Source organism: Chiroxiphia lanceolata, chromosome 3 (genome assembly GCF_009829145.1).
Source record: "Chiroxiphia lanceolata isolate bChiLan1 chromosome 3, bChiLan1.pri, whole genome shotgun sequence".
Lineage (NCBI taxonomy): Eukaryota > Metazoa > Chordata > Aves > Passeriformes > Pipridae > Chiroxiphia > Chiroxiphia lanceolata.
This window is the reverse complement of record NC_045639.1, coordinates 75,950,949-76,023,037: the sequence shown is the minus strand read 5'-3', so window position 1 is coordinate 76,023,037 and position 72,089 is coordinate 75,950,949. Positions and strand designations below refer to the sequence as shown.

Here is a 72,089-nt window from a genome sequence, read left to right as displayed (position 1 = left end):
CAAATGCATCCCAAACACAGCAAGACCATAGGGGCTGCAGAGCTCTTCTAAGCTGAATTTGAGAGTACATTTTGTTTCACCTGTATATGCTTGGAGAATAGCATATACAAAGTCTTCTTGAACAGCATCGCCAAGAAAGGTTTGTCCACTGTTCCTCACCATGCCCTTTCCAAAGTATGAATCTGAACCAAAGGTGCTTTACTTTTGGCAAATAATTTCTCCCACTTTTCCCTTTCTCTTCCCCATCCTCTCCCAGTTGACACAGAGTGACTATAGGGGGCAATACAACCTCACCGTAAACATGCAGCCTCTGTACATTGGTCACATGCCACATTAATAGATGGAAACATTCAAGTCTCAGTTCTTGCTCTTGAATAATTTGTATCATGATAAAGGTTAACTATATTGGTGCTTGGCATCCATAAAATGGAAGATTTTAACTTCAGATGAGCTTTTACTAGTCAGATATTTTTTGTTGGTAAGTTAAAGTTAATAAATAGTGATTTTATTCCATGCTACTAATTCAAATTAAAATCTAAAAAAACCCAAGACATAAAACCAAAACTAAAATAATCTTGAAATTCATTTGACATTGATCTAAGCAGAACTGCTCCATGTCTGTATCTATCTCATATTCATGTAATTCAATCTATATGTCTGTCAATATTTCTGATGCAGTTTAATTTCTTCAGATCAGCTTCTTTCTCGCTTAATGCAGACTTCCAGAAGTTAGTCCAATTTACAGTGCTTAAATGATACTCTTATATTTTCCAATATTTTTGTGAAAAAAAAATTTATGAATTAAAAATCCTCTTTTAAAAGGTAACTGTCGTAGCAACAAAAATATACATATATTGAACCGGTTGCATTTTTCCTACATTGATGGAAGGGTACTTCACAGTAAGCAAGCAAAGAAATATAGCAAAGATATTTTTCAGCTCTTCTTGTTCAACAGTGTAAAATTATGTACCTTAACTTTCCTTCCTCAACCTTCCTGCTTTCTGTGAAGGAATAGTTAGAAGATGCAGACATGAACTTCTGTTGACGTGATTAGAAAAGCTGTTGTTACAGACTATTTTCTATTATTTTAATTTTGTGTCATTATAATTTTTGACAGTTACTGTTTACAAGAGTTTCCCTGAAGCAAAAATGATTTAATGTTCAACACACACATTAAAATGTGTTCTATTTTCATATGTTAAAGCTGATAGAATTATAATTTAAGCAGAAATCCGTGCTTAACAGTGCAGCACATAGAATCTCTGAACACAGATGAAACTGAAACTTCTATTTGAAGGGAAAACAAAGGCAGCAGTACTCTACCTTAATAATTATAGTTAGAGCTATATGATATTTTTGTAATGAAATTCAAACCCAGTTGAAGGTAATGCAATGTGGGTTTTGTTGTAGAAACAAGGCATAGTTTGGAACCTGGGCTTTCATAGTTGGTGGCTTTATATTGGCTTTATATTGGCTCATAAACCAACCTATAATTTTAAGTTCAAGTTCCTTTTCAATTTTCTCATCCATTCAAATTCAGACTGGACTGCTAAGGACAGTGAGTCTCGAATTCTGGAGGAAAGTCCACTGACTTCACTGAATGCCGAAAATTCTGAGTTTCTAATCCTCTAATGTGAGCACTTCAGGTTTACTCAATAGCTTACTGACCTTTACTTAGCCATGTACACATTTCAGTGGGAATTTTCAATGTTTTTTCACTAAAAATCGTGTTCAACAATATTTCCTGATCATTAAGACCTGTGTACCTAAAGCATAGACAGAGAACATCTTCTACAAGACCAGAATACAAATCCATACCTTTTCACAACCTCTTTCTTTCTGTCATTTGTCAGATACGTATGAAAGCCAGTTTTAATAAATCCTGGTATTGGATATTGCTGGTGAATTTGACCAGTTGCTTATGTATTGGTGGTGTTAGGATTTGATCCTTCCTTTCCACCCTTTGTCTAAGAAGAATGCTCAAAGCGAGGCTAGAAAATAATCCATTGAGGTTGATGTTCCACATCTATCCCCAAAACTAAAACTCCAAAATCCCCAAAAGCTGCAAAATTGATTTTATGACTTTAAAGGAAGAAGTGAATAGTTGCTCATCTGAGTACTTGGAGAGGCAAAATAATTAAAAAGAACAAAAAATGTCAAATTAAAACCATAGTTACCTACTCACCATGGGAAGAGTTCAATAGGTATACAGAATCTCACCTTGTTCTTTCTTATAGATAGCAGCTGATGTAGTTACTGTGCTAAATATGTTAGAGGCAGAGAAGAACTATCAAAAATTGTAGTCTTTTACAAGGGAAGTGCTGATTGATTTGATAAACTCATGTAAAAATAGAAAATAATTTAATGTAGATAGCAGAACATACACCAGAATAAAGTACGAAATAGAGGAGACACAAGATGTGTTATAGACCAGCGACGTTTGGAAAATTTCTCATATGGTGTGAGTTGTTAAAACAAGACCAAAAAAGGATCATGGGAATTAAAACCATTGAACTTCTGGGAAAACTAACTGAGGATAGAATAGTTCAGCATATGGATATATATAACCTAATATGGTCAAACCTGCACAATGTTGGTAAAGGGAAAGCATGCTTCTCTAACCTGCTGAAGTGCTTTGGGAAAGTTAATAAAATAGTAGATAAAGGTGACCTGGTGAACATAATTTATTTTGATTTTCAAAAAATTCCTGATACGGTCCTTCATAAAAGACTATTAAGGGAAAAATACAACTATGAGGTAAGGGGCAACATCTCACAGTGGATTAAAAATTGAATAAATGACGGAGAAAAACTTGCACTGAAAGTCTTCTCCTATGAGTGTAAAGAGGTTAATAGTAGGATGATCTAAAGGTTCACATTGGGGCCAGTGTCACTTAATATTATATTTAATGATTTGGAAATTGTATGTGCTAAAACTGGCATTACATATTGGCTAGTCAAGTCAATAGGACTGTGAGATTAGGAGAGATTGGTTAGATTGACAACACATACTTTTTTACTTCTGTAAGTGTAAATTTTGGTCCTCATTTTATGGGTTATTTTCAGTTTCAGCATCATTATGTTCTAGTGAGAATAATTTGTCTGCTTTCTCAGATATCACTGCAGCAGCCATGTGAAATTATTTGCTCTCTCTAAGTATAGGAGTAGACAGGGTTACATGACAATGAGGAATTCCCATCTGTCAGGTCACTGGACCTTTTCCTCAGGGTAGCTGGGCTCCATGGTCAGAACAAGAGCTGTGTTTATCATAAAAGATAAAAATCCTCCTTCATAAATACTTAAAAGGAAGTCCTATTCTTGCTAGATCTTGCTGGTGTGTCTGTGTTTTTGAAGTACTTTAATTATGGCACTGACACTGCTGCCTACTGTCATTTGCAGCCAGAGTTGTAACCCACCACTGGTGTTCTTTGGAAGTTGTTACCTGTTACTTCCCAGCACTCTTAATTCTGTTCCTCTTCATGAAATGTCTATAGGAACGACATTCAATTCTGCATCTCTTTCTGGTATGGACACCCCTGTTGGCTGTCACTTACTATTAAAGAGGATCAAGAACCTTTGCCTGATCAGGTTCATTCGTAAATGACTGAGCTAATAGATTCTGGGAGCTGGGGTTTGAGTTTGGTTGGGATTTTAGCATTTACTTTATTTTTTTTCTCCGTTGTCCTTTCTACACTGCATTGAATTTTGAATTTCTAAGATTATTTAAAGCACTACCCACTGAAGGACTAAAGTAGCATGTGATGAGACTATGACCTTATATGAGGCATATTATACATAAGATGGTCAGTTCATGGCATGCTGCAGATGTCACGTCCATTCTGTGGAAACTGAAGTCCATTCTTTTTTTTTTTAATAGTTAAAGAGTGACAGCTAAAAGATGATATCTCCTTCAAAGCTGAAATGGGTTCATCTAGGTTTAGTGTAAGCACAATGAAGAGCTCTGTTGTTGCTTTCTATGATTCCTCTTAAAAACATCTATTTTACCATTTTTATTGAGGAAAAAGGCAATCTTTGTAAGATGCAACATTTTGGACTATGAGTAAACACAGTAAGGGAAAAAGATTATTTCTTGGCAAAAGAAACATGTGGAAATTACAACAATAAAAATGGCATTTATTTTGATCAATAACTCATGCCTTTAATTTTTTTTTAGAAAAATATTAATAGAGTTCTTTAAATAAAAAGAACTAATGCATTTTTTCTCTTTTGTTGTTGAAGCCCTGTTTGTATTTACATCCAGTCATTTAATGCCCATTAAAGAAGTAATGCTATGTTAATGTAAGGGAAAAAATCAATGCTACTCAGATCAGTAGCTGTGGGGAAACAGTGCAGCAGCTGGTTTGCAAACAGCAAGCCCACATAGATCAATGAAATTACAAGCTAAATCTGCTGATGCTCACAAACTGCTTCAGCATTGTGATGTCTAACCTTTCTCAAGTTCAAGATCTCTGGCAAGCCAGCAATAGCTAAATAAAAAAAAAAAAAGGCAAAAAAAAAAAGGCAAGCACAAAAGAAACAAAGAAAGAACATAATGGGCTGGTGGAGAATTTTAGCATGATATATAATATTCCACTTTTGAAGTTATCAGTATAACTGCACGTTTGTAACAGATATAAAAGCCACTGTAATCTCCCAGTGAGCAAAGCTGCAATCTACACACTCTGGAGATTTTCTTCCTTAAGAATGTTCAAATCTGTCACATATTACCTTGAACTGTAACACTGGAGGGCTAGAGAACACTTCAGTAATGTGGTTGTTAATGTGAATTCTAGAAAATAATTTATCAATGAGCAACAGTACAGCTTCTGCTACGTGCAACATCTTTTATTTTATGGCATGTTTGTAGCCTTTAAAATGGTTTGAATTTTGTTAACTTGTAAATTAAACATGTAGAATATTTGACTTGTTGAATATAAAATTCATTTGCATATTTTATGCTATTTGTATGGTAAGGGAAGGAACCCATTTTACCCCGAGGAAAACAACACCGGGCTTTATCAGTATCATGTGAATAACATGACTTTCAAATGATTATTTTCAGGGCAGTCCTCACCCTATTTGTGCCACTTTTTAAAACAGCAGTATTTTTCAGGCATTAATCAGCAAGAAGATAGGGAGAACCAGTTCTCTGAAGATTGATATAAAATGGAAAATATTTTAAAAAGGGAAATGCGTTCATTTCAAAAGCAGAATAAAAGACATCTTGAGTTTCCTTCAAATATTGACATATATTTTGTGGGGGACAAAATGTGTACTTTGAAAATATGCAATACTTATTGTCTCCTGATGTCCTATTGCTTTATATATATTAATTAAATGTCACAGTTTGATTCTGTTCTATTGTATCTGTTTTGCAGGTTGTGAATAAGAAAATATTGAGAGGTCAGAAATATCTTATTGGTCTTCCAGCCAGGCAGTAGCAGAACAGAAAACTGAAGTCCAGTCCTTTTTATTTGTCTTCCGTTATTATAGGCTTGCATTATTTTACAAATCAAGTACATTCAAGAATCAAATCAACAGTGGAGTGAACTGATTGTTTCTTGTACTGTCAATTGTATCTCCTAAAATGACCGTTTTGGAATTTGACTTAAAAGTTGCTTTTCTTCCCAAACTTTCTCAGATGCGTAATGATGAAAAAAAATGAAGGAATGTTTTAATTTGGAAATGCTACACTTCTTTTTCTCTTTCGCTTCTAGACCTTCCCAGATACAGCCAGTTTCCTTCCACTACTGATCCTTATGTCAATTTGTTATTTATGGTGCTGCTCAGCAGTGCTGATGGCCAGATGTTTCATGCTTGATGTGTAGGGAAGACTGATTGTGCAATAGCCATGACAGTTGCTAACAAGGTGAAAGCTGACTGTATGCACTAACACTGCTGATGGTGTGTGGACACTGATGGAAATCTCTCCTACTCTACATATTGGCTAGAAATGAGAGATACCCAGCAGAGGCTAGGGGTTTCTGCTTCCAAGCCTGATCCAAGATTCATAATGGTTGTGAGGAAACACCAGCATTTTCTTGTAGGGCCATAGGTCAACAGCACCTAGGTATACTCATATTCTGGGTAGGACTTCTGAGAGCTTTGTCTTCAGGTTTTATTCAGGTCTCTTTCTTTATTTGGACCTTATTGAGAAAACTCTTATGAAAATACTGAAACTGCTGTGGCACATCTGAGCTAAAGAGAAGGGTCCTGTTGATAACTTTCCCCGGAAGTCTTTATTTTTTTAAAGCAAAATATGAATTTGTGATGAAGATTTTATGGTCATTAAATGTAAATGAACAACCTTCTGTAAGGAAAACTGTTCCCATGAAGAATTTGAGAAGAAACAGGTATGGGAAGAAAAGAAGTTTCACCCAGTCTGTGTGCCTAGCTCACAAGAAATGTGAACCACCTCACAAGAAATACTAGGCATTATTTTGTTTGTCTCTTTCTGTGCATTATAGTTTGACAATCAAAGTATAAACCTTATGCATCATAAAGAAGTGCATTATTGTAGTGGAGAAATAAAAAGGCTGATTGCGGGGAGTGCAATTGCATTGTTCAGACTTTTTTATTATTACAAAAATATCACCATGCCCGGAGAACCCCAGCAATAATTCCTCTTGACTGCAATAAGAACCTACTTTTGAGGAAGAGAAAGCTGATGAGCTGCAGGCTTCCCTGTTGCTAAATTCATCTAACAACACACTTCCAATATTTTCTGCTTTAAAGACCAATAGGAACTTTATAGATTGGTTGGATGCTCTTCTTTTCAATCTAGTCCAGATCCTGCAACTTTTCTGTTGGTTTGAAAAGCTGAATGCAGTTTGGTTACTACTCAGCATCAGTTCTGAACATTATTCAGTTACACTGTGACACCGACCATGGGGTTACCTGCGATTTTGCAGAAATTTGTGACTGTGGATCTGCCCAATTATCCTGAATGTAAAGGACCTCTGGGGTTTCTAGTTTGGCCTTATACCTTCATCTGCACAATGTGGTGAGAGTTCGTCTCTACAAGGATAGAAACCAAAATCCTGAAATAAGCATTCTGAAGTACCTCCAAACGTTAAATCTGGTTTCAGACCAAACCTGAATTTTGAGCCTTATGTTTCTATCTTGTTTGTCGTTTCTGATGGTGATCAAAATGAAAAGTGAGATCTGTGTCAAAATTTACTTTAAAAAAGAAAAGTAATCTCCTTTGACAAATAGGAATATGGTTGGGCAATCTTTTTCTCTGGTCTCTATAATCGTCAGCAATGTGTATGAGCTGAATTGAATCTAGATGAATAAATGCTATGACAAAAGCTATACTTTCACTATATCAGAACATTGCTGGAAAGTACAAGCAGAAACCATGAAAAATGGTGTTTTGATGAGGCAGCTAGGCCTCTAACCTCGAAAAGCATATACCCTAGGTGCTCATTTGTAAAGAACAAAATGTTTCACACATACAACTTCAATGGAATTATGTGTTGAGGTATTAATCATGCTTGTATAGGCACTACAAGATTTTATTTTAGTCAAATATCAGTTTTGCTAATTGACCTAAATGCACCCAAAATGGCATCATTCAACATACAAGCAAGGCTGCACTGTCTTTTATAGCCTAGGGATCATTTTGTACTGAACCCTAGAGAACATGTTTCTGCCCTTGTGTATGCTACATGTGTGAAGCTTCTGAAGGAAGGGGGCAGACACTGAGAGTGATGGCATTTGTCTTCCCAAGTCACTGTTGAGCATGATGGAGCCCTGCTTTCCTGGGAATGACTCAACACCTGCAGGCCCATGGGAAGTGGTGAATGAATTCCCTGTTTCATTTTGCTTGTGTGCATGGCTTTTTCTTTACCCATTAAACTGTTTTTAGCTCAACATAAGAGTTTTCTCACTTTTATTCTTCCAATTCTCTCCCCCTCCCTGCTTCAGGGGGAGCGAGTTAGTGACTGCGTGGGGCTTAGTTGGCAAATGTAGTTAAAACACACCTTCCTTTCCAGAGCAGGATTTTCCACTTACAAAGACCTGGGTTTCCATTTTGTCTCTTTGTCAGTATTCTATCCTGAAAGTCATTGGTTTCTGCTCTTCTACTGGCTCAGCAGTCCTGATTCCATAGTGAATGGGAAAAGCATTATAGAAGGACAAAGTTATACTTCCCATCAGGAACAAAGTTTTGTTGTGCAGCAAGGCTAACTTGAAGTGAGATAAATTCAGATATAAATAAACAGGGATATAAAACCATTGCCTATACAATTTTGACAACAACTGAAAAATAGCATAAGAGATGTGATGAGTTAAATATATGTTGTATATTTATAATACTAGGGCTCATTTCTCTGTGTCTGTCTCTGTCTGTCTTGCTGTACATGTACTGTATCCCTGAAACTGGAAACTGAAACTTGATATGTTTCACGGGCTGTCTTTGACATTTATTTTCAGCATTCCCATGCTTAGCAATCCAAACCAACATTCTGATAATGAAGTTCATGTTAGAAGGAGGTATTGGACTTTTATCCAATACCTTCTAATTTGTGTGCAAGACTAACACTGCTTACTTTATGGTTATTGTAGTAGCACTGCTAGATCTGCAGTGTTTGGTGGCCTTGTCAGCATTTCCATTAAAAATCTCAGTATTTTAGCCATTTGGTTCTTTCATTGCAGGTACCTCAAAAATTCAAAACAATATGGGAAAATGGGAAACAAGTAAATTTATAAGGATTTCTTTTGCAAAGCTTGGTCCTGAAAGCAGTTTAATTGTTCTTCAGCCTACCAGTTCATGTGTGGTTGATGCATTTTATTCTGTTAACAAAGGCAGTTACTTTCTGGCAAAAATAGCTACTCTAGACTGGAGGGCTTGGGTGGCTCAGCTATGACAATCTCACTGACAACATTGCTAAGATGTCCGTGTCCAACTGATGGTGAGCAGACCTGGATCTGTTTGGATGCCAAATCTGTCCAGCTTTCCTAATTTCATACGTGTGAAATCTGGCCTTAATACCCAACTTAGTGAAGGGCATCCCTGAGCATCTGCTTCCTCTATCAAATCTTCAGCATTGTTTTTCTTCCTAACTTTGCTTTAACCTTCAAAAATGTTCATAGACTCCCATCCCTAACCCAACAGATAGAACAGATTCACCTTTATTTTACCCTCAGCACTAACTCCTCTTTCTCATGGAGGATTTCATGGAATTTTTTCAACGTTGCCATTATTTCTGCTCAAGGTACATTACGAGCTGCTGCCATGCTGCTGGCATGTTATTTGGGCTGCAGGACAGTAAAGGCTTTCATGTGGGGCAGCTGGCCAAGTCAGAGCTCCAGGCAAGAAGCCAAGGCTATCTTCTTTCTACTGTTACCACTTTCTTTCCTCTGTGGTACAAGATGTCTCTTTTCCTCTCAAACTGATACAGAAAGACTATTAGAGAATTAATCATACTTCAGGTGTCTGGGGGAATATTTTTGATTTCCCAGTCACTAATGTGTGAAAATCTTACACTGGAATAATGCCATATGTCAACCTGTGGCAATATCAGGGAAATATTGACAGCATTTCATTAATGAAATGTTGAGCTTGAATGATCTGTATGCTGAAAATTGAGGCTACATAAATTTAAAATTGTCTCTTAGCTATCATTTGATCTAGGGCTCCCTCATGAACAAGTATGTTATCTCTGTGGTCACTAGAAAAAAATATTATTGCATTACTGTAAGAAAATCTTGCCCAAAGACTAAAATTGAAAACGCTCTCACATTGCTATGATAGAGAGACTTTTAAACTTTATAGCAGCATATTTTTTTATTTTGCAGCCCTGTGATAGTGTTCCCAACAGGATCTCCCTAACTAAACTGGGTGTCCGGATGGATGCCACTGAATTTAAGCTCTTCATTCTGAATTTCTCCATTGATTATATCACGCATGTCTTTACACAAAATTCATGGCAGAATAACAATTATAATCTAAAAATGTTTATTGCAGAAGTGTTGTTTTCTAAAGATTGTTACTGACAAATTTTACCTGTGTGTCTTCAAAATGGTGAGAAAAAGAAGCCATGAAAAGCCAGCATAAGAAGTGCAAATTAAGCATCACAGCAGAAATATTAATTAAAAGAGGTTAATTGGGTTGGGGCAGGATGGTGGGAAGTGCTCTAATCCTCTGCGTTACCATGTGATGTTTTAGTGCTTGATCGTTCTTGAGGCCAGGAAAAGAAGAGATTGGAAATAACAGCATGGAGGAAGAAAGAAATGTAATCAAAATTTCAATTTCTTATTATTTTCCACATTCCAGTGGGAGGGGGAGTGGTTGGGTACATATCACCAGGATCTTTCCAGAGCATGCCAGTCCTGTCTTGTGCAGTAAATTCCTGTGGCCAGCCCCACAGGGTAGCTGGAATGGTGAAATAATTAACATAGCCCTCGACAGATAAATAAGTTTGGAGAGGTTCCTTCTTATTTTGACCTTTCTTTTGAAATTAATTTCCCTTATTTGCAATTCTAAGTGTTTTTACCCTCTCTCTGATACAACGAAGTAAACTCATTCTTTTGTACTCAAATTCTTTTTATTAGTGACCTGATAAAAATGAAGTTTTCTCTTCCCTAAGGAACAACAAATAATACTGGAGTGTGCATCACCATTTTTAGACTCCTGTCCCCCACACAATTTGTGAGCTTGCAATAATTTATTGTGTCTTTACTACCCTGCAAAATCCTGGCTGTTGAAAGAGAACATTTAGTGTAAGAGTTTTCCAAAAAACTGCCTCTCTGCAAATAACATCTAACAACACATAGACAGTATGGAACACATTATCTTCATAATCTGTCACTGAGATTCAAATCTGGATTAAGACATGCTTAATTCACCACAGTTGTATGAAAAACTCTATCCAAAATTTGCAGAAACATGGTGATTTGCAGTCAATTATAAGAATTAATTAGCATTCTCAGAAGCCATCCCCTTTTCTGTCAAAACTGTGTTAGCATTTTCATTTAAACCAATGTTTATGGACACATAAAGATGACTTTTTTAATGTAAAAATGTTAATATTATTAATTTTCTTACTTGCAAATTTCTGTTAGAATTTTTAAAACAAAAAGGCGAGGTTGGACGGGGCTCTGAGCAACCTGGTCTAGTTGAAGATGTCCCTGGCCACAGCAAGGGGCTTGGAACTAAATGATCTTCAAGGTCCCCTTAGAACTCAAATCATTCTACAACTCTATGAAGGTTCCTCTGCCAGCTTTAGTATTGCTGACATATGGTTTTGTTTCAGTTTTTAAAAGTCCCTGGTTGACAGCTGGGATATTCACAGTCTGGACACTAGGGCATTTGCAATCATGGTTGGAAAGCCAGCAATAGAGAGATTTCATGCACTATTTTTCTGGGCTACCATTTCTTTTTTTTTTTTTTTTTTTTTTTTTTGGTGGAAGTGGTGGGCTGTAAAATGATACTTCACAGGAGAGATAATTGTTGTGGGTGACTAAAATCTTGGTACTCAATTACCCGGTGCTATAGAAAAGCAAAGTCCCAAACAAAACAGCCACATTAAGAGTAGCAATCTAACAGGAACCTGACTCACAACCACTCACAAGAGCTGCCCTGCTATGTCTCAAGATATATCTACATCTAAATATATAGATATATATATATATGTGTGTGTATATATATATATATATATATAGGGAAATAAGCAGAGAGTGACAACTTAACTCGGATTTTGTTTTCCCTTTTCTCTGTCAAATTTGTTGAGTTTCTCTTAACCCTTCAATGATGCCAACTGGTGTTCCATCAGCTACAATTTTAGGAGAATGTCAGTGCATTCTCAAGGATTTTGGTTGCCATGGATAAGTGTATTTCTTTGATTTTTCTGGGACATTGTGTATTAATAAACAGGATATTTTATTTACTTTGTTGTACATATTTGATTTCTCCAGCCTGTTCATTCCTTTAAATTTTGAGAGAACAAATATTGTCAAGTGTGGGGCCACTTTAAGGACTGTCAAACTTCTGCCAAACTTTAAAGGTCAAAATCAGCTGTGACACCTACAGTTCAAATGTAATTAGTTGGAGATTTACTGGGATTTTATGCCAATCTCCGAGTAGCTTAGGAGTGACATGGTATCTAACCTTATGGGATCCCAAGAGAAGTACAGGTGGATGTGAGAATAAACAGTAAAATATACTAGCTAGCATGCTGCTCCTTTTAGCAAGCCATCAGTCTCCTACACTGTGCAAGGAACAAGAGTGCATTCAGTATTTTATTTAAAACAAATAACCTGCCAGTCTCTGACATGGCCATCTAGTATAAAGTTGATGTATTTATTTAAAGCTTAGCTCATTCTGTATGTTCTTGGATCATTAAACTGAAGGACTTATATAGTCGTGATTTTTAATGAAGCATGTTTGAATAATTATGTTAATTTATAAAGCACTAGAATCAAATCAAGTGATCAAAGTTTTCGTGATTACTATTGTGTTTTTGTAACTTTGCCCATCACTGATTTCTGGATAGACTCTAGCTCTGGCTTGGCTGCTTTTTTTTTTTTTTTTGTCATTTAGAAAGTGACACTAATCAATGTAGAAAGTTTAAAAAAATTTACACTAGAAAAGAAACGCATTCTATGTTATGTCTCTATAGTGGACTTTGTATGAGTTTGAAAGTAATATAGCTCCAACAGACACCAGCCTAAATACAGTCTACAATCAATACTGTATTCTGCCTTGACAGAAAGCTGAATTTTTATCTGTTAAACGTGTGAGCTTGGGGCAGCTCTGTGTCTGAAGTGGTTTAAATCTGAAATGTGATGTGCTGCAAAGAAAGTTGATTGACATCTTTGTTTATTGAAAAGTATTACATGAACAACAAAACACGGCCAGATGCAGAACACTCCGTTGCAAAGTGCAGCTGTGTTATTTTTCAATCCTATGTGTTCTGCCCCTTTGATGCCTGTCTGATGTAATAAAACTGCAAAGATCTCTTTTGATTCAATAGTAAAAAATTTGGACAAGGGTGAGATATGGAGATATATATTGGTTGCAGGGATTTGGTGAATATCTTTCAAAATAAAGATTTTTTTAGGTTTAATGTTTCTGAATTTGAAAATAAATTAGGATACATTTAATAAACCAGTTGTCTGAGGCTGCTTGAAATATTTTTAAATCTGCATTGTAAGAGGGTAGAAAAGAACAATGATGACTAATCTTAAAGCATTAAACATGCAGAATACAAAATTAAGTTCCATTTAAATTTCATGTTAGAATAATTATGCTGTTCATTGACATTTTCCCATGTTTTATTAAATCTTTATTATGTCAAGGTAAATAGAGGTTAATTCTGCTGTTATCTCTTCCAATAAAGTATTATCTTTAATCTTGCATTAATAAAACAGTAGTAAGTTACACAATGTGGGTAATCACCACAGGCTAATTTAGACCACTCTAAAATCTTGCCTTTAGAATACAATGTAGTTTAAAATAGATGTCACCAGAAAACATGGAGCAAAATGTAACTTAAAAGAAAAAAAATATTTTTCTCTGTAGGAAATTTATAGCTACATTTCTGCAATATATGGACTTATTGGTAATATAAAATACAATATTAAAGCTGTGCTCTTCCTTTTCAGAGTAATGTTGTCCTTAGTTACTGCATAAGCTCCTTTGACTTGCCTCTGACACAGTACAAACCATTAAGTAAATGGAGTGTTTGTCTTTAACACTTTTCTGCAGAGTCCACACTTTGGGCATTTTTCCGTGGTTATCATAGAATGCAAAGTCCCACGTCCTTGATTCCTGTGCATCTCTCTTCAGTCATAGATACGTAGTGCTGCCCACCAAACTACACTACACTGCAGTGTAAGACACTCACTACAACATTCCTTATGTGGGTGTGCATGCTACTCTCGACCCATAAAATCTCAGCTGGCTCATCATTCATCCCTAGGCATAGCTCCATGCACCTCTGTTGCTCTGACATACAGGCAAACTCTTCTCCCTTCCCAACCTAGCCCATCCCTCCTGAAGGTCGGGTATCCACCCATTGCAGCACTGCAGTTGTGGAAGCTATCCCCCAACATCCATGGGATCCCAGTAAGTTCCTAGTCCTGCAACTACCTGCACACCCCCAATTTCTCCTCTTTGTTCCTTATGCTGTGTGCTAATGTACATTTAGATGCACTTTACTGTGTGGTCTGTCAAAACCTTTCAGAAAGTCTTCTTAGCCCTCAGCAAAGCCAGATTTCACAACTCAGAAAATACTTTTTTCTTTTTTCTTTTTCTTTTTTTTTTTTTGTGTGAGGTTTTATTCAACTTACAGGGATGATATGCCTCTATTACACTTTAAACTGCATGCTGCAATGTTTTAGTCGTTTATTTATACTACTATAATTTTATTTGTTATGATTAGCTTTAATATTTGTTTTCATCAAACTCCAAAATTCCCCATTGAGTTTTATCAGGTTTGCATAGCAAATCACTCCTCACATTCTCCCTGCACACCACTTTTCCATTTTTCTAGCTTCTGTATAAAGTGCTCCTCAGACCCACAAGTAAGTAGATGGTCAGTTACATTTTGCCATGAACTCTATTTCATTGTGTGGAGCGTCCATAAAGTTATTATTTTAAAGGCATGAATGTCAATAGATCTGTGAAAGACATTTACCAAGCAGCTTCAGTGTTGATAGGAAAGAGAGAACTCATTTTGAAAGTGCTCTTGAGAACCATGCAGAGGGTGGGATAATTCTGTACTTGCATGGTAGTACAGCAACATGATCAGAGCACTAGAAGAGATTTCCTGTTGCATCCAGGACAAATTTTCTAGACACTCTTCCAGTGTGTCTTTACAAGATAAAACCCAACTGAGAAGCACTTGAGTAGCTAACCAAAGTTACTCAACTAAGCTTTGAGAGCTGTCCTACGAGTCAAATGTCAAAATAATAAGTTATAAATAATAACATTATACTGAATATTTTTTCAGCCCTGCTTGACTACTGTAAGTCATTATAGGATGGTAAAATGCAGTCTTAATTAGGTATTTCATGTGCAAATTCTTTGCAATAAAAATGGAAGTACGAGAGGCTTGTTAAGATCCAGGCTTATTCTCAAACTTGAAATTCAGACATTGAGTATTGACCCTTTTGCTAAAAATCATATCTTATTTGTCTGAAATTTATCCTTCTAATGCGTGAACTCCCATTATTATGTTGAGCTGCACTATAACATTTAAAGACAAAAAAAGTAGAGTGAACACAGAGCTTTTAGAAAGAAACTGGTTGGAACTTACTGGTTTTGCCCCAGTTTCTCTTTGGCATGCAGGAACTGTTCACACCTGAAATTCAAAGACAAGCTCCTGAGATGGAAGTTGACTGAAAGGGAAACAAATATTTGCATAAATCTCCATGAGGTTGTTTAGATGGTCCCATCGTTTTTTTTTTCCTAACTGTGGAATGACCTGAAGCAAGATGTTTCTTTTCAGACATGTTTTGGTCAAGGAACCGTTTCTCTTAGTGTTTTACAAGCTCTGGTGCCAGAGATGTGGTACATAGAGTCTCAGTAAGTACTGAAAGTCATCTTTAAAGTGGAAATACTCAAAGCGTGCAGGAGTCTCTAAGCGTCTGTTCCAGGGACACATTAATGCATTTGAAAGGATATTAAAGCTTAGCACAGAGGAAAAAAAAGTCCTAGTGGCAAGATGTAAAACTGCTTAACTGAATTACATCCAGAACTTTATGTATTTGATCTGAAAAAAATAAATCATCTTACAGTTGCTCACATTAAAGCTGCATGTCGGTTTGGGAGCTTTTAGGATCTTGGACAGGTTTCATTTTTCTGGTTCACGTAAGCTCTGTGTGTATTTGTGCAACTGCTGAACCTCAGAGCAGGATTTCAGTGACCCTGTGCACTGTCTGAGGATTTCTCTAATGTGTAAATTTAAGACAATCACTATGTATAGTAAAAAATTATTATCCACCTTTCCCCCCAGTACTCGGTTGCTAATAGTGGTCATGGCTTGATTAAGAATCCTTCTAATGCTTCCAATTAACTTGCATGGGTTTGTGACTGACTCGATGGCCCAGATAAAGCATGGGATCTTCTGAGAGAGATACCAAGCTTCATTTCTGGACTAAGGGATAAGGAAAGCCTTGAACCTTGGTTCAGCTCTAAGTACTGGTGGATTAGGAATGTCATTCAAACTTGAGTAACTCCAGACTCTTTATAGGAGTCAGATTAAGATATAGAAAAGTGGAGCACTGAGACAGAGTGGAGACATCTTGCAATGTGCAGTAGCTTGAGACTTGCCATGGGCTTTCGCCCCAGGTTGTCTCCACTTGATAGGTCTGAAAGGAGATGAAGAGCTGGTGAACTCTAGGAGATGGAAGACAGAGGCCATGCACAGCATGTTCCTTTGTTTGAAACTGGACTGTTGGCAGGCAAGTCCTAGACACATTATCAAAATCTGCCCTCTGAGTTAAGGTTGATTTTGGTGTGAAAATAATAAAAAATACATTTATGAAAACCAGAATGTGATAGAAAGAATAAGCAAAGCAAAAATTTATCCTTGGCTTTGGATTGCCTTGAGCCTCATGATTTAAAGATCACAGTAAAGTCAGTGGCTACCAATATATTATTGGTAAAAAGCTAATAATTTTGATTTTTCTTAAACCAAGCAAACATGGATAGTTTGCAATGGCAATCTTGTGTGCTACATGAAATAAGTGTGACAGATGAAAAGGAAAGAGCAAACTGATTACCCTAATATTAAGAGCATCAAGTGAAATTTATAAATATCTTTGCGTGTTCAACACCCAGTCCTGCACAGGGCATGTTAATGCTTGTCATAGAATTTGAAATTCATCTAATCAGAATGGAGCCTTTGAGATATTTCACACCTGCAAATGCATCAAGTGGCTAAACTTTACAGAATCATTTCGTATGATATGACCTACATATTTCATTACAACACAGTGTTCACTAAAAGTGCTTTCTACAAGAACATTTGCATGAACAAGAACATGGTTACTCTCATATATATAATGAATGTTAAAAGGTGTGCTACATACAGATGTAATAACTAAAATGAATTGTCATTTACATTTATTTTTAATTCAGAGTAATATTTTATATCAATCGTTAAAGGAAACTTCAACATTTCCACTCGTAAATATCCTTTTATTTTAAGGATAAGTTGATAATATCTTATGTATAAGCACAATGCTTTCAGTAAACAGGAAAAAATATTTCTGCAGATAGATGAAAACCAGTTATAAAGCCTCTTTTATATTTTCAACAATGGAAAATCTGTATCTACCTAAATGCTTTGGAGTGTTAACCATTTCTGAATGCTTGATGTTGACTGCTTTAGTGATGATTGTTCAGTATCTATACAACGTTTTGGCACCAAGTAATACTTTGTTTGTTTGTGTGAATATAATCTGAAGGTTGCCACAACATCTAATAAAACTGTTTCCGCTTAGAGAAGCATATAGGCAGGAATAAAGGGCTGTTAAAGCACACAGCATCCAAAAAGAAATTCACCACAGTCAGTAATGAACATACATTTCCTTTATTTGACTTCAGGTGAATTTTTTGTGCTGTCTATAAAAGTGTGATTCAATGCCTCTCACATATATTCTAGTATACAGGTATGTTTCAAGAGGAAATGTACTATAGCTGGTCTTACTGCTCCTACATTTTCCTTAAAATTATTTCTAAAAATATCTCAGAAGATAATAGAGTGGGGCAAGTGGTTGAGATCTACATATATATGCACCTTAGGACTGTAAGAGTTTCATATCTTCAGTGCTTCTAGTGAAGAAAACCCCTAGTGCTGTCTCCAAGGTCACCAGTGTCACTTTTAGGGCTAATCAGCAAGGTTTTAATAAAAAAACTTTGTCCTCCCAGTGACTCAGGTTCAAGTCAACCCAATCTCTCTGTGTTAAGCAGATGCCACTGATGCAAAACTCCACCCAACTAAATCACCTGCTGAAGTCAGACAACATGGTATAGGTGGCAATGAGGAAGTTAATTCTTAGCAAACAATTGTACACACACATCTGCATGTAAGTGCATCTGCATTTAGATGTCTGCACATATATATGCTTCTTACAGGTGTTAGTATTTAACATGTTTTCAAAGCGAATGGAAGTAACAACTGCTATTAGTTATTCAGTAATTGAAATTAATGCACTGTTCTTCTACATTTGCAATAAAGAAGTATAATAATTAGATAGGTCTGAGATTCAGGAATCTCTAGAATGTAGTCTAACTGCTTAGTATCATATAGAGAAATTGGATTAAATTGTACACATATATACAAATCTATTTTCTTCTTTCAAATAAGGCAAAGACACTGCAGTCCCCAAAGGATATTTTTTTTTTCCTGATATATTCAACTATTTTTAGCGTTCCTCAGTGGTGCGGCAAAAGGGAGAATTATTTTATCTCTGTGAGGGCCTGTGAATTTCATGCAATGTGGGCTTCTGTGAACAGAGTTCAAAGTGTATTAGAAAAAACAGGTTAATTTTTACAGTAAGAGGTTGAAATGTTGAACTGCCCTACTGTGGCAGTGTGAAGCATCCCACAGATAACCGCGGGGGACCGAACTCCTAGGAGCTACACAGAATATAATACTATTTACTGTTTTAGTTGTGGGCAAGAACTCTTTTCCTTTCTTGGAATCTGTAGTGCCCCTTAAGGTAGAAGTAGGGTAATACTTCAAAATCTGCTTAATGTATTTAATATCCTTAATTTAATGTTTTTACTTTCAGATTTGTTTGTATTCAAAATAGCAGTAACTGGCAGCTGAAGTTGAATCATAGCATCTGGGTTCTAGTCTATTCATGACATTGGGATATTTTTACTGCTTGTAAACATGCCCTCAGATCATCACAAAATGTCACATAATTTGAATAACTAGAAATAGCAGAGAATTTATGCTACCATTGCTCCAAACACTATATGCAGCATGTACTGATAGTTAGGATTGAGTTAGCAACAACCTGGCCCAGAGGAAAGGGACTTCTTATCACATTCTTCCTTCTCTTCCACCCCCAATCTGAAGTTCATAGTTGAGAGGAAAAGAAGACAGACTTTGTGGTTACAACTCAAATGTAGACTGAGGAGAAGAAAGAGGGGTTTTGTCTGAGAACGATAAGAACCCTTTCAGAAAATTGGAAGGATCTCTGCTGCGTTCAGAGGATTTTATTGAATACTACAAGTTTACTACATGCTTCTGTCAACTGTTTAGTCTCTCTGACAATGAATGACATTTCATCCTGTGAGGGTCATACCCTGGGGACTGAAAGACACTATTCTGATATTGTAGACTAATAGACTTATTACTTGTTTTGGGGCTGCAGGCATTTTATTCCCCAATATCCTTTTTCAATTTATGAAGAACATTTCCATTGTAAACCTCAAGGCAAATATATACATATATTCAGAACTACACATGTACTAAGTAGAGGACCTGGTTGGGCAATTTAAAGGGGAGACAGGAAAGCCAGCAACTCCACAGGTCATGGAGTCCAAACTCCTTGATGGAAAGAGGCAAAGTCCTAGCACCACAGCAGTCTAATACTTCAGGCCAGTGCAAAGTCCTTGAGACATCACAACATGCAATTACAACTTGGCTTCTAGCAGGCAAGAAGACAGTGACAAATACTACACGTGTAATGACTACTTTGTATGCTGGCAAAATGAAGAACATATTTGTAGCTAAAGGAGACACTCGATTCTGAAGCGTCTTGAAAAACTGAGAAGTTCTCTTCCTTACTTGGTCAAATATTAGCTTGTGGGTTTGGTTTCTTTTTCTTTTTTTTTTTTTTTTTACTGAAAATGGCATAAACCTTGATGCAAATCTGATGAATTTCCTTGTAATTTTCAAAAATAGTTGATAACGAGATATTTCCTCATGCAAATTTGCTCTAACCTTGGGGCAACTTTGCAGACTGGAAAACAGTGAAAATTTGGTAGCAGCGTAGTCCTTAAACTTGAGGTATGTCTTTCATTTGTTGTGTTAAAAGCTGGTTTGATCTGGCTGAGTCATGAGGCTCTAAGGATGTGTTCTTCAAATGTGTGTGTTGATTCTGAACCAGTCATTTTGCTTATTAATCTCTTGAAACTTCATTTGGGTTCATGGGTTAGCTCAGCTAAGCAGAGATTCATAATCAGTGTATGCTTCCACAGTATTCTGTGGGTTATGGCTTCTACAGCTGGATATAATTTGGTGATAGCCAGGAAAAGTCCTGTGATATCAAAGTCATATAGTGAAGTGGTTTTACTGTGTACATTCTGACTGATTCAGTTGTCTTCTGATTATTTGTTTGTCTCATAAAGACTACATCTGAAAACCTACTAAATACTCCCAAATGTGAAAACTCAAAATACTAAAAAGTTAGTCTACAGGAAACACTAATAAAATGTTTCATAAAGGATATTACTTGATGAAAAAAAAAAGTAAAATTCCTGTCTACATAAGTGTAAGGTTTAACATAAAATATCTTGTAGCCAGATCTCAGCTAGAAAGGGAAATCTATATAGGTAATCAGTATAAATCTGCGTGTTTGTCAATTATGGTATAAATGGAGTACTAGACAGCATGGCCTAGAAGTCCATTTATCATACAAAAAAGCCTGAAATTTTGATGCCTCTTTCTATCCTTTGAACACTACAAGTTATTAGAAATAATAACAACAACAATACCATCTTATAATAAGAGCTATTTTTAGGTCACTTTAGAAACCTTTACAAAATATCATACTTCTAATTGCAACTCCGGGCATTTGAGATAAAGAGACAGTATTCATTGCTAGTAATTCCTTAAAAATTGTAATGTCCTTTAAATGGATTTAAAAGAGATTTTGAAATAAAGATACATAGAAATATCCATATAAAACCATTACCATTTTCCTTTTGTTACCTAGGATAAATATGTTATTCTCACTGAAGGGCGTCAGCCCCTATGACCTGGGCTTTTGACTGTACTCTCTCTGTAATTATTTGTGGAAAGTGAGCTCATTGCAAAGGTAGTCGATTAATTTTATGTGTAGTTTCCATCATTCAATGAAAATCTGGTTAAGTTCTCCCAAAAACAGTATTTTTAAAAATATTTGTGAAAAAATAGCATCTTTTTGACTTGGAACTCACCATCATTTTCACAAAACCATCAGGAGCTGTTAATATATTGATGAACATGTGGTGACAACATTAGCTATAAAACCCCTTTGAGAGTTGCTGGGAAAAAAAAGAGATCTTCAGATTCAAGTAAAACTTACTGCTTTGTTAGCCCAGCATGAGGAATTCCTGATTCCCCACTTGTCTGCTGTGTTTAAATATTATAACTCAAATATGCTTACATAAAAGCTTATTGATTGGAAGAATCACTTGCTTTTTGTGCATCAGTTAATCAGGCTGCTGTTTTGAAATCTGTCCAGGAACCCGCAGTGGAACCTTTCCTAATCCATCTGTTTAAGTCTCAAATGGTTTCACTGCTCCACTCACTTACCAGCACTGCTGGAATGTTAGTGCTTTATGATTAAAGGATATTGTTGTTCTTTTCATCCATCATCCTGGAGTTTGCTATTAATAATACAGTTCTTTCCTTTTTTTTTTTCTTTCTTTCTTTTTGGCTGTTTCCTTAAAAAGCTGCTTAGATTTTCTTTTCTTCTTTTATTTTCCTTATTTAGACCAGTCATTTTCAGCAACTAAGGTAGACGGACAAAAAAATAAGTGCATCAGTGCTTCCTGGAAAATGTGTACTGCCTTTCAGTATCTGAAAAAGAAACAGGAGAAGGACAAAAGAAAATTAAGCTAAATGATACAGAACTCTCTGTGGCTCCAGAAACAGGTATGAATTATTGCTTCCTACTCATAGTAATATCTAAAAGAATTTATTTCAGCAAGTCTTTGTGATTAAATTATATTATGGGGAAAGATCTGAGGTTTAATTTCTGTTGAAGTATACTACAGTTGTGAAAATGTACCCACTGTATGTCTGTAAAATAGCTAAGCTGTATTTGGATATAACTTCTGATTAGTGACATTTCACATAAAATGAGGAACCTTCTTGGTTTTTCTTTCTGTGTCCAAAGGAAAAGGGACTTAAATTAATAAAACAGTAAGTTGTTTTTTTTTTCCTTTATAGGAGTCATGGATGTTAAAGGAGACATTAATCAGGTGTTGTGAAAGATCTGATACCAGCTTTGGTCAAAGGGGTCGAGTGTCATCCTGAGAGTGCTCCTCTCTGGGACAGGAAACCGACGCAGCAAAGCCCTGAGAACATGCCACAACACTTCATACTCAATCCACAGCCCTATAAAGAGATGAAAAATGAGCCTTGTCCAAAGCTCTTACCTCAGCACCCAGTGGCAAAAATAAAATGTGGGCTTGGGACCAGGTCTCTTTGAAGCTGTTTTTTTTATTTTTTTTTTTAAACTCTGCAACAGGCCTCCGGTGGTTACAGGTATTGATCGCCAGAAAGTAATCTGTTCATGTTTGGGGGCATGCCAGACTGAATCCTGGAGTACATTCCTTCCTCTCCAAGGACATGTTGAGCTTTTTATACTGTCCACACTGGCTCACTTGTCAGCCATCTAACTTCTTTGTCTTTAGTGCTTTCCCTGTTTGTGGGAAGCATATAATTAAACCTCCCTTATAAAAATATTATGCATTACTACTCTAGAATTTTCTTCCAATGCTGAAGGTTTTTTAACCCCATTTTTTAAACCCTCATTTTTCTTGTATAATCATTATTTGATTCCCTCTGGCTGCCTACTACTTATTTGTAGTAGTACCATTCATCCATTGAGACTTTTCCATCTGTCACACAGTTTTGCTTTCTCTCCCCAGAAGCTTTCTTCTCCTACTGTGCCATGCTTGATTTTTTTGGGTTTAGTTGTATGTTTGCATGCTCTTTTTAGTATTTAAAAAAATGTTTCAGTATTAAGAACAAATACAAAAAGAAGAGAAAAAAAAAGCGTAGCACAAGAGCAGCTCAAACCCAACATTGTGCACAGAGGCAGGATGAGGAGACTGAGATCCCTGGTGAATTAAGGAATCAACTGTTCTACTAGGGCAGAACTAGCGACCAGACCCTGCTCTCTCTGTGTTGCCTTCAAAATCTTTCCAGTTTTGTGTTAGATAAATAGGTGATGTCAGGAAGTGTTGCATTCCCTTTGCTGTACTGACTCCCTTTGGTGTATTGATTATAAAGACTATCTGAGGAAAACCAAACATACTGAGGTACAATACTGTGATTACTTAAAGAAAAGAATCTTTTAAAGGGCCAAACAGTCCCTTACTGAAACAAGATCAGAATTACATCTTACATTTAAAATTAAATGAACCATTTTCATTTGCAGAGTTTAGATATTAAAGAGGTGCAGCACTTGTTAGTGTGATCTAAATGGGAAGTGTGTCCAGCATATCTTAGTTTTAGATGTGAGCAAGAATAGGAGATTTTACAAGTGCTCTACAGATCTAACTTGCAATTGAATCAAATCTCAAATCATTAGTCTTGGAGAACACCTCACAAAATTACATACTTCAAATAATATACTTTGAATTTCTCCTTATTAATTTTCTCTTATTTTCCTCTTACACTTTTCATTGTATCTTCTTGTGTTCTTGTTTCAAAAGTTCCTGCAGGTTTATCATGATTATTAGGATTATTAAAAAGTTTGTATTTTGTTCTGGAAAATCTTTTTTTTTTCAGTAGAAATGCTTTCATTGTTTATAAAATTACTTCTCTGGCTATATAGAGAGTGATGATAGTATCCAAGCAAATAGAAAAGCTCTGTGTGTGTCCTGATTTGAATGGCAACCCTCAGAAAGTTTCCTTTTCTACCAACTATTTCATTGCACTGTTCTGAGAATGAAGTGGATGGAAAAAAAAAATCAGACTCTTCAGTATACACTTGTATAGGCAGATGTCTGAAAATGTAGGTATTTTACAAAAATCCTATTTGTAAAGTGTTGTCCTATGAAAGTAAGGGTCATTCAGACCAAACTCTTACTTTACCTGAACTTTATCATGTTTTGAGAGGAAAATAAATAGTTTCTTTTCTGGGATAATTTATAGGAAACAAAATGAGTGAGAAGGGAAAAGGGGCAGGAATGGGAGAGTGTGGTGGGGAAAAAAAAAGGTATTTTTCCCCTGGAGTTAAAAAATGGTAACCCCCAAGGGGCTGGTGTCAGAAGATGTTGACCCAATCAGTGCCCCTGCAAAATTTAAACATATCACACCAGACTAGAAAAGAAGGATGATGAGGTAGTTGGAGGAAAAGTGGCCATGTTTTGAGACCACAAGGAGAGAGACCCCGGCTGGGATTATAGAAACTCGGAAACAGCGTTAAACTGGACTGGGTTCTGTTACTGAAGAGCTGGGGGAGTCTTTCTCCACTGTGAGTGGGCAGCAGGATTGGCGGCAGAGACAGCAGTGAATGGAGAACTGTGGCCGAAGGCCAAAAGAGATAAGAGGGAAGTAGCGAAGACGGCATGCAGCAACGCAGGGAGATATCCTGCAAGGAGAGAGAGAGAGCTGGCAACAGAGCAGAGAAAGCTCAACAAAGACAGTTTTGGGGTAAGAACTGAATCAGATCTCCCAAAACCCCTTTGAGACCTCTCCTAGGAGGAGGAGGTGGACTCCTACTTGATGGAAGTCCTAAAATGCAACATGCGCCGGAGAGAGGAGCTGAGAAGCTCGTAGACGTCCTGGAAGCTGGATTGGGACAGCCGGACGGAATGCAGGGAAAGTGGCCTTGTCATCCCCCCCCCACACTGCTACCATGCTGGCAGTTTTGAGACAGAGCAAAGGAGCTCTGATAGAACACTTAGGGCAAGGACTGAACAGAAAGCTGCCCTAAACGTTCTGACTCAAGGGAACTCAACCCCTCAAGGAAGGGACCTTCATGGGGGTCTTACACCCCATGATATGACGTGGTGAGGCGAGCTTTTGTCCCAGCTTCGCAGTCTACGGGAGAGAGAGAGACCTTCGCTTGGAGCCGAAGGACTGAGAGGGGTGAGAGGAGACCCCCTAGTGTGTAATGGAGAGAGAGATTCCAGCTACAACAACTCCAGCTACGACTGCTGCATTGAAGAAGAGAGGCACTGCTGCCCTGAACGTGGAAAGAATCTTTCCTTCTTCCCTTCTGGACTTTTATTGGAGGGAAAAGAGATTTGATCCAATATAAATACTGCTTTATCATAGGAGAGAGAGTTAGGATTATGTACGTAATGTATTGTAATATTTATTTGTGTATAATTGTAATATAATTCCCTTCCCCCCATATTGAGTCTTCTGTTTTGTCTGGAAAACCCCTCTCACACTGGGGTGAGTTGTGGGAGGGGGGTTGGACTCGGAAACTGGATTTTTGGGGGTCTCAAAGCACAACAGAGAGATACACTGAAAAGTTTTCTGTCTTTCTTCTCAAGAATAGATGATTGAAAAATAATAAGGGTGAAAGTGTGGGGGTTTTTGTTTGGTTGGTTTTTTTTTGTTTTGTTTTTTGTGGCCAAAAATTTGACGGTCCCAGTGCAGGATCAACATATACCTGTGTCATTCAAGTTTGTCCTGCCTCCTCTGAAAGACTCTCAGTGGGTGAAATTTCATTGTTGCACAGGGAATTCAGTACAGTGCTTCATTGCAATAATTTTTTCTTTCAGATGTTTAACTCTATTACTTCTTTTTTTTACCCAAAATGGACTAAGCAAACACACTGCAGCCATTGCTCAGACTCTTTCCATTTTTTATTGGTTTAAGGTTAAACAGGCCCAGTTCCTTCAGGCTTTCTTTGCAGGCCTGATGATTTAAACTGCACCTCAGCTGATCTGCTTCTTTCCAACATGAGGACTCAGAGGTACATGCAAACCTTCGGATGAGACTTCCTGAGCTGCACAGATAGATTATTTCACCTGCCTTGTAGATGTTGCTAGATTTTTCTCTTGTAGCCACATGACATTCTTTGACATTTGTTGAGATTATTCTTAAATTTCCTCTAATTTGTTTGTGTATGCTGCAAAACAAATAGTAAAATGATGTGGCAGTCTTAGAAGTCTGATGACAAAAGAAGTTGGGCAGGGACCTTACAGCTATGAAACCCAAATACAACCGAGCTGGTGGATGTGGTAAGCCAAACAAATGGCCTATCTGGTCTTCTGAGTTAGTTTTAGGTAGTCCTGTGAGGAGCCCGGGGCTGTTGGGCTCCTCACAGGGCTACCTAAAACTAAGGTGGTTGGGCTTTATGATCCTTATGGGTCCCTTCCAAGTCAAGATATTCCATTCTGTTCTGTCGACCCATGAGGGGATGCTAACATCAGTAGGAATCCCTACATGCTTAGGAACACATTCATATAATGTCATAGAATCAGGAGCTTGATGTGACTGGCTTGCTATTGGCCCTGTTCTGAAAGTGTTTTATTCCCATATGTGTGAACTTAATGAAATGGAGAGGACAAAGGAGTGGAGTGGGATAGTCGTCTAGCTTAGGGAATCAGTAGCACAGGAAGAAGTTATTTCACTCTGAACTGGGCTTCTATAGTCTTGACAAGAATAGAAAAAAAAAAGGTGAAGACTGCACCCCAAATAGCTGAACAAATTATTTTTTTTTTTTTTTTAAATACAGAATGTATCAATTCTAAAACTACAATAATGTCTAAAAGTGACTCAAGTGGTGACAGCAGTCTTCAGGGACAAGTCTGGACAAGAAGGACTGTGTCATCAGTATATGAACAAGTAGGTTTTTTTTCACATGAGGGAGTTATTTCTAAGTTATTATTTTCAGTAGGATTGTGTGCAATCCTTTGTGTATAGCACTAATTTGAAAATCTAATTCTGTCTTTGTGGCTAATACTTTTCACCTCTTTCTCCTACAATGAAATGGAGTGGTTCTATCTATTAATTAAAGATTTTGTTTTAAAGCTACTGCCTGTTTTTCTCTTCCTTCCTCCTTCATGCCATCACTTTAAGACTTCAGAGCAATAGACCAGAGTGCTTGTGTTAAATGAATATATTTGACAGGAGTTAAGTCTTTTGGGCATTGCAATAGGTTTTCCTCATCTTGGCATGTGAAGACTGAGAGTGTTCTTTGACACCATCAGCAGAGGATGTGAGCACAGCAACTTTCAGGGCATCAGAAATGTCAGCATAAGGAAAAATCAGCAAAAGTAGACAGTGTTGAGGTAATTTTCCTGCACCGTGCCATGAATTTAGCCAACTCCTGCTCTGTTGAATTCTGGGCTGACAGAGATTCCTTCTTTGTTGCTAAATATCACATAAAGTGTTCTGTCAGCATCAAGACTTGTTCAATCCCCTTATGTAGTAAAATAAAAATATAATCCTTATGCCCATGTTTGAAATTTGAGCATAAGTTACAGAAAAGAAAAAAAAGGAGTAAACCTTTCCAACAGGCCAAGACTGCATTTTAGAGGTTCATTTTCCAGAACATCATGTAATCAATGCTGTCGAGAAGAGCTGAAGGCGAAAGATATGTAGGGCACAAGTACTAAAAATTGAAAATCTTACTCCCATTAAAATGCATGGGATTTCTGCCAGTTGCCATAGACATCAGTGGCAGCAATATCCTGCTATTTTTTTCTATTTTTACTTTCTGCTTTCCTCATCTTTTTATTTATTTTTGAATCCTGACAAAACAAAGTATAACACACATTACTGTAGTGGTTTCCATGGTTTATGTCACAGATCTACTAATGTTATTAGGATTACAATTATTTAGTTACGCCCCAAATTTCATAGTGATGATTAGAACCTACAGTCAGGAAGTATCGCAGTTACAGTTAGGTGAGAGACCTCTGATCTCATGAGTACTGATAAATATGGTTATTGCTCTGAGCTTTTCTGCACCCAGCTGGATTTTAGCTAAGATACTTAAGGGAAAAAATGTTTGAGAGGCTGTGCTCTCTTTCTATGTGGCACAAACATCAGACAAGAAAGTGAAAGCTCTGCATCACCAAAGAGAGCTTGCAGTTTTAGTGTGGCTTTGAAAAGGAATATCTCTGCACCTGAAGAGTTTTGCATATATGCATTACTGATAAAGTATTACTGCACATTTTTTTGCACAGTATCATTTCTTCTGTTGGTTTTTGTTGTTGTATTTTAAATTTCTAGCCTCTTTAATAAGTGGTATTTTGTATGTAATCAGGATCCAGTGTTGTTGCTCAGAAGTGTGCCATGTCCTCCAAGTGAAGGGAAATAGTGCAACAAAGGGCTACAAAGTCAATCTCTGAAGGAATTTCCCCTCCCTTTAATGTCCCATAAATGTCTCTGAGTCAAAATTACTGCTACTTCTTTGCATGTTTCAGCATGTTTTGCTGAGATGCTTAGAGAGGTTATTCTCCATATTCCATCCCAGCCACTCCCTGTGGGACTGATTGACACCCAGAAGTTTCCTCTCTGTCAGTGTTTGTCACTTGCCAAGAGCAAAATGTGGGTGCTTGGCTTGGGAATCCAGTTATTGACAATTACCTGGACATCTTCCTTGAGAACTTCCGAGTGTCCATTTCTATATCTTCATTTCTATAGGACTTAGGGAAAGTGTTGACTGAAAAGTGCAAGAAACACAAAGACTTGACTGTACTCAAAGTAGTAAAGCTTCAGAGTTGGGAATGACTTTATCTAGTATGGAAAGAAGCCTCTTAGTGTATTTTTCTCAGATGTCTGACCATTCCTTAGATATCAATCTTGGATACTTGTATTTTTCAAAATAAAGAATGTCCTCCTATAAGGAGAGATCCTGAGTTTCCCCTTTCACTCCTCTTTCAGTTGATGCTGTTCTACAACTCTCATATAAATGGGTTCATTCAAACTCAAAATGTGAGATAGCTTCTTTCCCTTTAAGTGTTAATAATTTTATGTTAAAAAAAGGCTTTCAGAAATATTTTCTTGCCCCTTTGACCTCTAATAAAAATGTCATGATTTTTCTCTGCATTCTTGTTAAAAACATGGAGTCAAATGGATTTATTGTGAATTGATTAAGAAAAAACCAAGAAACCTAGATAACTTATTCCTGGAAAACTTAATTTCCTGAAAGTACAATATTTTTCTCTACCTCATAAATATTATACTGGATCAACGCTTGGAAGTAAATAAAATGTAATTACTATTGATGCTGTATACAATGTTCAGCATCTTTAAATGATAATACACGCTTAAATAAACTAAAGTAGTCTGAGTAATTTCACCTTAATTAGTGTGTCTTTTGTTTGTGTAACAATCTATGCTGATTTTTTTAAAAGCAAGTTAAATATATAACGTAAAACAAGCTGCAGGCACACAAGTTGCAGGATGATTAACACAGCTCTTTTGGCGCTTCTGATTTTTTTTTCTGTATGGAAAGGTCAGTAGAGAAGCCCAGAGAGATCAAATTGGAATGGTAGGTTACTGTAGAATGTGTGGAAAACCACAAACCATGTTGCAATCCTTTCTCATGGTAAATTTTTGGTACCATTTCTGACAAAATAAAGGGATACCTTAAGCTTCTCTGCTTGTAGGGTAATCAATTTTGAGGTAGCATTTTCAGTTTATGGCAAGAAATGACTCAACCCTTCCACCCTCCACTTCCCCCTCCCCCCCCTTTTCTTTTTTTGTCACTGATAAAACTGTAACTAGGTTTTCTGGGAAAGTGCATCATCCAGTGCTTCCCCACGTCTTTCCTTGAAGTATTTCTTTTGTCTGTCTCACCCGTGTGCAGTGACACAATGTTTCTGCACAGTGGGAGCTTGCAATCTCTGAAGAGGCTTTCCAGCATTGCTTTTTAGACTGAAGTCATTACAATCTTCAATAGGTACTTGGATTTGAAAAACTAGTACATTATTATTCTCTGGACTGTCTGGATGTAAAAAGAGGCTATTTTCTTGCTTCCTTTTATTTATTTATGTCCCTGGGTACACATTGCCCTTACACCTAACTTTAGTTTGTTTGGATCTCAATCGGAGCTGCAATTCAGATGTCTTGTGCTGTTTGTGTTTTTCTTTCATGTAAGGTTTTACATTATAAATGAGAACTCTCTGTCAGTGAGATTTATATTTTGGTTCTACTTAATGCTTTTGAGTTGCGCATCCTTTTTTGTGTGTGTAATTATCATAGTTATTATTATCACTAACATAGTGGAGCATATTGTACAGTATGTTACAATAAATGTTATGATGTGTAGCGTAACAGATGTTTGTTAATATGTCTATGATTTTTAAATGCCAACAAGTTGCATAGCTTCAGAGAACATTCAGGTCATCTCATCCGATATCCTCTAAACCACAGGCTGCATCTGTTGCACCAGTAAAACATTATCCTGAGCCCAGGGACTTTGGTTAGGTTAATTTGTCATGGGACACAATTGTTTCCTCTAGCAAGAAAAGGAGAGATCAGGATTCTACCAGCACCTGAGGACTGTGTTGTGAGTGGAAATGGATGAGGAAAGACTTGCCCAGATGATCCTGCCTACACTCTGTGGCCCTTCCTGCAGAAAAAGGGCTCCAGACTCCTCCTGAACTTTTCCTGAAGTCGCTAGAAAGAAAACTCCGCTCTAACCCTGAGCCTGGTACATGTTTGACCCTGGACATGTGAGCAAGTGGTGGTCAAGCATCTAAGAAAGTTAAGGGAATTAAAAAGTCAGAGTGCCACAATATCAGAGAACACATTTCAGCCTCATTCCTTTTGCGTAAAAAATACAAATCACCCCTCCCCAAACTTTCTGTTTTGACTATTTAAAGGCTGTAACTCAATAGGACATTAAAGATTCATAGTATAGACATTTCTAAAATATGCAAAATGGAAAATCCCATTTTTTTTCATTGCTATTTCACCTATATAGCAAGGTAAGAACACATATAGACCAGCATCTACAGTCTTTATTTGATCTTTTAATGCATACAGTGATTTTCTCATAGAGAATCAACTTCTGGAGTTCTGTTGAATGGTTGCAGCTTATGGAAAACCTATATGACAAAATTTGCATAGTCTTTCCAGGGGAAAAGGGCGGATCAAACATGTCAGTTGAGAATGGCCCATTTTGGAAATTACTCAAAATTACATTGTATTTCTCAGTGATGGTAACAACTGTGCAAGAGATACATGATTTGCATAGGAGTAATGCAACCTTTAACCAGTTTTGTATTGCTCCTACCTGCAGAGGCTCTGGAGCAAGCTCCACAGTGGTAAATAACTGTGAATAAGTCTGTTTACTGATGCTTGGGAAATTTTTATTTTGATGAGACATTTGCCTGCACTCAAAAGAAAGAGGAAGTCAGACAACAATTCCTGCAAGTAATTTAATAAACCATCTAAAACCTCTCTGATGCTCACATTGCCAATAGGTGATAGAAAATGCATTGATGTAAGGAGCTATGTTATTACTGGGCATCAGTTTGATAACTAAAAGACCAAGAGGTATCTTGGTGAACAGTGAACAGAATCAATTCTTTTATCATCTCTTGAATTACTCAGGCCCAAGAAAAGAAGAACAGAGCATAACATTTTCTATCAAAATGGCAGAGTTGAGTTTGCTCTGTTTTCGAAGCAGTAAGATGCCTGTTGAATTTATTGATATGTGGCTCATTGTGTTTGTCCAACTTTCCAACATCAGTCCCATCTTCCATGCTTACCTTCAGCTTGTAGCCTTTTGAAGGTGGCACAACCCTTGCTAACCTAAATTGGCATAGAATGGGTGCTACAGACTGTAAGCTGTAACTTGTATTTCAGTTTAGATTTTAATAAACATAAACATAAACATAAACACTGGTTTGAATCTATGCCAATGTCATTCTTGCTGTCTCTGGATAGCATAACACTATATAGTAAAGTATGTGTCAGGTTTTCCTAACATCTTATAGTTACTCTGCATTAACCTGCTGGACACACTGGGATTCTAAGGAACCTGGACAGAGAAACAAACTGCTGCTGAAAACAACACGGGGATCAATATCTTGTATTACTGTAGAAATCCTTCTGGGCTTAAAACCTTATTTTCTTGTGTTTGGCAGGGAGCCCCAGAGAATAAAAAGGAGGGTGAATCATAGCAGTTGTAGCAAATGTGTTCCAACAGAAAGTGTTCCTGGGTTTCATGGATTTGAAGGGTTTTAAGGCCAGAAGGGGGTGTTGGATTGTCTTGTCAGACCTCCTGTTTAGCAGGGGCCGTAGGACATCCTGGTATTAATCCCTGACTTACATTCAGTAACTCTGTGCAGACAAGGCTTGTACCTTTTAGAAAGGCAACCAATCTTGGCGTCACTTTTGGCAGTGTTTTTTTGCTGTTCTCATGGCTAATCATCCTTACTATGATAAATGTGGGCCTTATTTTCTATTTACTTGTCTTTGACTTCCAAAAATCAGATCTCACAATGCTGTATGTAGACTGAAGAAACTTTTATTGTGAAATTTCTGATTTTTTGGCTGATCAGCTTCTCTTTTAGTCTCTTTAACTCTCTCCTTGATAAGCTGTCTCAAGGTCTAAAGTGAAAAGTAGACATTTCAAAACTTTAATTCCTCTCATAATTCTTGATCATTTTGGACACATTAAATCATCTTGCTTTACGTTTTTAGAATCCAAACATACACAAGGTATGCAAGATATTCAAAGATCTCTTAAGTAATAATACCAAAAAAAAGTAATATAAAAAAATAATTTATTCTTGCTCAAGGCACATTTGGGAACCAGCATATTTTACCCCCAGAAAATCAAATTTTAGAACTCCACTTGCCAAGACAAGGCACCTGCATTGGTTGAAACAGTCAGCTGCATTTAGATCAACAACTAGATGAGTATATGAAGAAAAGGCATGTTTAGAAGGCCCATGCTTAAGGCCTGATCTTTCTGCAGTCATGGGAGGGGGCCCCACTGACTGCACTAGGGGTTAGATCAGGACTTTGCTGAACAGTACGATTGTTCTCTGAAAAGATGATACATTTAAATATGAAAAGTAATGAAGTAAGCATGGCAAATTGTGGTTTAGTTGGAATCTAATTTTCATAGCTTTTTTTTTTTTAAATTAGAGATAGATATCTCTATTGTAAGTATAGAAATATATAAAAGTAAGATACAGGTAAAAAAGATGGCTGCATAAATTAAATTGCATTTACTGAAGTTATTAACATCACAAAGCTACATGTTAGAGGTAGAATCCTGACCTCACTGAAGTCGAAGAGATGTGCTGCCTTTAGAAACGTAAAACTTTCTTATTGATTTGAATTGAGTAAACTAAATTTTTCTTTTGCTCCATTCAAGAGCATAAATTTAGTTGCAAATATAAACTTGGGGTAGAAAAATTACTTGTTATCATAGAGATGCAGGGGAAGGGAGCAGGGAAAGACGGAAATATAATTCCATTTTGGTTCAGTTGAATTATGCGTAAAGGCAGGGAAGCACTGAGTCATCTAGGATAGGTAAGAATATTCCCACCAATGAAAAAAGGCATCACACTGGAAGCAACTGGGAAGGGGTGGAGAAATTCACCTCAGATTATTTTCTGAATTGTTTTCAGGATATAAGAGATTAAGGAGACCTGCTATCTATCAGTATGCCATGTCCACAGACAGTGTTGTCTGCTACATTTTACCAGTGACAATCACAGGTAAATCCAAATATGGATTTTTGCACTGCTAAAGAGGGATATGACTATATCATCCTCATTTGTGTATGGATTTCACCTAGAAATTCAGGAATATTACTTAGTGCATGAGAAAATCTTAAATGCTGAGAATTCTGAATTCACATCCTTATTAAGGGAAAACCACTCTCAAAACCTTTCCTGGATTTTTTTCTCATAAGTAATTATGGGTGGGTTTTTCAACTTGGCATTTTAAATAGTAGGTCAGATATTTAGAGTTGGCATCCTGAAGAATTACCTAGTATCCTAAATGCTGTTCATTTCTCTTCTTCTGTTATGTAGGAATGAGACAAGAAAACACTAATAGGGTACTTCAGTCATATATACTGAGAATTTTTCCAAACAGCAGAAATCTTTTGCTTTCAGAGGTTCGGATAATTTCCCAGTGCATCACCATTAATGTCTCTGTTTATCTCACTTTATCATAACTTTGAATAATATGTAGTAACTTCTAATAATTTCACTTTTAGCTTAGCCCTGCAGAATCTATTATTCCAGGGCTGGAATCACATGCCATCTCAAAATCCAGTCAGCACTGCATAAGTGCTTTGAATGATGACAGATCAAGAGAAAGTGGAGCTGAATACATAATTACTCCAACATGCAGTTAATACTGGTTGATAAAGCTGTGGACACACAATTAAGAAAACATGCCTGATAAAACAGTTCTTTTTAAATAGATGGGAATGAGCTACAACTGGTTACAAAGGCTTGCGAACTTCCCTTCTCTTTCCGAATGTCACTGCCTCAGATTGCCTTGGCAGCCTCATGTATAGTGTTTGCTTCATGCATAATGATTTTCCTCTTTTCCCCCTTCCTTGAACAGTTTTGCCTTTTCGACTACTGTTACCACCATTTAATAAGAAGCCTTTCCTTGGCTTTCTAATCGAAAACTTGCTTTTATCTTTCTTCATAAAAGAATTGAAATGGCTTCTCTCAGGTTTCTTTAGCCTCTGGGGAGATAAGGACCCTGCGGTTAACAGGATGAGAGATTTTTGTTTAGAAATTTTTATTTAGACAATGAAAAATGACCTCTGTAAACTCAAAGCGATCTTATTTTGGGGCTTTAGGCTTCTGGCAGATAAATCAATTGGGCCCTTGGGACAGCAAAGGAAAAACCTTTGCAGTAACTATGTCAGGACAACGCAATAGATTTGTTGTGAGGATGCAGTTGTGTTGAAGGTAGAATGCACTTAAAAATAAATATCATTTTATTTTCTATTAAATATTCAGGATTTGGATAGGAAGCTTTTCAGCTGCCGCAAGAAAATATTTTTTTTCTTTGATATAAACTTGAGAAAAAGACTGATTTTTTTTCTGGGAAGGGGGCAGTGGAAGGAGGGGTGAACAGTAGGATACAAAGGAAAGATATTTTAACAATGAAATATTCAATGTCATGATAAAGAACTTATTAAATTTTATTTTGTCTATACCTCTTTTTTAAAAAAACACCCCTGTTTACTGATGAAAGTCTCCTTTCTAAATATAAGGGCTTAACATCATTCTTTTTTATTTTTTTTTTTTTAATGATTTAATTATTACCTACCTCAGGCTATGGCTTCAACAGAGTATCACAACAGTTTTCACACCTGTGTGTAACCCTAAAGAACTTTTCAGATCTTCACAGCATGAACTTGCACAGCATATTTGCTCTGAAGAACAAGCATAGCATTTTGCTGCTCGTTCTCTACCTGTTTCATGCAGAGTGCAGCTACGGAGTGAAAAGTTATGCAGACATAAATTGCAAATTTGACAAGGAAGCAAATGAGGAAACAGATGCTTAACTAAAATGTATTGATGTGCAATTGTCAGTGAGTTGGTGGGTGTTGAATAACGCAGTTAAAATGCATCAATGAAGCCTTATTTCATCTTAAATAAAAGCTACGGTAAATAGAATTAGAGAGTGTGAGACAAAGTAATGAAAAGCAGATAAATGCATATGAACCTATTGTCACCCTACCAAATGCAGGCTGACATTTGTTTGTGTAAAACACCCACCCCTGGCAGTGGGGTCTCAAGCTGCTGGAAAGAAGCAAGGTTTGTTGAGGAGGGTGTCTCATGAATCCAGTTTCATTTCCTCCATTAAGAGGTAGCTGAGTCTGGAGAGGTGGCAAGTTACATAGGGTGTTTGATAGTGCCAAATGCCACCAAAGTTTAATCTTCATTACTATTCACTTGGTTAAGGAAGGCATGACACAAAAGGAGAATGAGTTTGCAAGTTTGATGGCTCTATGTTTCACGAGTGAATTGGGGATTTACATCCTACGCAGTGCTGCTCTTTCACCTACAGTTTACATTCAAAAGAATACAGTTCCCTGTTTCTCCTTTACACACATTTTCTTTTTTATTTTATTTTATTTTTTCAGAAGCGAGACAGCTTCAGATAAAAATCTAAGAAATTAACACAAGTGCCTTTGACTTGTAAAAGTAAAAGCTGCCATGTGATTACTTCGCTCAGTTCCTTGTGGGTTTTTTTTTCAGAACAAAAAAGTTAGCCACAGAGGAGCACTCACCTGGATTCAGCAGTACCCTTCAGCTGCACCAGTAACACTGGTGCCTTCTATATCTCATTATCCCTGGGGCAGTAAGAGATATGCTTGTAAATAAGAAATTAAATAATTTATCAAAATTACAACAATTAGCATAACTGAAGGATACACTCAGAGGTATTTACTGTGAAACAGTAAGCAGAATCTCCTTGCAGTGAATGAAATTGATATGAAGTAAAACTGAAAAAACTGGACCCAAGAGATTTTTCTGAAAAGGTCATTTATAGGGTTTTTAATGCTCCAGTCATTGATGTCACAATTTCTATTCTGGTATTATGGGAAGGGAGAAAGCCTTTCTGAGAATGTTTCCATTTTTTCTCAACTTTGCAAATATTAAGATTGAAAGACAAAAAAAAAATTCACTTTTAAACAGAAAAATCTCTTTAGAAATCCTGGGAGTGCAGTTAAAGACAGCCAAAAGATATTAATTCTAGTCTAACTGATGTTCATCTTGCACATCTGTCTTGCAGGACAGAGATATTCTGGAAGAGTGTCCTTCTATGGTTTTATTTTCCGCTTTGTCTATGAAACTAAGGGCAAAATTGTATCCTTTTTGTTATATAGATGTATGTTTATGACACCAAAGAATTGTGTGTGGCCACTTTGTTGTGCAGCTGACTTGTTTTTGAGGCTAGTACTTCACCTTTTTTTGTTGTTTGAGCCCCATTGATTTCTGCGTGTAATCTTAAGGCACTTTTTGGGCATTAGAGAATTCAGCCTTGTAGCCTTATAACAGTCTACAGTTTTGTTGGCAATGTAACACACTGGTGGTCAGCGCAGGTCCCTGAGACACATTTGGGTTGTGAACAGTTCAGTTATGTTTCCCATGCTGGGCTTATTCTGCAGGAAAAGCAGTTAGGCTCTCCTCATAAAAAACATTAGTGAAAAATCAAATCTGTGAAAAGATGAGAAAGCAAACTGGGAAAGACTGCTGAGATCAACAGTGTTGACATCTCGGATACATACTGCACTTTCAGCTGTGCAGTGGAGCAGCAGGGATCCTGGGGAGCCACCCTTACTGTTCTCCTGTGGTTTTGTTTCTTTTCTTCCTCTCCTCTGAGATAATGTGTGTGTTTGCTGTAGGGTTTGCTGTGGGTTTGCTGCAGTTTTGCTAGTCTTTTTGAAATCAGCCATTTCCTAGAAGAGTGATTACTCATATTTCCTAATTATCAAATTTATGCTCCCTTACTCTTTTTGAGTGCTTTTTCATGGAGTCTAAAATTCTGTTTTTGAAGGCATAACATTAATAAATACAGTAGTTAAGGATGGCAGCAGAAGGGAACTCTTTCGCTTTATGATTAGAATCTGAAAATTCCTTCTAGACTTTACCTTATGGGTCTGTAATGTTTAACTTGTTTGCTATTAGTATCGAAGTTTCAGTGTAAAGAGTTGGAGACATTTGGCTCCATCTTGCTGGACTGCCTGTGTCTTTAGTTTTCCTTTCTGGACACCTGGTTGATGTACTGTAGTCTAAAATTGGTGCTTGTGCTAACACATAAGGCTACATTGATGCTAAGAAAGTTTGGGTTTAACTGCATGCTGCTCTAGAACAAAAGATCAGTGTGAACCACAGTCTGAGAGATTCTTTTCCACTAAACCTTCTTGTCAGCACACCCATTTTAGTGCCTCTTTGCAGCACAAGAAAAATGCTGAGGAATGTTGGTATTAATTACAATAAAGCTCTTCAATGCCAAGGAGGTAGTTCTACGAAGCTAACATCATCTGTTTCTGGGTTTTGAACTAAAGAAGATTTGGCAAATGGATTCTCTTTTCTAGTGGAAGTTGGGCACTGTATAACTGTAATGGCTACTGGTAAAATGTTTTCCAAGGAATTTTTGCCTTAAAAATAAGAACCCATAATGGGCTGTAACATGTAAGGCAGCAAGTAATTTCCTTTCTAAATTTTTCTACATAAACAATGTGTGCTATAATAAAATGAAAGAATTTGTCTATGTGAACATTTGACTTTCTCGTGAAAGATTTGTCTGAACTGGGCCCTCATGCTGGTTCATGTCCACATAACTCATCCTTTACAGTCATAGACTGATGTGACACAGGGTAATAGAAAGTGATGCATTGCCTGAATTTAAAGGAACACAGACTATTTCAGGATCGGCTGTGCAGCATGAGATCTGTATCAGATTTGAAACAAAGCTAACCAAGCAGACAGAGCAGTAAGATATCTATAGCATCCATTAATCAGTATATAGTATGCTGTTGCTGCCTTCTTTTTTTCATTTTGGCTTTTCTGTGTGTGTTCACCATCTAACGTTATTTGCCTGGTGCCTTTTTAAAGCCAAGACAAATACACAAGGTTACTTTGGAAACCATTTACAAATCTTATCTCCTCTCTGTTCTTTAATTTCAGTGCAAGAAATCATACTTTTTGACTCCAAATACCCCACCAGAGTTGTAGATCATCAGTGTGTCTACATAAGCGTATGTCAAAATATGAAGAAGTCAGTATTTGTTTGTTGTTGGACTTTGTTGTTCAAGTGTTCTTTCTGTATGTGTGTACGTGTAGTTTTATCCCTTACATTTGACAGAATAGAATGATGGCAGTGCCCACAGCAGGACATTCCCACAAAACCTTACCCTTTGAGAAAAGAGTGACATTTGTCTAAATTTCTTGTCATATTAAACTCAGATTAGTAAGTAATTAGTAATCTCAGATTCAAGTTCTCAGAGAAGCAATGTAGCTCATCATTGTTTAATGGCCAATGCACTTTGCTGCAATGTATATTTAGATGAGATCTTAAGAACTGAGTTTCTTTATAATCTATATGCTTCTGAGGAGCTAAAGCCACACTTTATGCAAGAAAAAGTACACTATCATCTTCAGATTTTCCCTCTGGAATCTACTTGAGAAAATGGACCAGAAACTTCAGGCACCCCTTATTGGTCTTCTGAAAGAACAGCCATCAGTGCTGGTGCTCTGCACTCTTCCCTCCAACAGCCAACAACTTACTTTGTCTTTGCATCTGTTTGTCTTTTACCTCTGTTTAATCCAAGTTTAGTTGTACTGTATCCAGAAAATTTTTTTAAAGTTGTCGAATGTTGTGTATCACAGACTTTGCTCGCTAAGAACCTTTCTGCTGAGATTATTGTAGCAGAGAGAGCACAGTCCTTACACTTAGCACAAATTGTGCATTTATCAAACAAGCAAACAGGTTGTGTACCTTTAAAAAGGTTTTCATAGCAGCCTATTTCATATTTCCTTAAAAAAATTAATGCTACTTTCTCCATAGTATTGCTCTGACATTGTATACTATGAAGTTTTAAAGCCAGACACCTTCTAGCAATAAGAACTTCAGAAGTAAAGCCTGCTGAAACCATCTGAACTGCTTCAAAAAGTGCAGCCTCCTCTCAGGGATCAGCTATTTTTCCCAAGTTTGAAATTCTAACCTGGTAAATAGCATCAACAGGGGAGTTTTCCCCCAACTCTTTTGGAGAACCCCACAGATATGAATATCTTCAAAGGAGAATCTGTTAAAAAATGTAACAGTCTTCAAAGGGGAAACACCACCCTCAGCAATCTGAAGTTCTTTAAAGTGGGAGCCCACCAGCACTAAGAATCCTCAGAGGACTAACTCCCAGAGCACTGTGAAAATTTGTAAGAGAACAAGCCCTCTCTCACAAATACCCAGTAGGCTATTATTTTCCTTTAAAAGGACTCTTACATGTGTACATTTATAATTACAGAAAGGGTCTTATTTAACCAGAGCCCTGTAGAACTCTCTTGCTTTTAAAAACAAATATTGATTAAAAGAAAAGAATGAAAGAAGAAAACAATTTGACTTTACTATTTTCCTTTATCTTCTTTTATTTATAACTGATCTCAATATAATACACCAATAACACTTGGTTCATGTAGCTCTTTTGATCTCTGGAACTCAAAAGTATTCTTCAAGAGTTGCGAAGAAATATTCTCTGAGTGCAGTTATCCACTTATAATTCTTGTTAACTGGGAGTCCAAATACTCTATCAGGAAGCACATATATCTCTTTTGTACTGTCGCTGGGTATGTTCTTTCAAGACGCACTTTCTTGAATAAATATTCAAGGGTTTGGTGTTCTCCTCTCACCCTCCCCTGTATTTCAGCATTTTGTTTGGTAGGGATAGCTAACACCGACATTAAAGTCATTATCAACGGCTAGAGTTACCTTCCAGGCATGCCTCAAATGCCCAGATAAGGTGGGTAATGAGTCCAGCTGCCATGCTGGGCGAAAGGAGAGAGATGCTGAGGTGGCTTGAGCTACTCACAAGCATCCTTTCCAGATATGAATGCAGGCATGTCCTTCTAGTGGGCGTGAATTTATCATGGGTTTTCAGGAAGCAGAAGAGCCCTGTTTTTTTGAGATGGAGAATGGCTTGTCTGACAGAAAGTACCTGCATCAAAGCCACCATGTGAAGTCAGTTCTCCTGAGTTCCAAATCAGAAGAAGGCTGGGGTCTTTTTTCGTAAGTTTTTGCCTCATCGGTTAATAATACAATCATGTAGGAAAGAATTTTCCCTGACTCCCAGGGTCTGTGAATGTATAACCCAAACACTGAGATTTACTAGTAAAATTTCTGGCTTGCTGAAGAAAAGGTAGAAATAACTAAATTTTAGCTGTAGAAGCAAAAATATCATGCTCCATTCATGTATTTATTGACTTCTGTTTCACAATGGTATATGATTTATTTTCTGATGTAACTGTAAAATCTGAAGCTTTCATATCTTGTGTTTAGTGATGTTTGATGGTTTGATTTCCTGCTTCTTAACTGATCCAAAAATGTGTGCTAAGAATATGATGCCTGATAGTAGCCTCATTTTCGACTATATAAAGGGAAAAAATCTTTTACAGTATATGATAAATATCTTTACACTTCTTTGATGATAGACTAGTCTGATATTTGCCACTTTTTTTTTTTTTACTGAAAATAGCATCTTCTGTTTGGAAGTTACTTAGATGTATCTGGTGGGTAATGTTTGGGTCTGATACCAATAAACACATTTATCCCATTCAGCAGATTAACTGTGTTTTGCTATGAAGCACTGATAGTTGCAGCAGTGTGTATATCCAACAGCACCATTGGCTAAATCTACTTGCAACGTGTGAGGAAAAGAAGTGAATAGACAAGTCAAAGGATACTTTGACAATTCTGGGCAGGCTGCAATGAGTCCTTAAGTAGTTAGAGGAATTTCCTTCCATTATGAGATCTGACAGTTAGTCCCTCCATCCAGATGTGACAATCTTTTACTGACTTCTTTTTTTTTTTTGGCTAGCATTTATGCCAGAGAATTTGATAAAAGGGAGATTACTATGTTCAGAACAGGCTTTTTGATGCTGGAAAGCTCTCATGTAAGCCAGATGTCATAAATGTGAATGTAGACGCTGATTCTTCTGCTCGGTAGATTCTGTATTTGGATATGAAACCTAGGAACAAGGACAAAATTAGTGATAGTGCATTTGAATTGCTCCTTTCCAAAGAAAGTTTAGATTACTTGCTGAGAGCATTTGCTCTCTGGATTCTACTGAAGCACACTCTCTATCCCAAAACACAGAATACTAGTCATAATAAACCAGAATTTAAATGTATAGTAAGAAACCTTGTATTCATTCTTGCTGCAATTATGTCGCATTCAATGGAGTTTCATCGGAGACAAATACAACATTGTTATTCACGGGAGCTGGGAAGAATGTTTTTTTTTCCGGTGAATCTTAGTCTTCATAATGCAAAATTTACAAAGCTATTGACAGAGGAGAAAGGTGCAGAAAATGGCTGAAATATCTGTATTTTCCTACTCTTGCATTAAATGCTAATGGTGTGGCAACCCTAAACAATAGTTAGAACTGCAGAGCATTTGTCAGTTTAAAACAAAAAGTCATCACCTTTAAAAAATGAAATATTTGAGGCACACTCCAATGTTCAAGCGCAAAAAGGAAAATAAGAAGACTCTAAGTTTCCTGAATCCTGTCCCAATTATATTTCATTTAATAACAGTCAGTGAAATATCTAGTGGCAGGGGAAATGAAACTACATGATTTTATGGGATCATTCATCAAGAACTAATTGAAGCTTTCATACAGTTTAGTGCTGATAAAACACTGTAACAATAAACAATAACAAAATTCACCAGAGAAGGATTTGTTTTGCCGTGAGGAAAATGGTTCAGTTTCATCCTGGGGATTCCTGGTTAAAAGAGTCTCCAATTTAAAAAGGGGATAAGCACAGGCTCCTGTGCATAATGACAGAGTGGGAACTGTGGCAAATGTATTAGTATTGCTCCAGTGGAGCTATTCTCATTGTAAGTATTTGCTATTGTGTGTGGTGGAGGCAAGACGCAGAACAACCAATAGGATTTTTTAAAGTCGGATTTTTTTAAGCAGTTCCCATGTAGTTTTATGAAAAGTAAATTACAGATACAGCACAAGCAACTGAATTTCTGATTCTAAAATTGCTAACTAATCTTAGATTTATTGAAGGCAGAAAAATTGTTCTTTCCTGTATTTCTTCATGGAATCAGGTTAGTCTTACAGTGATAGTTCTTTCTAACCCACTCTAGAGTGATGTCCTGTCAATTCTTAAATTATAAAACATCGTAAAACATGTTCCCTCTTTATTTCTGATCTATTTTCTCTGACCAGAATATTTAGGCAGTCCAGAAACACAACAAAGATTATCAAGAATGTGTTAATTTTGATTTAAAGAATGAAATAATGAATATTTCATCAATCTTCATCAGAAACCCAGAGAAACTCCTAGGAAGGTGGCACTGTAGTTCAGTGGTTCCAGACCTTGCAAAAGCCACCTCAAGCAAATCACTTCAGTTCTTATCTTCTCCTCCTCCTCCTGCCCTCTTAAAGTGCAAATCCTCCTCTGATCATAAAGTTTCATGTCACCTGTTTGTAGAACATGCTGTCCAGTGAACCTCTTTTGTCGGTTAGAACTTCTGGATGTATCAAAAAAGCAAAATAAAACTGTAATAAATAACGTTAATGAGGCACATTTATGTAATAACACAATAACGTAACTTGTATGATGTTATGCTAGGTCATCCAACAGGAAACAAGATGTTGAATGCCTGTATGCTTGTAAGGGTTGATTTTCTGCTCACTTTGGCAATTTCTGAGACATTCCAAGTAATCGATCTTTCTTGAAGATCATATCAGAGAAGGGCAGGAGAAGTAATCATATTTTGATAATTAAGTCCACCTCTTAGGTGTTTTTTTAATTGGAATTATAAATTATATACGTCTATAGATACATGCTCCTGAAATTTTAGTGGTGTTTTTTTCTTTCTTTTTTTTTTTTTTTTAAGAGAAGCAAAAGACTTAAAAGGCCATCAAATAATATTTGGAGTCCACCTTCCCTGTGTCTGATCGTAACAATAACAGAATGGATAGGGCATATTTTTCCACTCAGTTATATGTGTACAGATCCATCACCTTAATACAGTAATTGCTATCATGTTAGCATTTAGTACACCTGCGTTTCTATGGTAGCTGTAAAAGCTATGAAAGGGGACTAGCTCAATCATATTGATGATCCCAAGATATGGTGCTTTATACCTGGTGGTGGATAACTTTGATGGACCTTCAACACTCAAGCTGGTTGGGACTCCAATTATAGAAGTGTAAATGTAAAAGCAAGGTTCAAATTTTGGCCTGTCAAAAACCAAAATTAATTGAATCTACCTCCATATCTCACAGGATGTGAATTTCTCCAAAGTTCAGAAATATTTCATCTGAGCTTAAATCACAGATGATATATAAATGAAGTGAAGACAAGATACATTGTGGCTGATCAATCTTTAGAAATTGTTTAATGGTAGATGCCTTTAAGTCACTGGCATGCAGAGCTTGGAAGAATCCTGAGCTTTCAGAGTTTTACAAGTTATCAAATATTACTTTTCTAGATAAGTTGAATTGCTATTTATCAGAATAGGGCTACATTTTCTCAATTTCTTTTACACCAATAAAGTTTATTAAAAATAATCATATCATATATCACATTATAGTAAAATAAAGAAGCTGTAATGTATGGATATTTTTATTTTCCCTGATTATATAGTTAAGCAAAAGGTCACTTTCCAGGGACGGTGAAAAGCTACATGATATCTCTAGGATTGTCTTTTACAGTTATTTTGAGGCTTGTGAATTGTCACATATTCCAAGCATTTTGCACTTCTGTTATCTCTTCAGAGTTTCCTTTTTCTGTAGTGGCAGGCCATCACTACACCTGTCCTTTCCTCCTCTGCATTACATGACCGGGCCCACTTCTGCGAACAAACTTCAGAGCAAGGGATACAAATTGCTGTGTTGATATTCGACAGAAACTTTGGTTGACAACTTTCATGTACATTTTATTACTTCAGCAAATATTTTAGAGGAAAATTGTGTGTATCATTGCGATACATTATTCTTACATGTGGTGAGCAGATCTTTCTCTTGATTCCAATGGGACTATTCCCAGTATCTCTATGATTCCCAGATACAATCCATTCTTTATGAAAAGAGCATGCACAAGATATCCAGAATTTTCAAAATCCAAGTACTACATCTTTCTCAATCAATATGTGTTCTGACATTTTTACTTTTAAGTTCTATCTGGCTAACTATATTTATTGAACTATCATCTAATTTTGGTTTAGTGCAAGAAGTTAACCTTTGAGTTTTGATAATTTTCAGTGTTTTCACTCATTTGTAAGCTGGTTTTTAATTTGCCAAAAAATGTCTGTGAACTGATCACAATTAAGGTCAGATGTTAGCAGGTAAAACTAGTGGAAGATTGATTTCCACCTTGTATTATATTAATAATCTGCTTTTTTTTAAAATTAACTCTAATTAGGAAACACATAAATAAAAAATAAAAAATGTGGGAACTCCTGCGAGTAGAATCAATATTTTCTATCCAATGGCTGTTGCTAAGGCTGCCATTGAATTTTCACTAGTAGAGTAAGTACCCTTAAATTTAAGTCTTGATTCAGAAAAAAAACATTTGGGTTTATCACTAATTCCGACTGATATAGACAGGTGCCTAATTAGCAGGATATATTAGGACTATCCAATTGCTCTAAATTGAACACAGGCTTAAATGCCTTGCTGAATAAACCCTTACCATTGAAATCAAACCATGGAAACAACTCAGCTGCCCTGGAATCAGCCACATTTATCTATTATATGATGAATGGAAAGCTATCTGAAGGGTAGCAGTTGTAGCACTGATAATATAGGTACTTGAGGAATGGAAACGATCGCACCAAGATGTGCATGTATGTGCATTCTTTTATGAGAAAAAGAGGTGTAAAATTATACATGATGAGTAAAAATAGGATGCGTTTTTGTGTAAACTCCTCTCATGCACAAAAATGAAACAGAGAGAAAACATTTTCTGTTACTTCTTGTCTATAGGTATTCCGCTACTTCTAGGCCAGGAAATTAATATAGGAGCAATGTAAAAAATTTATCAAGTGATTTATCTTTCTATATTATTAATAAAAATATGCGGTCTATATGTGCTTGAAGTTTTGTATGTCTTATATATGACGACATAGACCTTTAGTTCTTCCTAGTGTGTGCTGTGCATGCCTGACAGGATAGGAAGAGAAATTCCAAAATGCTGCCTACTACTATTTACTAGTACCTAACTTTAGCTTGGTAAGTTTAAATTGTTCTAACTTCTGCTGAGGGACTTTTTCAAGTGACTGATATTTCATGAGAAAAGAAGAGTATTCCATATGTATTTTTATTCTTCAGGTCATGTTTCTTAAGGCAAGGCAAGCTGTAAAGAGCTTCAGAGCAATGCACATATGCACCTTGGTGATCCTCCCATCCTTGCAAGATTCCTACATGGCTAGCTAAGTCAGCTTTATTTATTTTACTTTTATTTATTTTCAACATCAGACTGTATAAACTGGGAAGACAAGGAACGTTTTCATTAAGCTTAGTGTATTATATTGATATCTCCTAAAATGGTCAGTAGTGGAATTTAGGATTAAATGCACCAAATCTAACTTTCAGTGCCTGCAATGACAATGTCTATATCTGAGTTCATTACCCTAAATTCCTTCTTTAGTGGAATGGCAAACTTTCATGTCAGTAGCACTTCAGTTTATATTTAGGAATATATTTTTGGATATAACTAACATCATATTATAACTATCTATATTTAGTCAAATGAAACCTATCTGTGGTATCTTAATTATGTACTAATCCTTTGTGCTTTTATACTGAAAGAGTTGCTTCTGAGAAAGCACTGATGCTGCTCTTACAGTGTTTCAGGTTCTGTTTTGTGTGACAGAAATAACCATAACATTTGAGGTGGTAGAATAATAAGCAAGACAAATAAAGAAAAGCCCTGACCTTACCTGGGATCAGAATGCCTCCCGTTCATTTGTCTGGGCTCCTTTTACAGATGCTGTGTCTGGCTGTGCTCTTCCTGTTTCAAAGATATAGCAGAATGCCTAAAGACAGGAAAAATAACAATAAAAAAATTACAGGAATAAAAGACAGAAAAAAAATACTCTGTGTTCAACAGTAGACAACAAAAATAGAAAAACAAGACTAAATGGGCTCACTTTCATTTCATCAGTTGTATCAGAGCTAGAGGAAACTATAGTTGATATTCGGTTCAGAAAAGTCTACAGTATAATCTACTATATAACAGAACAATTCCTGGTTCCCTAAAAATTGCTTACAATGTGCTAAACCACAAGAAAACCCCATAACCAGAATATGCCAGCGGAAGACAGTTCAAACATTTCAGCAAAGTCCTAAGTGGTAAGGTAGTATGTTAAAGAAAATGCAGATATTACAAGGCAAAAGGAAAAAAAAATTCCAAACAGTAATTATTAGTGACCTGGTGAAAGCAATTCCTGGTGACATAAGATCTGGCAAATGGTTTAACCTTGTAAAAGTGAGCAGGACCCCAAAGCACACAACCAGCTAATCTCATTTATTTACAGCGGGAGTCCACCCTGCTTTCTGCATTGGATCACAGCTGCTTTCCAGGTCCTGGGAAGGTTATAAAGACTCACAAACCATAGCTGCTCCACACCTTGAAGGCTCTCCCTGCACACTTCTGCTGTCTACAGAACCCATCAAGAGGACTAATAACACCTAAAAGGTGTTATGAAGCAATAGAGCTACAGGTTCATTTCAAATCCTCCTAGAGACACCACGACCTCAAGTGCCCTAGACCTCCAAGTCCCACTCCTTTCTGCCTCAAATGAGTGCTGTCACTGTGTTACAAATTACCGGAGACAAGGAGGGTACAGCGTAAATACTGTTACACCCCTCCCCCCTTTTTCTGTTTGTTACATAGTCCCTTCCCTATTTTCAGTCTAAATTTTAACATGTTCCTTGACTTGTTAATCTGTTTGTGAGGCTGCTCCAGCGTTTTACCAGATAACGAAAAAACAATCTCAGATGGAATAGTTTTAATTTCCAGTCTGAATTTATTTGTGACCAATTTGTAACCATCTAATTGTGTGCCTGCACTAAATGGGAGTTTTCCCATTGAGTGTAATTGGATCAGGCCCCAAACCGCAAAGACAGCTGCTCTTATTACGGCATGAAAAACAGACAGGGTCTGGGTGTTATTGCATAATGACAGCAGTAAATTATATTCCAAGGGCAAGATCAGAAGCTGGTGTAAATCAATACAACTCAACTGGCTTTTAAAAAGTTGTATCAGTGTGTGCAAGCTGCTATTTTGGCCCAAACATTTTCTCAGTAGATTTTAAAGCTCATCCTGCTGCATAATGCATGCTAGGGAATTACTTCCAGCAGCTCCTGCACCAAGCCTAAACTGTCTGACTGAACCCAGGCTTGTATTTCAGAAAGTCATTCAAATTTGATTTAGAGAGTGTGTATCATGGAGAATCTACCACACTCCCACAGACACTTTTCAGATACTTATGCTCTTTGTTCTTAAAGAAACCAAATCACTTTATTTTCTTCCTCACTAAGATGCTAGGTTCTAGCTAGATTTCCTAGCTCTTTTTTTCCTAATACATATAAAAGCCACCTCATTCAAATTTCCTCTTCTTATATTTATGCTTCTTCAACACTATTGTGACATCCTTTAGTCTCCATGTTGGGGAGCTGAGTTGATTAAACTTTGATTTTATTCGGTCATCATTTAACAATTTTCCAATTCGAGCATTTTCTAAGGCCTTTCTAATTTTTCAAACTCACTACACTGGTTGCTTTATGGGATGAGTAGGTAGCTTCTGATGCAAAAATTTACAGTCTGATATGTTTAACTAGAATTAGAAAAAAATAATATTTGGCTGTTTCCTGGGAGAGAAAATGAAAACTATCAAACAACAGCTACATTGTTTGACTATAGTTTAACATGCTTATAAGGAATAATATATGTAATGAAATTACTCTATGGAACAGTCTCTGTTATTCTCTTTAAGTATATAGGTTCAATTCACTGATTTCTCTAAATCGGGTGAGATTTTGAAAGGCATGCAGCCACACTGCATGAAGCTAGTTCTGAAAGTGTAATCAGCTTTGATTTACCTGAAGATAATAGTAAAACTCAGTAATTTCAATTAGGGCAAATAAAAATGAAGTTTTCCTGATGAGAAAAATACTAACTATATTATTGTATTTTTGTTTGCATAACCGTAAAAGTCTTGGTGATTCTGTAACTAATTTTCATGCTTGTTATGTCTATGAATGTGTTTTAAAGTTGGCCAGGCAGACAATACCCCGACTTAATGCCATCTTGGTCTTCAATAGTAATGCTCAGGAGTAATAGGAAAACAGTGTAGTGGAAGTCTTAGTACTTACCTTTTATTTCAAAAGGAAATTTGGCTAGAAAGGCTTTGCTAGCCCAAGATTAAAAGGAATTTTCAGCCTAAGAGTACAGCTGATAGCTGCAATCTTATGTACATTCATTGTTACAAGATCTTCAACATTATGAACCATTTTGGAACATCTAAGAGGGATAAAAAACATGAGGACTAGTATCAAATAAGTATACTTACAGGCTTGGAAATTGGAGGAAGAGTTAGAAAAAGGTCAAATATGAAGAAAAACAATTAAACCAAAACATGTTCAACTGGTTCATTAAAACATAATAAGCAATTAAAAAGCTTGTATTTATTTAGTGCTGTGAGAATAATTTGAGTATGAGCCTTGTTAGCTTCAGTTGTCCAAATCAAGGAGGATCTGTCAAGGAGGTTCTCATCAATCTTGTATAATGACTACAGAAGCATTTAGCTGATCTGAGGGGCACAGCTGGATTTTCAAACAACCCTTTCATTTGGAAGCTCTAATTTAACACTTAGAGGAAAACTCCCGTGTTGCTCTGTCAAACTTCGTCTGGATAAACATTTTTCTTAGGAAGAATTCTCTTGGTAAATAAAATTTCAAAGTAAAAAGTATTACTAAAGGTATATCTGTGCAAGTTGCATTAATGTTGCAGTAGTGAAGGATGCATCCCACAGAGATGGTTTCACCAGACCACCCTGATTATTCAGCCTTGCAATGTTATGTTGGGAGATTTAAACTGAGATTAGAGTATATCTCATGAAAAAGAGTACGAATATTAAGTTTACTCCCAAGATTGACAGGAGAATAACAAAACTCCACAGAACAATGTGAAAAATACTCAGATAAAGATCCTGAAAACAGAAGGTATTGGGTTATTATTCATAGCATGAATTGAAGCAGGGAGAAGACAGAGATGCAGATTTTGTCTTCATATAAATTATAAGTGCAAGATATATGGGGGATAAAAAAGAGAATTATAATGGATACTGTGGAATAATTTCCATGATTAGAGTAAGAATGTAAACTTGTTCAGGAAATACAAGAAAATAGGAAGTTTAGGAAATATTAGGAAGAAATGAGGGAGGAGAGTGCCTTAGTACTGTTGTGAAGAGTACTGATATATTTCAAGTCTCTAGAGAAAAGAAACAAAATGCCATGTAAAGATCTATAAGTTCCTATAGAACTAGAAACGTAAGGAAGAGGAAAAAGATTTCTGTTTTGGTTCTAGGTTTCTTTTTTTTGTTTTGTTTTGTTTTTGTTTGTTTGGGGTTTTTTTCTCTGTATGCCCCCCCCCCCCCCCCCAGTTTTAATAGCACCATTAATGGGATTTATAGCTCACTGGAAATTTGAGTGGCCTGAGTATATGTTGAGAAGGGAGTGCAGCAGCACCCTGACTGTGAGGTAGCTTGTATTGATGAGCATATTTTGATACAGAAGGTACAGAAAACAACAAGAAAGGAGGATTTTTAAATTCAGTTCTTGACAGTGAGTTCAGAAGTGCACAGAGAAGTCCCGAAACAACTAATGAGGCAGCAGTTCTGTGAGGGGTTTAAGAGTAATAAAAGGAGTCAGACGTTGAACATGTGTTAATAACACATTATTCTTTATGAGAAAAACCAAAACCTACATTGGAATGTACATCTGCGAAACAAAGAAAGGCATTTTCTCTTCCTATCTGCATTGGGCAGGTTACTCTGTCCTTGGCACTGGACAGTCTTCAGCTTCTGTGTGCTTGGTGCAGACCTTGTTCTTCCAGAAAATGTGGAACAATTGAGGTTACGAAGAAGGATAATCAGATGTCCAGAATATTTGATACAAGAAGTAATACAAATTGAATTAACATAATTTGTGCCCAAAAAGAAAAGATAGGGAGGGCAAGGAAGAAAGATGATACCTGACATGTTTAATAATAAAAAGAAACAAATATTGAATAGTTTTCCATGTCAGAGTGGCCACCAGAGAAAGTAACAGAATAGAATTACAGAAAATCAGGTCTGGCATTAGTTAAACCATCCTACTGATAATGATCATCAATAATGGGGAGAAGAGGATCTAGAAGGGTTGCTAAGTTCCCATTCCTTGAAGATCTTTTAAAATAGGCTAGACATATATCTACCAAGGCTAACAGATATATAATATTTGAGAAGAGATTAAATAACTAATTTCTTGTGGTGCTCTCCAGTCCTAACTCTAGTGTTGCTTATTCCTAACTTTGAAGGTAGCAATTTCCAGAAAATTAAGTTAATAAAGACAGGAGGAAATGTGTTCTGCAAAAAAATCAATAGACATACCTAGTCCAGAGAAATAGTTTATTTTCTTCAGCTTCAAGGAAATATATTCTTTTATTTAACTAAACTTCCAACAACACTTTACGTACTAATCTTTCTAATATTTAGTGATTCCAAGTTTACCATATTCATACCTTTGCAAAAGAAATGCTTCACATTTAGTGTGATATCTCCCTTGAGATTTGTAGCATCTTATATTTTCCACACATTTTATTCAAACACTTATTTAAATTGGTTTTCCTTTTCCAGACCCTAGTGGGTAGTCTCCATTTTTATTCTGGGTACTCATTTAATATCTGTAAAATTATTGGTGGGATGTAAAAAATGTTTGCCTTGATATCATTCAATAATATTAGGGAACATTAATTAATTGTGTTTTTCTTTGCCCAAGGAAGAAGCTTTTGGTTCATTTAGTTATACCACACTTAACATCACCTATCTTTGCCATAGTCAAACATGGGGGCTAGAGATGAGATTATGGAGGCTAATATTTGTTCAGGATAGGATAGAGTGAGAAATAAACTTTATATTTACCAAAATGTTTTAAACATTTCCAAAGTTTCCTATTCCTTGTCAGCTTAAGTCTTCTTGAATTTCTTTGAACTTTTAATCTGTTCTTCCACTTGGAAAAACACACCTTCATCAGAACAGAGTGGCGGAAGAGAGTTCACTAGACATATAGGATATAGAGACTCAGGTCCCTGCATAGCTGCTCTTTGCTTCCTACCTGTGTCCTGATCAGAAGGCTATCAATTATCCAGAAGTGATTTCTTTTCCTCATCTTTTATTTGGGAGAAGGTGTCCAATGGTTATTTTAAAATTAATAAATAATTAATTGGAAATAAATGGCTTATAACAATTTGATATATTAACAGACAATGCAGGAGACATCCTTCCAACAGTGAATTTATGTTTATGTCAAAAGTAATAATATAGTTCATTCTCATGGGCTCAGACAATATGTGAAAGGAGTAAGGTCAGGATTAGTCTTTTCCTTGTAGTTATCTCTGTTGACTTTTTTAAAATTTTATTTAGCTACATCAAGATTTGGTTGTTTATAGCTGTTGCATATTTATAAGTTCTTGGCTAGAAAGCACAAAGTGTAAATTCTCAGATAGGTCACAAAGAAATAGCACATTTTTCTCTCTCTTTTTTCACATCACAAAAGTAAAATTCAAACTACAGTATTTTAAGATAAATCCAAATTGCTAGAACAAAATGATAGTTTTGGTACTGCAGAGAAAACTTAACAAAGTAAGGAACAACAAACCCCAAATACATACCTTTCCTTCTTCATTATTCAGCCTTCATTATAATACCACATGTATCCAGACCATCTTTGCCATATATTCTCTGACCTGTTGTCTTGCCTTTTGTCATTTTGGACCTTCCAGTGACTTTTCCAGTGACAGTTGAAATACATCGGCTTGGGTTTCTTTCAGGAGAGCTGTATTGTTATAATTTTGTACGGCTGACATAAATATTTCTGATGGAATGAGTTATAGGAGCAATAGGCATTGCAATTTCTTACTGAAGTACATAAAACATGCAAGTTAAAATACTGCCAAGTTTTCTGGCCTCTTCTGCCTATATAGAGGCACTGAAAAGGCATCTGCCAAGGAGCAGCACATCCTTGGTTACTAGCAAATATTTTTATTGGTATGTAAGTCGTGTTAGAACTTCTGCTTTTACACTTTATGATGAGGCAATGCATAACTACAGCAGCACATATTCAGTGCGAGAGGAGCTCATTCTGGAAACTGGTGTTCTCCAGAAGGTTTTAAACATTGTTGTAGCAAACGCAACAATCAGTGAAATGACAGCACAGAGCAATTTAGATAGCTGACATTTCACACCAGTACTCTGTTTAATATGAAACATAGTAGTGTACTAGGAAATTTATAAAGCACTCTGGTATTTTTAATCAAACCTTTCAAATTAACAGGTTCTGCTGCCATGCATTTTTCGTATAGACTACAAAATTAATGGATGGGATAGGAGTCCTGCTAAAAGTTAGTTGAAAAGTAGTGGGACCCCAGGCTGGGTGATCCCACATTGGATGTTCCCTGAGCTCAGTAGCTTGCAGGAATATTTTCTGTGTAGCCCAAATTATCAGTAGAAATCTCTTCTTCAGAGGACTGAGGAAGAAATCTTGAAGGAATGAGCTGCTTTCTTCTTCATATCTTACTTTCACAGGAACGAATGTAATTTAATTGTAAGACATATTTTTAAAGTAAATATTTTGCAATGTCATGATGCATTTTTAAAACATACTTTCAAATTGGGAATGTTTAAAGGTTCATGCACATAAGAATGTTACCTGAGTGATAGATTTCCTATACTGAAAGGTTTCTTCATGTAAATTGCTCGGTAATTACATTTCAAAACAACATTGATTTCTTATATGTCAATACTAATTAGAGATTAAATGTCCAATTCCTGTCAGGTAGGTGAGCATCTAAAGTTGGAACTCTCCTGAGTGATATTTTTTTCAGTAAGGCTTGGTTTTTGGGATACTTTCTATTTCTTTTAAAATGTTCTTTCTGTCCTCTGTCTCTCTTTGGCTAGTGGATCTCTTTTCTCCTCAGTTTCACTCCTCCACAGTGCTTTTTAGAAATGATTCAGTGAAGCAGCACTGACCCCCTTGTACAAAATTCCCAGTGTATGTTGAAAATTTATCTTACTTCTGTTACATGTTATAATTACAAGTTCCAATCAAAGTACATCTTTTGAGTTACAAGTTTGTGTCATTGCTTTAGTAGAAATGCAAATGTTATGCATTTAAGATGCAAATGAAGTGAAATAAATATAATGCATGAAGTCTGTATTCCATCTCAGAAGTAATTGTAATGTGTAATAAGGATTCGGCAGCCAGGTTTGACAAGAGAGAAGGCACAACAATTTTTATTTACTGCAAGAGCACTCATCTCTGTCTGACCTCTCCTGGTTCTGTGACATTTAATGTAAATTTGATTTCTATATGTGATGGCAGGCATAGCTGTATTACTTTTGCTTTATCTCACTGGCTTAGTCACAATCATCTTTACAACTTGATGCTTCTGCATATAGTAGTGAGTGCCTGTTTGTGTTTATGAACTATAGAATGGTTTTAAGTCTGAACAAGTGTGTACTGTCTGGCATCTGACGCTTTGGGAAAGCGCTAGAAATAGGATACTACCACAACAATTCTTTATTTGGTATACGTCTGAGCCTGTGGCATGTTAAAAATTAGCAAAGGATGAAACTGGGATGACTGCGCTAAGAAGTGCTGAAGCAGTTGTTGTCCAGGACTGGCTATTGAAACTGACTTGGACTGCTGGACTCCAAAATACAAAATACACCATGGCAGTGGTTTCTGTAATTTATCTGTGCTTTCTGAAAAACAAATTTTCCTTTTCTTCATTTTATACCTGATGTGAGCAATTTTGTTGCCGAATGACAATAAAAGACAGTTTTTAAATTATTTTTACAGAATTTTGTCATCGTCTTCTTTACTTTTTTTCCCCTTTTTCCTTTTTTTATTATTTTTTTCCTAAATGTAAGAGTCCTAGTTTTATTTGTGGAATAAAGGTTTTCCAAGCTTCTCATCATCCTTACAAAATTTTTGTATCCAAAGATGGGTGAGCATAAATTCACACATTATTTAAAACAGCAAATTAACTTGAATGCATACCAGCATGATTATATTAATTTGATGCAACCTCTGCAATCTACATGATTTGTGATGAGCTTATTAATTACTGGCTAGTTAAATATTGCAGGGAGCTTTTTGTAAGCAAATGAAATAAAGCATTGCTACCGTGCTTACATAGAGGTTTCTTCAAGGTTTCATCTGTAAATGAACCTAAGAACTGCATTATTTTTTGGTTTTTTGGTAACTGTAGTCTGCCCTTTCCTGTAAGTTTTAGTTCAAATGAATCTGAAAACTCAGGGAAAATAATCTTACATTCTAATCAGATGTTCTTTAATTTTGTTTAAAATCGTTGTGGTTGGTTTTGGGTTAGTTTTGGTGGGAGTTTTTTTGCTTGTTTGTTTTCAGTTTTTTGTTTTGGTTTTTTTTTTTTTTAGTTTTCAGTGCTGTTTTATTTCAGCCTTGCTTTGTTAGAAACCCCTTTCAGGACAAGTGATAGGCTACAGACCACATCACTACCTTTGCCATCTTGAAATGGTAGAGTTGAAAAGGCTTTAGTACTCAATCAAAATAATGTTCCACTGTCTGATAGCAGTGAATATATGGACATATACCTTGTTTGGTACCAGACAAGTTTTAGAATAAATCACCAGGAGTAGGGAAAAGAAATAGGTCATAAAAATTGAGAAAGTAATACCCAGCTAATGAGGACGCTGTGAAATCTATGTGTTACAGATATATAGAACAACAAAAATTTAAGAGCTGAAACTCTAATCATTCAAAAGACAGTCAGAATAAAGGAAACGTTCACTTTATAACGGCACAAGCAACAAATGGCCTTTTGTGCGTATTTATTTGTTAGGAGTAAACTCTTAAAAGCAATCTGCTGTTTCACAAGTGGCTAGTGAAACTATTTCATTATTGCAGTAATGTAATTAGAAATCTCATAAACAATCAAGCCGCCAAATTTTGCACCAGCTGTAAGCAACTAAAACAAAAAGTGACAAGTGAACCAGCAAGTAATGAATTACAATAACCCAGGTGAGAAATAAAAGACAAACGTATGAGCGTCTTGGCATCCCCAAGAGAAGTAATGTCTATAGGCTGGAAATGATCCTGGGACAGTAATAAAATGGCTTTGTAACATGATTAATATAGACAACAAAATCAGACTTTGGAATAGAACCTAATTTTTTGTGAAACCTGAGGCTTTTGGGGAATATATGGGTGTCAGGGAGAACAGTCCAGAACCTGGAAATGAAATATATAATCTCCATGGTTTGGAAACCTGATGAGTAGGGTTTTTTGCTTCTGCATACTTCTAAGGCAAGAAAATTGAATGATATCCAAATCTCCACATGACAGTCCTGTTTGCATAATGTGGAGTTGCAGATTCAGCACCCCTAACCTCAACTATACACAATGTAGGCTGGGTTGCAGTGTGTAGCCGTAAGCTACTGGTTATAGAGCCATCCTCTCTGAGCTTTGATGGGAGCAGATACCAACTTTGGGATGATTGACACTAAATGAGATAAAGCCCACCCAGAGAATCTTAGAGAGCAAGTAATACATTTGTATTCTACTTTGGTATATCAGAAGCTGAAGATAATCGGTTCAACAACACAATAAAAGTGAATGATAGGCATATGAGAGCAAAAGAATAGTAATTTCTGAAAGATATTATTTCTTTAAAACATTTCCTTTGTACCTAAATTGGTCATCTAGGGCAATTATGACGGATTGTCCCAAATATGGGTGGATGAGTACCACTACCTGATTATTTTTTTAATTAAAATATCTTTCAACAGCCACTCTTGGCAAACATGTTTAGGAAATTTCCATTTTCCATTGACTTCATAGGTCAAGTCCGACCTTCCTGGGGGAAAAAAAATTTGTTCAGACATACAAAGCTTGAACAACATTAGTGTTCCAGTTTTCAAAGGAGTTCAGGGGACTAAAAGAGCAAATTCATCAAACTACAAGCCCTGAAAATGTGAAAGGATCCTGTGTTTCTGAGCATCTTTGGGCATGTCTCTTGAGCTGTTATAATGCAGATAAGAAGCCCAATATGAGATGTCCAACAATAACTCTGCATTACTCATTTTTCTGAATGTCTGATGAGCATGTGTGGCTCTCTCTATACACTTATGTGCATGTGTCTGCAATGCCTGAGCTACTCTAAATATTTTTGTAGTACTATATAACTTACACCATTGAAAAGATTAACAGATAAAGAAAAGTGTACTAACTGTAGAGGCTGCTTTGTTGATTTGTTAATACAGATCATACATTATAAGTAATGGCATCTGTAATGGAGAAAAACAAAAATATAAAGACATAGATTGAAAGGCGGGAGACCAATAGAAAAGACACATAAAGTGCCCTGGGCAACATGAAGTTCAGGAAAGTACTAAATACTTAATCAAGCTTTGTATTGTATGTGTAGGTCCTCTGATTTGGCCTTCTAGTGTTGCTTCTTTGGCTTAGGCTCAAATTTCTTTTTTTTCTATTTGTGCCACATGTTGATTTGGAAGAGGTAGGATTTCAAAAGAGCCTTCATTTCATAGGGTATAATCTTAGTCTCAAGTGGATAAATATTTCAGTGAGTTGTTAAGAATAAGTGTCATTTGGAAGAGATAAAATGTTACAGGGAGGACATTTTTCAAGAACTGAAATGATTCTGCATGACATCACTTTGACAATCCTCTAGCAAGAGTGGAACAACAGCGCTGGAATGACATTCAAAAGCCAGAAAGCCACATCTTAAAGAGCCAGGCATTTTAGATGGGACACTTCTTCCTTTTGTACAAGCGCTGGGCTCCTTCCTTAACCTGAGGCTTGTCACCCTCTCCTATAGAGGTGTAAAATAACATAAATAGATTTTCTATTACTGCGTAGCCACAAAAGTTAGTTTTAGTCTTCCATTTAATTTACAGTGACTGAAACATTCTTTTAGAGGCAGGGAGCATAGACTTGCATTGCTTAAAACCTTGATATGAGGGTGATTTGCACTCAGGCTGATGATCAAAGGGAGATGTCCACATGTTGTTAATACATAGTGACAGAGTTCTTAATGATGTATATTTTCTATGGTAGATGCAGGGTTTCTTCCACGAATACAAATCTCCGCATGCACTCTTTACTTCAAATTCTGTCTCCCGATAGTCCCAACAGGATGAGTATGTTAATATAAACCTCTAAATATCTTTGGTCTTAAAAATGTCTAACCTATATACTATGTACTTTATTTGTATTGAAGTGAATATGTTAGTATATGTACGTGTATTGTGTCTATCCATGTATTATTTAGGTATACTTAAAATGTAGATTGTATACACTACTTTGAGTCAAGATCTGTTGTCTTCACACCAGCTGATTCTGTGATGTTGCACCAGCAGAAACCTGGTCTAAAGATTCAGTCTGCAATTTTTCTTGCCTACCCTTCTTATACTGATATTGGAAAATACGAACACCAAGGTGATCTCTAATTGCTTTTCGTCCAGGGCTGGTGGTGGTGTCCAATTTGGTAATGGAGAAAAAATAATTTTGGAGTTACTGACTTTGACCTGTTTTGACCACTTCATTCACCTCTTTAAACGTCTCTTACTTGCCAAGGATAAACTTGTTATATAACATGTTTTTAAAAAATTGCTTAAGCAACTGCAGTTGCACCTCTCACTACAGCTCTGGGCTGTAGCTCGGAGTAGCTAGTCTGCAAGTCCTGTTTCAGAGATAAAACCAGTACAAACTAAGTAGAGGGGAACTTGTAATCTATAATGTGTATTAAAAATATAATGCATTCAATTAAAATAAGGTGGTATCAGATCTGTTTGACCTCAGAAATTCTTGACTTGTTTAAAAGCTTAAGACACACATACTAAGTGTTGTTTTAAAAGGTGTTTCATTACTGTATGAGTTTTGTTTTCTGACATTAATTGATCCAGACTGCCTTCTGCCAAATTTCTGTTTGAGAGATAGTGTGTTGTTTATTTATTAATTTACTACAAAATATCAAAAATTCCCAACGAGCTACCAAAAGCAATGATCAATCACATCTAATCCTGGAATATGAAATTGATTTTATTCCCCTCCCTTCCTTCTCTCACCTACTTTTATTTAATTTCTTGAACGAGCCACAGTGTGGGGACTGCCTAGAACATCTCTATACAAATACATATAAAGTGTTTCCACCTTTCAGTGCATCTTCTGATCTCAGCTACAGATGCAAACATGTTTCAGACATACCCAGGACAGCATCTGGGGAAAGAACAGGCAAAACGCTGCTACCATATATCCCATTTTTTCCAATATCTCAGTGTCATGGTTTGAGATAGCCCCAAAATCCAATTCCCTAGCTCCATACCCCCTCCCACATATCAACCCAGTGTGAGATGGGTTTTTCCAGACAAAACACAACCAGACTCAGAATGAGGGAAAGGGAATATATTACAATGACTGTACAAATAAATATTATAACACATTATACACACGATCACAACTATCTCTACCATGACATATAGTATTTACAATGGATCAGATCTCTTCTCCCCTCCAAATAAAAGTCCAGGAGACTTTTCTTCAGACTGAAAGGACAGATCCCTTCCAGTCTCTCAGGGCAGCAGCTTCTTCAGAGTAGCAGTCTACCTCTCTCTCATGGATGTTGCTGGATCTCTGCCAGCACTCACGAGGGAGGTATCCAAGCTCCCTCGGCCCCTTGACACAGGCAAAGGGGTCTTCCATGGGCTTCGTAACCCCAGACAAGGTCGTTTCACCACGTCATATCACGAAGACACAGGGGGTCTTCGTGGCGGTCTGGTATCTCCAGGAGATTCAAGCTCCTTGCAGGGCCTCTGTGCCCTGTCTCAGGCTGCGAGCTTCTGTGTAGCTTGCAGCAAGGGAGGGCCCTCAAGGCCAACCTCCCAAACCGTCCTGGCTGAGCTCTCAGGACAACTGAGCTTCTCAGCTCCTCTCTCTCCGGTGCTGCATGTCCAAAACTGCTCTCCAAAATAGGAGTCCATCTCCCTCTTTTTCTCAGAGGGATCAAAGGAGTTTGGGGGGGGGGGGGTCTGGTGTCAGTTCTTACCCCCAGAACTCTGTAACTCTGCTGCTGACTCTCTTTTTCTCAGCTCTCCTTCCAGGAGTTCTTTCTCTCATGTTGCATATCTCTGCTGCTCCGTCTTATCTCTTCTGGCTCTCTGCCACCGTTTCTCTGGTCAGTGCCGGCTGCTGCTTTCTCCGGCCGCTGCCCATGATGGAGAAAACATCTCCCAGCATAACTACAGGCACCTAGCCCAGCTTTATGCTGTTCCAGGTCCCTGCAGCTCCCCCAGCCCGGGGCTGGGAGGCCCCAGAGGCCCCAAGGGGCTCAGAGCCCCTTCCTCATGGCTCTACAACATGGCTACTTCTTCTAACAACCAAAACTACAACTCGTCTCTTCCGGTGCTTGTGATATGTTTACATTTTTGCAGGAGCTCCCATTGGACAAAACTTCAAAACTTCCAGGGGTTACCACCCCTCTGGGGTTTTACCATTTTTCTTAGCCTCTGGGGGAAAACAAGATTCAAACCACTACACTCAGTTTTCAATCTAGAAGGACTGTAGCTGCTAAAGAAGAAAAAGAACTCATCAGCTGATCTTCTAAGCTAAAATTCTACTTATCCCAATCCTCCGCAAAAGTTTTTTAATCTATTTTTAAGACCTTAAGGTAGAGGATTATTTAAAAAATGCTGATAAAGAGGTTGTGAACACTATGACATAATATGAAGATTTATATTTGTTCGCATGGTATCTCCAAATCACCTCCTAGATCTCCCAGACTACTTATATCAGGTGAATGAAAAGCTGAGAAATTTACTGGTTAAAATGACTATGACAGATTTTTAGTCATGTATCCATCTGACTAGTTAATGATAATCCAAGTCACTGAACTGAATTCTCACTGCTAAATTTTGAATATTCTAAATGGTGATACAAGTGACTAATAATAAGTCAGACAGAGAAGCAGAAGATAGCTTTTATATAAGGATTTAACTTGATTGGGACACAGGGTACTACATCATTTTGGATCTATTACTGAAAAATTTTGAGTCATGATTCTAACTAATACAGTATCCATACCTATATATATTTCAAATATGTATGAAATTACTTATTTAAACAGATAAAGATAGGAAGAATAGAAGAAAATGATGGAAAAGAGGGTAAAGGTTTTCATGGTTTACAGATAAATTACCAATAGAACATGTAAGTGCTAAAGGTACCTGCTTTAAAAAAACTGTATCATAAAAATACAAGTTTTGTAATTGAATTTTGAGCATGATAGAAATCTTAATACATGACTATTAGATGAGCCACAGCAGGAACATGTATAAAAGAAGTTCTTAAGTGAATGCATTTTGTCTTCTTTTATTGCAAGATTAATAATCCTTAATTTAGGCTGATTATGAATCTTTTTTAAAGGTGACTAATTTTTTTCCTTGTCCCCTCAAAAAGTTGTTTCAAAATCTTGCTTCTTTGATAGCTAGAAATTTCCTTCCAATGTCTTCTGTTGAAAGAAAATATAAAAAGGAAAAAACAAACTTTAGAATCGTATAGATGTGTAGCTTAACCTAGAATATAACAATGCAACAATTGCTTCTTTTTCTTGAGTGAAGTAGGAAAAAAAGTCCCCAAAATATTTCTCTGATGCATAGAATTTCAGATGCAGTTGCACAAAATGAACTCATTAAACAGAAGTAGATATGATGTGGTCAAATCTGAAAGGGTAAGTCAATTCAACATTCTGACCTGTGAAACGAAATGGAATTAGGATGAACTTCAGTAGCAACATGCTGAATGTGACTGTGTTAAATATACTGTTTGAAGGAACTTGTCCATGACATATAGTGTAAAAGGTAAATCTAAACATCAGTAAATATTTTGCAGAGATCAATAAAGTTTGCTGATAAGTAGTCAGAAGTGGTTTCATTTGAAATGTTCCAGCAAGTTTTAAGAGCTGAAATATTCCTCTCTGAACATATCTACATGTATGTATGTACACAGAGAGAGTTCACAGCATATCTGACATAGATGACATGGCATCGTGTATAAATACACTCATGTCTGCAGTAGACTTATTTACATGTGGCACCCAGAGTGTACAGAGAACAGAGTAGTAAGCTCAGTGCCCATCAGTATCCTATGCTACACAACTCACATACATTTCACTATTGAGCCTTTGACTGACGAAGAAATATATTAGCAGTCTACCAATTCATGTCCTAGTGTGTCTTATTCTAGTCTGTATATGCAATAAATTTTATTTTTAAAACACCTTCTATTCAAAAAATGATATAAAATGAACACTATAGAGGAAAAAGTATGACATGAACACTGTACACTTATCTGTGGCTGCAACTCTGAGCTTTTACAGGCATATACTCAATTTTATTACATTGTATGTCTTATTTTTGGCTCTTATTGTGAATTTTCTCTCAGTTGTCTTTTGAGACAAAAAAAGGCTTTCAAAAACCTGTTTTCCAAAAAATCCCCAATCTTTTTTGTGCCAGAAAATCAAATACACAAACCTGATACTTTATGCATGTGATACCATTGCAGTATTTTTGTGGACACTTTACTCACGCTTCAGACTGTCATATCTCCACAACTCTGATAATACACCTGATGCAGATGCCATTTACTCATTTCAGCAACCTATTAAGGAAAAAAATCTTAGTGCGTCACGGCATCAATAATGTTACTGGGGAGTTTGAGTAGTGGATGATAAGCAGAATGAGACACCTAAAACTCTACCTCAAGGACAAAAAGCAGCATCTCTGATTTCAGGATAGCTTGGTGTTTAGCTGAAAAATTCTTCTTCCCTTGCCTTTTTTTTTTAAATGAGAATGAACATGATCTATTTGTGCAGTAGAAAGGATGGAAAAGGGAATAATTTCTTAAACATCCTGGTTACATTTTTATTGCTCATCTAAGTTAAAGAACCTGTTTTTGTATAGTCTAAGCAAAATTTTATTTGCCTAAAGACTATGACAGGCTATGCTTTATTTTCAATGGATCTAGTGATATCTATGAGTAATGTTGATAGCCTATTTTTGCAAAAGTTTCACGAAGTGATGAGGAATTGTTTCTGTTAGCATAATTTCTTAGCATACCTTTTTCTTGGTTTTGTCTCAACATTGGTCTTACATCAGGGCAATCAGTGACTGCAGATTGCTTCGGAAAACAGAAATAGCTGTGTTGCTGACACCAGCATCCTCCTTCAAGGAGGACCTTTAAGAAGTGAGACCAATGGCTTTAAAATATAAAACTTTGGACCTTTAGAGAACAAATGAGTCAGTTTAAATGTTCTGCATATGTAACTCAGGGTATGAAATGGTTCACCAACGATGGAGACTGCAACTGTCTGTCCTAATTATGGTATTTAAATGCATTCTCTTTCATGGCCCTATTTTTACAAATTTACAGATTTTCAAATTTGTAAGAATTGATAGGTTATCAGCCTTTAACGAACCATCAGTGCATTCGTGTTTCTCTCAATTATACATAATTTCTTCTTGCTAAATCCCCTGTGTTTTATTTGAGAGTTACCTTATTTATTGTGAGCCAATAATACATTGAATTCTGCGTGCACTGGCATATTATCTTGTTGAACCATCCAATTAAACATGATAATGTTGAATACACTGACATAGTTAAACACTCAGGTGAATGAGCAATTCACTGTGAAGTGTAGAAATATTTAAAGTCATCTGTGTGCCTTCAAGCAATCTGTTTTATGTAAGAGAACACTTCAGGAGTCAGAGAATGATATGTCTTAAAAGACAAAAATATTGCAACTTTCAAAGCATAAACTACATGGCTGAAAACTATAGCTTTTGAGAAGATTGAAATCCCAAATAAAGAAGTGAAGTACACTATTTTATTGTCTGAGTAATAGGCACAAAAGTAACGCCTTACAGTCAACTTGAAATCATAACATGAATTAGCAGCAATATTTTGGACTCTGGATTATTTCATTTTCATTCTGGAGTAAAGAATCACATTTATCTGATGTGAATGTTTATTTCTGAAGAATACCCCACTGCAGAGGGCTGAGAGATTTTCTGTGAGATTATGTAAAGTAAATACGTCCCGAGGTGAAACTTTTGCATCTTAACTAATGTAATTCTCCATTGAAGAATATACCTGTGAAACTTAATAAGAAACTAGTGTTACATGCTCAGTACATGGAGTTTCAAAAGTCTATAACTAAATCACATCAAAACCAATTTTCTCCAGAACACCCAAAAGCACTTCTCCTTAGCACTGTTTTCCTGCCAAATTTAAACTTTCATCCCCCAGATGTTTTGGCTGTAGAATGGTTATAAAAAAATGTGATGATAATTGTTTACCCTCAAGAGTGTCTTTCCTCAATTTTTACATACTTGAAAAGCCTAAACTTTTTTCTCCTTCAAACTTTGGAAAAGAATTAAGAAAAACTACAGGCAAAGTCAAACAAATAAAAAAAAACCTGAAAAAAAGCTCAATGTATATTGGCCAAAAGTAGAAGCTTGAAAACTTCAGTCTGAGTTGAAAGGTTCAAGAATTATTGAATACTGATGTCATCAGGTTAGACTACAAGCCATTATTCAATTTGATACTCAGCTATTACTTCTACTGCTATTGATTATTTTACTACGGGAGGAGTGCTGGATTGAATTCAATTGGCAGATGGTCACTAGGCATTCCAGTTGGAATGAAACCAAAACCACTGGCTCCCCAATTTTTTTCACAACTTGTAAAGTATCCCAAAGACCTTATTTAAAAGTGGGACATGGGTTTTAGTTTCACTTAAAGGTGTGGGAAAAAAAAAATATTCACATTTAACTCTCAAAAAGGATTTACTTAATGGGGCAAAGTCTGTGATTATTTTATGGATTTTCTGAGAAGCAAAGGAAACCTGTAGTTTTAACATAAAATATGAAAGGAAACATGATGTTTGTAACTAGATACTGTTGAAATGCTTTATCCAAGTCTTATATTCAAAATGAAACCTTTGCTTATATAGGAACCTATGCAAGAAACATCAACTGAGAAGAAAACATTAAGTTATTACTCATCTGTTTGCCATAACATGTCATTTTTTCCTCTAGAGGACATTTTCCAACATCTTACATATACGATAAGAGATTTTTATGTCCATCCAGCATTTCAAGGCAAACTCAAAAAAGAGAAACAATTTAGTCTTAGCACATAGTTTCCGAGATGAAAAGCAGATGAATTTATTTTCCTAACCTTTCTGTGTTTGTAATGGAAAACAACTTTTCTGCTACTGTAATATAATCCACTTTTTGACCATTTGGTCATGTATTAACATTTTTCTGACACTGGAGACCTTTCTCCACTCCTTATTCAACAGTCCTTGTTCCTGTACAATCTATTTTAGTAATGCAAAACCTGTAAGGAACTTGGGGCTAAGCATCTGCAGTTGCTTTAGTTTGAAGGTTGTACTAATCTCTGGGAATATGCTGACATCATTCACTTCAGATATAACCCCTGCATAAGTATGATGGAAAAAGGTTTCACATAAATACATGCTGAAAAGATAAAACAAGTTTTCAAAAAATCTTGGGAGGAGAATGCATTCTGAAGGTGTTGAGAGGGAAAAAAAGAAACAAGTTAACTGAAACATTGTATAACTAAATGATTCATACAGTAGAGATCATGTCAACAAAGACTGTGCTTGTAAAATTAAAAGCCATTTCAATTCATGTTCACTTAACTAAGATTATGCAAAGTGTACCATTAAAGCCCTTTCTATTGTGGTCTATAATTTATAATATCATAATGCCTAGAAGTCCTAGTCACATAGTAAAGCGCCACTGTGCACCTCGTTGTGCAGCCAGGGAAAGAAACTGTATTTTAACACTGCCTCTGATAAATGTATGCTCTTGAAGTATGGATAGATGCTAACCAATTAAAGCACGCAAACTTTTAGGAGAGGTGTGTTAGGCAATCATCTCACACAGGAACCTAGGAATTACTATATTCAACCAAATCAAGAGTATATAGTTTGCTTCTGGAAATAGTGCTGCATGACCTAGCAAATGGTATAAGAATCAAAAAACAAAGCCCTTCAAACTTAAGAAATTAATAGCTATGCAATTTTCCGTACAGCCATATTATTTCCATGTTTACTTAGTCTGACCTCCTGTCAATACTTTGACATTAGCACATTCAGTTCTGTGCTGTTGTTTTACCTATTGTTCCTTTCTTTGTTATTTGCTTACATGTATAACATTCATGCTTAGGGGCATGCACCACGGGTGCCCAGCCCCCCCGGCATGCATCGTGGGCACTCGGCTCCCCCCGGGGCAGCCCCCGGGCACCCAGCCCCAAAGGGGGAGCTTTGCTGGTGGGGACTGCGCCCTCGTGGGAGAGAAGAGGGAGAACCTCGGACCACACAGAGGTTTGGCGGTCTGGTTTGGGGGAGGAGTGGGATGTCGGGTGGGCCGTGGAGGTCCTTGGGGCAGTCCCGTATGGAGTGTATGGTGTGTCGCGGGTGAGCAGTGCATGGGAAGATCTGTGGTAACATGGCGGGGGGAGGATAAGGTCAGGGTGGATAGTGGGTTCATCTGGGGTGTTGGGGGGTCTCAGCCAGGCTGGGTCCTTGGGAAGTACCCATGCCCCGGGTGGGTGCAGGGGCTGGAATGGTTTGGTTTTGGCTCACCTGCGGCTACTGCCCAGGTTCAGTATGTCTTGGATATATTTACTGTGTCCTGAATGGATGGTCAGGACAAAGGGATGTTCCTGGGTATTTCCCTGAGATTCTGCATAGATGGGTGGTAGAAAAGTAGGGGAGTGAATGGCTTGCCCCAATCCGCTTTAGTGGAAAGAAGCCTGTGTACCCCTTCGCGAGCTATGCTGGTGATGGTACATGCCTTTGGCAGGGTCGCCCATGCCAGACAGGTCAAAACCGCACGGTCAAACACAATATATCCATGGGCAGGATGAGCCCGCTAGCCTTCTGGTAGTCACCCTAGGATAAGGACAACTCTAATCCCAAACCCGGGCAGATGGAGCTCACTTAGCCCTGTAAGGTCATCCATCTAAGAGAAGGTCATTCTAATTAAACCTACATCCTGAGGACCTCGCTGCCACTGTCCAAGCTCGCTTGGCCCTGGCAGATGAACTTTAGGATTAAAGAGTGGGCCCAGTTCTGCACATACTGCATCTCACCTAAAAAATCCACTGTGCAGGCTCGAAGGCCTTACCCACATTCACAAAACCCTGTAGCGATGGGCGAGGATTGAAACGGTAGGTGAAAGGTGCACTGGAAGCCGCAGACCCAACCCTGCATGTAGACGGTTCAGGATATTGGTCCTTTGAGACTGACCGGAGATGACAGTCTCTTGGGGCAGCACCCTGAACGACCAAGCAGCCTTTTCAAGGACAGCACTGCTTGCTCCACTCGGAGAGGGGCCTAGAAAAGGAGGCCTAAACAAAGCTCATCTCCACATTTCACCCAGTTGGTTAACCACGGCCAATGGGAATCTTCTACTAGTGCGGTCCTGCAAAGATCAAGAGACAAAGGCATACACCTGCCTCCAAAGCTGACTCTAGCTACTGGAACATCAGAACCATGTTGGATTCTGCGAATAGTGGACGCCCTGAGCGTTGCTCTGCCCTAATCGCCCACGAACTATCACATCTCAACATCAATATAGCTGCTCTCAGTGAAGTTCGCCTTCACGAGGAAGGCAGCCTTAGAGAACACGGTGCCGGTTACGCACTCTTTTGGTCAGATAAACCCAGAACTGAAAAGCATCTCTCAGGAGTTGGCTTCATGATCAAAAACTCTATTGTTCCTAAATTTGAAAATCTACCGACTGGTCATTCTGACCGCATTATCTCCCTACGCCTTCCACTACACAACAAGCAACACATCATCCTCTTTAGTACATATGCCCCAACTCTCCAAGCTGACCCTGCCGAAAAAGATAAATTTTACACTGACCTGTGCCACCTTACCCAAAAGGTTCCTGCAGATGATAAGAGAAGATACAAGGACTCCCTGAAACAACATCTCAGCCTTGGCCATATTGATCAAATTGGGAGGCCTGGAGACACACCATCTATAACGCTGCTGCTTCCTTTGAGAACGCACGCAGGATCACTCTCGAGGAGAAAAGACAACGCAGAAAGAATCGTGTCTTGCAGAATATACCACCTAAGGAGTCTTTCTGCTGTGCCTTTTGCAACTGGACATGTCTGTCTCGTATTGGCCTTTTTAGCCACCAGCGCGCTTGTAACAAACGTGGATAGAGCCTTTCCCAAATCTTCATTCGCGAAGCCCAGCCATAATAACATTCATGCTTAATATCTTTGACTTCAGAGCCTGCTAGCACTCAGGCTAACTGCACATCCTAGGAAAGGGTTGAACAGGATATGTAGATGAATGAACAAGAGCCACATTTAATTGATGGGCCTTAATTTCATTAGTTTACCACTGAAGGAGGGACATAGTAAACTACAGCTAATGGCAATATGCAAAGCATTTGTTTGGAGTCTGGTGCCAAGTTAGAAGTTCATGCCTTGGTAGACCTGTGATCAGTCTCTGTGAGCTACCGCTTTAGTTTTCAGCTTAAATTTGCATTCTTATGCCATTTTCACACAAAGAAGGTTACCACAGATGGATTCCAGATCTTCTTTTTTCCGTGTCACTTCAGACCAGCTAGCAGTAATAGAGAAGGAATTTTTCTGATCCCTAAATTAATGCTTAGGTAGACCTACAACACCCCATAAAAGTGAAAGAATGAGAGAGAAATTCTACTGTGATTTTTGGTTATTAATTTCTTAATCCTAAGATTTATGTAACCACTTAAAAATATTTCAGCCATATAGAGCAGTGTGTGTAGTTTTGAGCCCCACAGCACAGGAAAGGCATTAAGATTCTGGAGCACTTGTCCCATGCAAAATGACTAAGAGAGCTGCACTTGTCCATTGTGGGGAATATGTAGTTTCAGCAGCCCTAGCAGCAGCCCGCTGTGTACCTATGGGGTAGTAATCAAGAAGACTAATCCAGGTTCTTCGCAGCAACACATTGGTTGGAAATGAGAGGCAAGGACCTAAACTGGAACAAGAGAAGAGATAAGGAAAAGCATTTTCACCATGAATACAGTAAAGTAATAAAATAAGCTACCTGGAAAGCAGCCTCCAATCTCCATCCTTGGAGGTTTTCATGGCATGGTGAGACACAACCAGCCTTGAGCAACCTTGCTTGACATCAGAGTTGGCCCTGCTGTGAGCTAAAGGTTGGGCTAGAACCCTCCTGAGGTCTTTTCCAAACTGAATTTTCCTACGGTGCTCTGACCCTAAATGAGGATTTGAAGCACATACCCATATTAACAATCCAACTGAAAACTGGCGCAACACAGATCTTACTCAATATTTGACCCTAAAGACCCAAACAGCATAGGATAATAAAAGTAGGCAATACAGGCCAAAAATTTTTTATATTTTACATATATATTTAAAATAATGACACTGCTTCAGAAAGGAATTTTGCTAGGCATAGGGATAGGCTAGACAGACTATACAACTATACTGTAGTCCTTCCTAGCACCTAACTGTGCTTTTAGATACAGTAGATTCTTTAGAGGTGGTTCTGTTGTCTTTGACACACTGCTTTGACACATTGGTCAGTGTAGGTACATCTGAAAAAATAATGAGATTTTTGAAGTGTAAATACCTATTAGTCAGCAGTGCTCTTGGAATTTCAAGGAGCAGGGTACCCAAAAATCTGCATCTTGGCCCTCTGAGAAACTAAGTGGTCTTATGCTTCCAAAGCATTTAGACTGTCATGAAAACAACACTATTAGACTTTCAGATAAAAAGTTTCTACAGTATATTAAAATTCAGCATGCTGCATTATAAGTTTAGTTAATATGATGATGAGTACATAAATTCATTAAAAAAAAAAGTTTGTTTAAAGTTTATTAAGGATTTAAAATGAAAGAAAGTATTGTGTTTCTATTGTAGTGCCAATCATTTATTTTTGGTGCTGTGGAATATTGTATGAAATATATTTTCAAGAATGGTTATTTGGATTTGATCTTCCTCACTGGAACTTCAGAAAGGACCAACTTCCTGCCTGATGATGATTACCACAGAATACAGTTTGCTGTTTTATGGGAAACCTTTATTGCAGCTTATACAGACTGTTTTTCAGCCTATTGTAAACAATTATTGTCTATCAAAACCAAGGCAGACATAACAGGGAAGGACTCGGAATTAACTCCAACAGGTGTGCAAATACATTCTGATAGGAAACAATTTTCAGCTTTTTTTTCTTGTATTTTTTATTTCACCTCTCTCTCTTTTTTTAGTTTTGATGTTTTGTTGTTGTTTTTTTTTACTCCATACTGCAGTGTTGGCTCATGGATAGCTAGATGCAAAATGAGACTGACATGTTGGACACATGGATATCAAGGATGTGGTTTCCTTAGCAACAGTAACCACATAAAAGGTCTCAGAACTTACTCATGGGACATTTCAGTTTTTCATATAAAATGAATACTGGTGGTGAATATGATTGGTTCAATAGTACAGTGAAAGTATCACAGAACTGTAATATAATAAAGTATTCAACTCTTCTATTTTCTGAAACCAGATATCACACAAGAATATTATCTTTATATCATGGAGAAGAGAAACTTGAGGACATGAGAGGCATTAAATCCAGCAGAATTTTGCTGCTTCAAAAAGTTTGTAATTATTTACTGTTTGTTTTACCTAAGATTACAAATATATTATCTATATCAGCAAGAAGTGAAACTACATCAAAATCTACATACAATCAGACTGACTCAGATTAAAGCATAGCACAAAAACTATGTGTATCTCAAAATTTTTGTCTAGAATTGTTTCAGCATTTTACAGTATTTAGAGTTTACTTTATCTATAAATACAGCAAACAGATTTGCTAAAGACAAAGTTGTTGATAGAAGAGTCATGTAGTAGGGTTAAAGAGAAGGAGTACAGTTCTAGACTGAGATCTGGCACTGCGAGGAAAATTTGGAAGAAAAGGTATTTTAATTATGTGATGTAACACTGAATAAATTTGCAAAGTTCATTGAGAAATTCCAGAACCACATTGCAGAAAGGCAAAAGGATGTGCAATAAGTATTTATTTTTTTCTGATCTACCACTTTGCACTTTCTGTGACCTGCATATTCCCATTTCCCACACTCTACTTAATACATGTGTATCTCAAGAAGATATGGCGACTTCCAGGAAGTCTGAAGAGGTAAATAAAAAAAAGTAGAATTCTTTCTATGTGTTCTTTGACCTTCAATTTTACTTTTTTTGGCAGCAGAACAGACTGAAGAGGAACATAACTAAAATGTTGCTGTTGTCCTGAACAGAAAGTTGAATTATCATCACTTTACATTCACTTAGATCAAGGAGGATATTGCAAGCAGTGTGAAGATGTAGACCAGGGAAAACTGTACTTAAATCAGGGGATGTCAGGAGATTAGTTTATATAAAAAGCATAAAGCTGCCAATCACTTGAGCCTTTTAAATATTAGTCTATCTGCAAGGGTGGAAGAATCTTTTCAGTACAAAGGCAAAGTCTTGTAGCAATAGATAAGTGGTTCAAAACAAAGGAAACCTCCTTGAACAACTAAGGGATGAGAAGCAGATGAAAGCTTTCTTCAAGACTAAAAAGTTTTGAACATGTGGAGCATCCTGTTGACATTCAAATCTGTTCTTTTTGTCCTCTAAAGGATGTGTTCTTCTCAAAGCCAAGATATTCTGTTTCAGTTCAGCTATTCTCATCTTTTCTAGTCAAATGATTTAAAGTATTACCATGGTACTTTTGGAACAAATGTTGTAAATAGTGATAATAACAGATCTTGCATAACACTGTTCAAACAGTATTTCATGAAAGGAGTAATTCTCATTAATTGTATTAACAGATATGGAAAGGCATGGAAGAGGTGACTGGCTCAAAAAGACCTATGAGCCCATCTGCAAAGCAAGGACTAGAATAGAGATCTCCAGAGTTTATGAGTTCTTCTACATCCACTGGCAAACATGACTCCTGATAAACCCAAGAAAAGCTGAATATTTCTTTCCCTCCTAACACATCTTTTTCCATCGTATTTGCAGAGTTCTTGGATTTGGGCCATCGTAGTTTAGATTTAGAGTTATGCTCCCGTCAATTGCAGAAAGAATTTATGTTCAAATTTAGGGTCAACATCTACTGATTC

The 72,089-nt window shown here is 36.9% G+C and overlaps 1 long non-coding RNA gene across 1 annotated transcript; it reads right to left on the bottom strand.

Moving 5' to 3' along the window:
* Positions 1 to 41,393: 41,393 nt before the first annotated feature.
* LOC116784514 lies at positions 41,394 to 47,360 on the bottom strand. Its single transcript, XR_004356104.1, has 4 exons — positions 47,186 to 47,360; positions 46,497 to 46,592; positions 43,030 to 43,107; positions 41,394 to 41,562 (listed from the first exon to the last, which is right to left on the bottom strand). It is a non-coding gene; the product is annotated as an uncharacterized LOC116784514 (long non-coding RNA).
* Between the last annotated feature and the right edge of the window lie 24,729 nt (positions 47,361 to 72,089).